General features: G+C 43.8%; 1 protein-coding gene across 1 annotated transcript; it reads left to right on the plus strand.

Moving 5' to 3' along the window:
• The first annotated feature begins 1,192 nt into the window (after positions 1-1,192).
• Positions 1,193-52,823, plus strand: LOC137528911 (cytochrome P450 2B4-like). The gene is made up of 9 exons (XM_068250675.1): positions 1,193-1,520; positions 4,174-4,336; positions 11,603-11,755; positions 21,179-21,339; positions 24,167-24,343; positions 33,440-33,581; positions 43,235-43,422; positions 47,551-47,692; positions 51,508-52,823. Exons 1-9 carry the CDS (start codon positions 1,341-1,343, stop codon positions 51,687-51,689), a joined length of 1,488 nt encoding a protein of 495 aa, XP_068106776.1. The 5' UTR covers positions 1,193-1,340; the 3' UTR covers positions 51,690-52,823.
• Positions 52,824-63,172: the final 10,349 nt, after the last annotated feature.

Genomic DNA, 63,172 nt, shown 5'->3' on the forward strand with positions numbered 1-63,172 from the left:
ATCCGTGAGAATTTGCCCACTCAAGTCGGTATGACAACAAACAGCAGTCAGGTCCAGACCCTGATGAGGACAACGAGCATGCAGATGAGCTTCCCTGAGACGGTTTCGACAGTTTGTGCAGAAATTCTTTGGTTTTGCAAACCGATTGTTGCTGCAGCAGTCCTGGTGGCTGGTCTCAGATGATCATGGAGGTGAACATGCTGGATATGGAGGTCCAGGGCTGGTGTGGTTACATGTGGTGTCAGGTGTGCAGTTGTGATGCTGGTTGCATGTACTGCCAAATTCTCTGAAACGCCTTTGGAGACAGCTTATGGTAGAGAAATTACCATTGATTTCATGGGCAACAGCTCTAGTAGACATTTCTGCACTCAGCATGCCAATTACTTGCTCCCTCAAACATTGCAACATCTGCAGCATTGTGCTGTGTGATCAAACTGCACATTTCAGAATAGCCTTTTATTGCGGCCAGTCTAAGGCACACCTGTGCAATATTCATGCTGTCTAATCAGCACCTTGATATGCCACACCAGTGAGGTGGGATGGATTATCTCGGCAAAGGAGAGGTACTCACTGAAGGTAGGAACACACTAGGCAGAATCACATATGCATTTTCTATAGCACATAGTGGAAAACGCATATGCGATTCTGCCTAATGTGTACCTACCTTAACACAAACTTAGACAGATTTGTGAACAATATTTGAGTGTAATGGGTCTTTCTGCGTGTGTCGAAAATGTTTCAGAGTTTTGCGTTCAGCTCATGCAATATGGGAACAAAGCCAAAAGTGTTGCATTTACGTTTTTGCTCAGTGTAGTATGAGGGTCAACAGATATTCAACACGGATTGTGTAGGTAAACTCTCATACTACATTGCTCAGTGATAGACCAATCATAATCTAAAGTGTGTGCCTGGCTTAACTCCTGCAGCTTAGCTGTCTCCAGTTGTGTAATCATAGTTTTGCATGTTTAATATTGTAGATTGGTTTTAGAACAGTTGAGTCTCTGCCCCACCCAATTAATCCTTGGTTCAGCTTCTATACACATGAAATGAAAACAACCTCAGAATAAACCACAAAGCAGTGCAATTGCATTATATCACGTTCCCATTTCTTGTACAGTCAACAAATTCCTTTAACTACAGACTCCCACAAATGACCTTAATTCTGGTATTTATGTACTCATTAAGGCATTGGGTGGTTCCAGATTTTCTTAGAAGAACTCAGGTGTTAATTTCAAGGAAATGTTGATCATCATGCCAACTAGGCTCCAGCTTCTCCAAATATAAAAGGAACTGCATTGCCCATTTACAGAAGATTCACCACAAATCCGGCATTCAGCATCATGCATTACTCCGAGGATGTCACTCTTCTCCTTACACTCATATTCTGTGGTCTTCTCTGTTTCCTAAGCTTTAAACTATTCTGGAGAAATGGGAAGCTTCCACCAGGACCTACCCCACTGCCAGTGATCGGAAACATTCTACAGCTAGGAGGAGGAAACATGACGACGTCGCTGCTAAAAGTATGTTAACTTTCAGTTGCCACATTATGAGACTGTCTGGGATTTTGGGTTAGTGGTGGTCAATTTGCTAGAAACGGAGAACCTCAAGTATGGCCACAATATTAACAGCCATGCATTAGATCCTGAGCTGCTCAACACACTGGTCTGGTCTTGACCAATGCAGCCATATCTAAGGTCCATCTACCTAGAAGTTATAGTTTAAAGAGACCCTGTAGTAGAGAGAGATGAATTTAGAGCAGGGGTAGGCAGTGTCGGCTCCAGGATTTTTTTTTTTGGGGGGGGGATGGTACTATGCAGGTGCTGGACCAATTTCTGGGGTAGCTGATGACCCGCGGCACGCGAGGCAAAAATGGGTGTGGCCATGAATGGATGAGGGCGGAGCTAACTGTAATTTAAAGTGAACCCGGGGTGAGAGTGATATGGAGGCTGCCATATTTATTTCCTTTTAAACAATAATAGTTGCCTGGCAGCCCTGGTGATCTATTTGGCTGCAGTAGTGAACTGAATTACACCAGAAACAAGCATGTAGCTAATCTTGTCAGTTCTGACAATATTGTTAGAAACCCCTGACCTGCTGCATGCTTGTTCAGGGTCTATGGTTGAAAGAATTAGAGGCAGAGGACCAGCACGGCAGCCAGGCAACTGGTATTGCTTAAAAGGAGATAAATATGGCAGCCTCAATATTATTCTCACCTTGGGTTGCCTTTAAAAGTGCAACGCAAAGACAGTGGGCCCATGTTTTGGTGACCCTTTCCCCAGAAAATTCACATAATTGTGCAGGTTTTCTCAAGAAAATACACGTAATGTGAGCAAATTTGCCCAGTAAATACATGCAATCATGTAGCAGATTTGACCAGAAAATATCTGGAATCATGTGGCAGATTTGACCAGAAAATACATGCAATCATGTGGCAGATTTGTTTGCTATGGGGCCCCATGATCTCTAGCTAGGCCACTGATTGTGAAACAGCTCCAGTTAAAACACATTGGCTATCATTCATAAAAGTGCTGTTGGTAAAATAAATCCGTGCGGGGAAATACCGCTGTCGGTATTTCAGCCTTCTGGGTGGTCATTCATAAAAATGATTCTAGTTGCGATAGGAGTGCGGAGATATCCCACTGTAGGCTAGCGGTAGGCTGTCGGTAGGCATGGGGAAACAGGAGAAGCTGGCCGAGTAGCTCCGTGCGGTGTTATCTCTGCTGCTGCTTGGGAGGTCTGTCCCATTCACTTACATGTACTCTGCATGCTTATCGCTACATCCAGGGGAGCGGTAATCCCCGTCCGCATACTGCTTGCGTCAGTTTTTTTGAAGCTGCCTCCGTAGAAGCGATGTTTAGCGCGAAATGGCCGTTAGGCATCCTGTGCCCAGCACCCGCCACCACTCACGCCTCCTCTCACAAGGGTATGTGCTTTACTTAATGCAATTTTGAAAGATGTTGCACGTTTGCACTTTATGAATAAACTGAACATTCGCAGCAGTGCCAGCTTTCCTGCTTTCTTCATTGCTTGCTGCTTGATTTCTCTGCTTGAGCACACTGAAGAGGTTCCAGAGAAGATGTGTACTTGTGTACTTGTAGTCCTCCTGTGCATACTGCATGTCTTTGAAGTTGAGTAGTGCATGTGATACCGCTGTAGTGCCAACCTTTTTGCTTCTTTCTGGTCGTTAACTTTTATGAATTTACATTTTGTTACATTTCCGCATAGAATCACTGCACAATGCGGTAATTTATCGCTCTGCTCGGGAAAGTCCGATTCGCATGCGGAAACAGCCTTTATGAATACACATTTTGCTCAGTGCTCTGTAAAGTCGGCTGTTTTTAGCATTTCCGCATGCGGGAACGCTTTATGAATGATAGCCATTATGTGAACTGAGCCATAGGGAGACATGGACATTACCTTGCTAACAGTTGTTCATTCCGTTAGAACTGACAGCAACTGATTCAGTTTGAATGGAACTAGTAGCTGCATTCACAGTGGTCAGTTGCATAACAGATGTGTTAAAATGTGTGTGAAGTGCAATGTGTTAATTCACAGCCTGCCATTAGCGGGTTAGAAGAATCATGTAATCAGTTACAACTCAGTACTGTGAACAGGCCCATAGAATTGTATGGGCAGTGAGCTGACATGCAGAATTATTCTGCAAGTCAACTGGTGATGAACTATCCCTTATTAAAGTGGACCCAAATTAAAAATACAAGATTTCAGAAATAAAATCTATTTTCTAAATTATAATAATAAATAGCAGCCTTTTTTTCAGCTGCACGATGACAAATATAAAATATTTTAAATTTATTGGAGGAACCCCTCCCCTCCTTTCAAATTGCCGGGATTTTTCTGGCAAACTGGTGGAGTAGATGGTGTCTGGCAATGGAGGAATTGCTAATGGCTGCCCCCAGTATAACCCTAGCTATGAAAAGAGGAGAATGAAAAGCATGCACTGAAATGCTCATAGGCTTGAAGGAGTGTTTATTTATCTTTGTATGTGTCAGAGTGGTGCAACTAAATATTTTTAATTAAAAAAATGTTTGGTTTGGGTCCGCTTTAAATCAAGCCCAGTGTTGCTGTGTTCTTTAGACCTTTAGCTAAGATTTGGTATTTGGCAATCTAACCCTCCACTGATCTGATCTGACAATGTGTTCCATCTCGATTCAGCTCAGAGAAAAATATGGTGACGTGTTTACCGTCTATATGGGGTCTCGTCCAATTGTGGTGGTCACAGGATACAAGGCCATCAAGGAAGTCTATGTGGATCAAGCTGAAGACTTCTTAGCTCGAGGCGATTTTTTCACTCTTGATGCCTTCTACAAAAATTACGGTGAGTAATCCGTGAAATTATGTCTTTACTCTCTGGAGATAATTTTACTTTTATTTTACCTACAAAATAACTTTTCAGCTCCTATGTAGCTATTAAAAATGTACTAAAAGGTAGGTAAAAAGGGTAGAATTAAACCAGAGATGGACTTAAGGACCGGGGTTGGTTTCTGTGATCTGTGCTGCGTGGGCTCTCCAGCCCGCAGCACAGATCGTGTTTGCAGCAGGGCAAACAGACTTCCCTCCCTTTTTTCCCCACTAGGGGGATGTCCTGCTGGGGGGGTCTGATCGCCGCCGCTCTGTGTGGCCGAGTGGTTCCCAGCCTCCCTGTCCTTCCCTCCTTCCTCTGCTTCCTATGGGCAGCACAGGATGGCGATCCGTCCCGCGCCGCCTCTGATAGGCTTCAGCCTATCAGATGCCGGCGATCCCCGGCCAATAAGAGGCCGGGGATCACCAATCTCCTTTACGGCCTTATGGCTGTAAACACAGGGGATTTCTTCCCTGCCTGTTTACATTTAGCCTGCGAGCCGCGATCGGAGGCTGGCAGGCTGCGATCGGAGGCTGGCAGACTGTTCACTGAGACATCCTCCGTGAACTGACATGGAACGGCCGTTTCCATGGAAACCCACAAACGACCAGCCGCCGCCTATCGGCGTTAGCTGGTCGTTATGTGGTTAAAATGTAATGGGGCCTTAGGCAAGATAGTAGATTTGGGGCCCCCTCGTGGATTTTCAGCAAGTTGAAGTGGAGAGAGGTCAGAGAAGGTGGCAGGAGGGCCCCTTGGCACCCCGCTAGGCCCTAGGCACCCGCCTAGGTTGTCTGGTGGACGATCCTGCTCTCTCAGTATGAATTTTCTTCCATATGCAAGACAGACATGCGGGTTATATTCGGATTCCCAAATCGCACAAAAGGTTGCCTGACACGTGTTTCACGGCTCACGGCCGCTTCCTCAGAGGCACAAAGTATACATATACATCAATAGTATACAATATAGTATACAATATACATCAATACATAATGGCCTCAATTCACTAAGCTTATCTCTTGTCTTTAATAACGTTTCTCTAGTTATCACCATGGTGACGAGGCATGTAGTACTCAGGAAACATTTTTCCTCAGGCAAACCTAAAGTTAACTCTTCTGTCTTTAAATTAACTCTTCAATCCTTAAAATAACTCCAGAGTTAAAGACAGGTTGTTAATTAACTGCGTGTGAAAATAACTACAGAGGAGGTAACTTAACTACAGAGGAGGTAAATTAACTGCAGAGGAGGTAACTTAAGGAATGAAGAGATAAGATAACGCTAAGTATACGTTTTCTCTTGCCTTATTATCTCCAGCATGATCTTAGTGAATTGAGGCCATTGTATCGCATTGACCAGCACACTATAGACAATAAATCCGAGGAAACTTGTCATTTTATTCAGATTTTTTTTTTAAATTGCAGTGACAACAAATGTAGATAGCTGGGCATATGACACATCCAACCATGGTGAATGAGTCCATAGACCCTAAATAGCATAAAATCCAGCTAGGTACAAGCAAACGAGGTTAGATTATATCAGCAGCAATCATGTTATGGATCCTGAGATTAGACGATGCATGTGTCACCTGGTAGTGACTTATGGCCTCAATTCATGAAGTGTTTTCAAACATTTTATCAAATGTTTGGTAAATTAACAAACTCATTGGGCTTAAGTTTGTATTCATGAAAGTTAACGAATGGTTATCAACAGGGGTGCTCATCCGGATTCCGGATATCGAGCTGGGCCCAAATCTGGATAGCTATCTGCGGATAGTTGGGCGCATAACCCGGATATCTGCGGATATCCAGATCTGAAATATTGTAACTACCGTGATGACGTCCTGGAGCCAATCAGAGGGCTCCCAGCAGAAGCCCTAGCAACCAATCACAGAGGGAAACCCTGGCCAGCACCACCTGACCTCATTGAGCCTATCAGAGGCCTACCAGCCTAAGCCCTGGCACTCGATCACAAAAAAGAACACTGGCCAGCCCTCCTGTATATAAGGAGGGCTGCCATGATGAGACAGATCGTCCTGGCTTGCTGAATGCACACTGAGAGACATGCTCAAGTGCTGGTGGCCTACAAAGGGCTGTACACAGTTATAAACCTATAGCTGTTCATTGATTAACCCCTTCACTACTATCACTACTCTATAGTTAAATCGTTAATTAGCTTGATTGATGTCTCATAGTGTGACAGTTAGAGTGTGTGCTGCAGTGCTGCTGGGCACAGTGTACACAGTGATAAGCTATTCAGTGATTAACCCATTCACTATCACTACACTATAGTTAAATTGTTAAATAGCTTGATTGATGTCATAGTGTGACATTTAGAGTGTGTGCTGCAGTGCTGCTGCAGCTGCTATGTATCTGTGTGTGTGCTGTGCACACACGAGGCCAGCTTCTGCCTGCCACGTGCAAACACGTGCAAAGTGCAAAGTGCCACGTGCAAACAAGTGCAAAGTGCAAAGTGACACGTGCAAAGTGCAAAGTGCACGTGCCACGTCCAAACACGTGCAAAGTGACACGTGCAAACACGTGCAAAGTGCAAAGTGACACGTGCGACTTTGCACTTTGCACATGGCACTTTGCATGTGTTTGCACTTTGCACGTGTTTGCACGTGGCACTTTGCACATGTTTGCACTTGGCACTTTGCACGTGGCACTTTGGACTTTGGACACAATGGGCTTGATTCACAAAGCGGTGCTAACCTACTTAGCACATCCAAAGTCTTTAGACGTGCTAACCGGGGTGCTAAAAAGGTTAGCACCGAATTTCTCAATCAGATCGCGCGCCAACTTTGCGCACGCAAAGTTTTACGTGCGCAAAGTCTTATGCGCGCTAAGTTCCATGGGCTTTAATGGGCAATTCGCGCGTAAAGTTTTACGCGCATAAAGTTTTGCACGCATAAAGTTTTACGCGCAAAAACTCGTTTAGACGTGCTAAGGGGGTTTTCACAGGCGTGCTAACAGTGAGCACCGCTTTGTGAATCAAGCCCAATGTGGGCTGCACGACCGCTGTCTGGAACCTAGGCCTGATTTTAATTGACAGCCATTTTTTTTTTTTTTGGGGGGGGGGGGATTTTAAGTCCCCACATCATCAATTAGTGTTCCCCTTTGCAAAATAATGATGCTACATGCCTCATATACCCTAATAAACGTTTTTAAAGCAATTTAAAGGGCACTTCCATTTTTTTCTATCCAGATATCCGAATCCGGCTGGATATGCCGGATACTGGGGTCGGATATCCGATCCGGATTGGAAATTGTTTAACTCAGATATCCGTCCCGGACCGGATATCTGGGTATCTGGATCCGAAATAGTACCAGATAGTGAAAAATGGTATCCGAGCACCCCTGTTATCAACCATTTTATCAAACGTTTGATGAACATTCGGTAACAGTTTGATAAGGTGATGGTAAACAGTGTGAAGTTTGCATTCATGAAGTAAAAGGTGGGCGTGGTTTAGGGTTGATTACTGAATAGAATATCTCCTGCATTCTCTTGTTGTTCTTGTCAGGAGAGAGTGAAATTGAAAATGGGGTCTTTTGAGCTACTTATGTATGAGTTGAGGGATATAGAAAGGCATAGGAGAGATAGAAATAGGGTCAGGCTGATTTCAATGTGTATATTTAGACCCTGTATGCTTCTAGATGAGTACTCTGAAACTGAAATAATTCATAAATTTGGTCTTTCAAGAGAGATGATTTTAAGTTTGTACCAAGAATTTGTCGATAAACTTGAAAGTACCTATCAAAGGAGTGCTGCAATACCTGGTTTGACAAAAGTTTTGGGTGTGCTTCTTCTCTTAGGTTAACCCTCCTGGCGCTACGCAGTTTCTGAGGCTGCTACCGTGGGAGCGATTTTTTTCATTAAAGTTTTTGTAAACCTTGTAGCTAGCACTAGGCTAGCTACCATTATCCCCCAATTCCCCTGTACCCTTCTGATCCCCCCGATCGCCGCCGCTATATGTTGCCTAGCTGCGATCCTGCAAGAGCCGCAGCCTCCCCAATGAGCTTCAGTCCTCCTTATGGCGATGATCGGACATGATGTCTGACGCCATCGACGTCATGACATCATGCGCAATCCCGATCCTCCCCATAGCGAAGCCTGGAGCTGATTGGAGAGGCTGCGCCATCGCGGGATCCGGGGGGGGGTTACGTATTACGTCGGCGATCGGGGGGATCGGAGAAGAGCGGAGGGACTTGGGGGACAGTGGTAGCTAGTGAAGTGCTAGCTACAAGGTTTACAACAAGTTTTATCAAAAAAACACTTCCAGGGCAGAGAACTCCTCTGTGTAGGTCAGGGAGTCATATCAGGCTTTTACGGGGGAGGTAGTTGGAATGTCTCAAGCAACATTCTCACATATTCTTGTACTGGGTGTTATATATACTCTAGCACCAAAATATATTCATTTGTCGAGTACCAGATCAGAATGGGACAAGGTGAAAAAACTATTTTCCAGATTACTGGAGTGAAAATGCTTACAGTTTCTGTACACTGCCTCTTTGCCTCTTGGTGGAATTAATGGCACATGACTACAGTCTATAGCACCCATTAGCACCCATTACGTTTGGCATTTCTGCCAACTTGAAGAATAGTTTTTTCACTTCGTCCCATTCTGATCTGGTATTCAGCAAATACTGGATCTGGTATTTGGCAAATACGCACACTGTAAAACGCACAAATATGTGTCTTTACATGTGGCTCATAGCCTTTCATTAACCAGAAAAATGTAGTGTATTCCTAGCCTAATGCATTTAACTACCCGGAGACCGCTCTACGCCCATGGGCGTGGCCGCGGTGGCAGCCCCAGGACCGCCTAACACCGATTGGCGTCAAGTCCTGGGGCTGCATTTTTCAGGAGATCGCGCATCTCCAGCTCGGGAACCGGAGCTCCGCCCCACCCTGCCTTCAGTCTCCAAGCGGCTATTGCTGCACAGGAGACTGTTAGACTACTGTTAGTACAGCGCTGCGAGCAGCAGCAGCGCTGTACCGGGGACACGGCTGTCCTCCTAGGTAAGAAGAGAGCGATCAGCTCTCATACGCAGAAGCCTATGACAGCCGATCGACGTGATTGGCTGGCTGGGGTGGAGGGAGGGGATTGAAAAATAAATAAATAAAAAAACAGTCAAAAACAGTAAAAAAAAACAAACATAAATATTAAAAAAAAAATAAACAACTTGGGGGCGATCAGACCCCACCGACAGAGAGCTCTGTTGGTGGGGCGAAAAGGGGGGGGGGGGAAATCACTCATGTGCTGTGTTGTACGGCCCTGCAGCTTGGCCTTAAAGCTGCAGTGGCCATTTTAGAGAAAATGTGCCTGGTCTTTAGGGGGGTTTACCACTGTGGTCCTCAAGTGTTAAAGAGAGTCTGAAGCCTCATAAAAAATGTCACTTTTTATTTAACAATTCCCTTCTACACTATCACCCCAGCTAAAAGGTGGCATTCCCACAGCAGATTGCTGTATCTAAACCCCCCAAATCCCCTGGGCAATACTGGGGGAGCGCTTCCTTGTAGAGGCAGAGCTTAGCACTGTAGCTCTGCCTCTACTCGTGTCTACTGATCGCCCCGCCCCTCTCAGTCTCCTTTCACTGAGAGGGGCGGGGGAGAGGCAGCGATCAGTGGGGAGTAACATTAATGGAGGCAGAGCTACAGCGATTAGCTCTGCCTCCCCGGGCAGCAAAATTCACAACTTTGAAAGTCGTGGATTTTTGCCCTGGTATTTGGGGGGTATAGATACAGCAATCTGCCGCTGGGATGCAGCGTTTTAGCTGGTGTGATAGTGTAGAAGGGAATTGTTAAATAAAAAGTGACATTTTATGAGGCTTCAGAGTCTCTTTGTTGCAAAATATTTCTGCATGCCAACTCACTACCCATACAATTCTGTGAGACTGATCACAGTGCTGTTTTGTAACTGATCACATCACTGCATGCAGGCTTTGCAATAAAGTCTAGGTCCAGTCTACATTGCAGTTCACACTCATTATAACTCAATATATTGTGTGACTTATGCACCTGACCACTGTGAGGCCAGAAACCCACTAGGAGCGATTTTCTGAGCGATTTGCTCTTGCTAATGTAATGCTGTGGGTGTGATCCCACTTGAGCTATGTGATTTTAAAAAAATCCCCCATAGCATTGCATTAGCAAGAGCTTTTCAAATCACAAGTGATCAGAAATCGCTCCTAGTGGGTTTCGGGCCTGAAGGTAGCCTCAGAGCTAATTCACAGTACTCAATTGTGTTGCAGAGTAATTCTAACTCCCTGCATGCAGGCTTTGCATTAAAGAAGCTTAGCTGTGTTAGGCCCTGTTGAGGCTGGATTTATACTAGATGCATTGCGTTGAGTTGAGTCGAGTTGCTTCGAGTTGCATCGCAGCTTGCTTTTTTCAATGGGATGCAACTTGACGCAACTCAACACAACCCTTACATGTAAATCCAGCTTCACAGTGCTCAGTTGTGTACCAGAATATTTCTGCATGTCAACTCACTACCCATACAATTAATTCTATGGGCCTGTTTACATTACTGCATTGTAACTGATCATGTTATTCTAAGTAGCTGCATGCAGGCTTTGCATTAAAGTCTATGTCTAATCTCCATTGCAGTCCACACTCATCAGAACGCGTGCGTTATGCAACTGACTACTGTGAACTTAGCCTCAATGGCCTTGATTCATGAAGCTGTGCAGCTAGCCTATAACAGCACGAGCTCCATGACAGCAGCGCAATCTAAATCCAAGGCTGCACCCTATGCGTGGTCGTGCAGCATGGAGTGCCTTCCTTATTTACATTTGTTGCTTATATAGAAACGTGTGCTTCTTTAAATGAGGGGTGCTGCTGTGAAGCTACTATGTAATTAACATAGTTAGTGTGAAGTAACTGTTAACTAACATAGCAGCGGCCACGCTAGTGAAGTATCGTGGTTGTGATAGTTCACAGCAGAGGCCGGCATTTAAAGAAGCCCGCGTTGCTCTATAAGCAGTACACACAACTAAGGAAGGCACTCAGCGTTGCACGACCAGCGTAATGTGCAGCCCTGGATTTAGGTTGCACTGCTGTCATGGAGCTTGTGCAGCTATAGCAGCGAAGCTTCACGAATAAAGGCCTATGTATTTCTGCATCTTTATTGCTGTAAACATAACACTTACATTTCTTCCATTTTTTCATTTAAAAATGAAATGAATCAAAATAGTGAATGAAAATGATTTGTGTACACTTTGTACTTATGATTTTAAAATATAGGAGTTGTCTTTACTTCGGATGTGGACAGGTGGAGGGAGCTTCGCCGATTTTCCCTAACCGTTATGCGAGATTTTGGTATGGGGAAAAAGAGACTGGAGGACCAAATTCAGGAGGAGGCTCAGTGCCTAGTGACTGAACTGAAGAAGACCAAAGGTTAGTACAAAAGCAAGGCGAGCCTATTGAAGAGTATAAATGAGCTTGAAGCAATTGTTATTAAGCATTTGTATAGCTCTGACATGTTCCACAGCACTTTGCCAGTAGTGATGGATTTGCGATGATGGCCAGTTTGCAGCATACGCTCATCATCAGGGTCGTCAGTGTAGGGGCGGTGCCAGGCAGAAACAGGAAGTGAAGAGCGCGCCTGGCCTGCCGCCCACCTTACTGACGCCCGTCTGGACATCACAGCCACCTAGACATGACATCCCCTAGCCCCTGCCCACCTTGCCGGCTGCCACAGCCTGCCTATCTCTGACCTATAGGGAAGTGTCAGCCTGCCGCTACTACTGGTCTGCAGTGATGAAGAGCTGCTGCCCCCCGCTAGCACCAGGATGATTGGTGAGTCGTGGGGGAAGGGAGGCATCGGGTGCAGGTGGGGGGGGGGGGGGCATCCTCAGAGGTTTGCCTCAGGCAGCAAAAAGTCCAGAACCAGCCCTGCTCATCATTCGTGTTTAATGCAAAATTTACGTAGAGTTCATGTTTGCCCTGTCCTTAAACATGGAACCATGGAGAACATGGCTAATCAGCCTAAGCTGGACATCACTGGGACAGTAGGGCTTAATACCAATATATACAGCAAGATAAACCTATAGAAAGTGTTTGATGCTGAAACCAGGAAACTTATTGTAAAAGTGGGTATCCTGAATAATTGATTGCATATCACTACATGTCATTACAAATCCTCTTGAAGCCCCTTTTACACTTTTTTGCATTGTGTTACCCTTTCAGCACCCAGGGTAATGCAACAGCAAAGAAAGTGTATGGATCCCGACTCCCAAAACGTTCCGATTCACCACCGATCCGCGTCAAAGTCAACAGTGCATTACCCTGCGACTTCTGCATTGACACAGCAGCAGATTGCATTGAAGCCAATGCACGGCACAGACATTTTAAAATGAGTTGGTGGCGGCGGTGTGGCGTGCATGCATGGAACTATGGAAATACATTGGGGAAGCTGGGAATCCTAGTGAGTCACTTCCAGTCCAGCAGGGAGTAAATCACTGGGCGAGGGGCGATGATCGGTGCAGGGCATGAGGGGGATGATGCAATGGGGCAGCGCATCGCTTCCCTCAGGTGTAAAACTGGCCTTAAAGTAGACCTGAACTCAGAACTCCTCTCTGCTCTAAAAGATACACAACAGCATAATAACCTTTAATCAAAGAACATTTCTTTGTTACAGCTGGTACAAATCCTAAAATAAATCTGCACTGTTTTTACTTCCTGATTCATGATGAAAGGATCCAGCCGGCACCATCCAGTGTATTTAATGCTCTTTTATTTCATTCAGTCACCGTCATTAATGCGACGTTTCGGAGCAGTGTGCCCCTTTATCAAGCCATGACAGTCTGAAGTGTAATATATAACTGACATCTTATATACAATATCATCAATTCAAATTGACCAATCTCAGGGTTCCAAGATCTAAGGAGCCACTCACATTCCGCCGCATCATTGGCGGACCTGATAGGAAACCTATTCTAAATAAAGCTAACCAATAGACAGCGAGCACTCACCTGCGTTATAGATACAAATGGTGCCTCTGCACACTATCTATTGTGTGTGTTAGGACTGTATATCAATGCATAAAGGAAGAGGATCAAGTCCTTAAAACACAGCACCACACAAGTAAATAGTATTCAAAAGGATAACAATTTATTATATTCAATATTCAATCACTATAGAACAATTCAAAACAATTAAAACAGATCATGCTGCCTGTAATGCAAGTATCAAAATACCATGGTTCAATCAAGTTAATAATAAGCGCACCATCATATAAATATATAGTAGTGTCAGTACAACATACTATGGGGTGCTCTAACAGAGCTACCCCAAGTAATAGAACCCGGGTTCAGTATTTGGGCCTAAAGTGGTGAAAAAAAGGACCTGGAGGATAAAGTGTGAACATATAGTGCATGTAATACCATCAATATGATGCAAACCAGCAAACAGATACAATATGATCAAACAACCTATAGCTAGCAAACAGTGCATAAATCAGTGATGTGATATCATTCAATGGCTGTGACTATGATACCGCATGCTATGAGGCTTTTTGACTCCCGACATCAGTGAGGTGTCACCGCCCATAGGTAGCGCGGACCTGATGGGGAACGCCGACAGAACGGGGCGGAAGTGCAACGTCATAACGTCGCCAGGGAGACGGAGAGGAGGCGCATAAACAACTCCATGCGCCTCCTTAACGGCAAGGTGTAAACACTGCCTACGCCATCTGATCACGTGGGTGAGAGCCACCAATCAGATGGCCTTCCGTCTCCCTGCATAGTCAAAAGGAAAGCCGTATTGCTATGATGATGGAATGTTAGGGGCTGGCGGTGTGTGTAGTCATGGTGACACAATGCTAACAGCCAAAACCACAACAAGTATTATGATATAGTCCACAATGTACCTTATGATATCTGTAGGAGAAACATAAACAGAAATCATTGCTGTAAAATGTATATATACACATGATGACATATATAAGGCCATAAAATAATGAAAATCATGGTTCACATAAACGGTGAAAGGTCATATTCTCTATTTAGGCCATGTGGTTCAATTGTGTCAAGTGTGCGTATCCAGAAGGCCTCACGTAGCAACAGCCGCTTTTGTCTATCTCCACCACGTCTTAATAACGGAACGCTGTCAATAATCTGACAGCGTAATTGACTAACATTATGATTGTTGTTAACAAAATGACAGGCGACTGGTTGCTCAATGAGGCGCTCACGGATCGCATGTTTATGTGCTGACATCCTAATTTTGAACTTCTGAGTTGTCTCTCCCACATACAGTAGGCCACATGGGCATTTTAGGATATAAATAACATATTTAGAATTACAATTGTAGATACCCCTTATGTTGAACCTCCTACCTGATCTGGGATGGGTAAAGACATCACTCCTAATGACAGAGCTGCAGTGCACACAGCTCAAGCAAGGGTACATACCTTTGCGATGTCCCTCAGGGGGCCGTACCAAAGTCCTCATTTCAGCATGAGTTAACTTGTCCCTAAGTGTAGGGGCCCGTTTGTAAGAAAAAAGTGGAGGTTGATGGAACTCGGGGATATGAGGAAAGGATCGAGCAAGAGCAGGCCAGTGCTTTTTTATAATATTGGCAATATTATTGCTATATACATTGAATTGTGTGACAAAAGGTATGCGGTTGCTGGTCCTATTCCTCAACCCTCGGTTAGTACGCGTTGCTGAGCTGCGCGCCTCTGCCACCAAGTCAGCAGGGTAGTGTCTATCCAGAAATTTTTGTGTCATCTCATTAAATCTTAATTCCCTTTTATCCCCATCCCCCACTATGCGACAAACCCTCTGAAACTGGGATTTAGGTATGGAATTGATAGTATTTTTAGGATGGAAGCTATCATATGATAAGATAGCGTTTTTATCTGTGGGCTTAACGTACAGATCAGTACTAAGATTACCTTGAGAGAGTATAACCATAGTGTCCAAAAAGTTAATTTGACACATATCACAGTGGGAGGTAAGTCTGATAGCTTTACATTGACCGTGGAGTTCCCCCACAAATTGGTCTAGGGTCCAACGTGGCCCCGCCCACACGCAAAACACATCATCAATGTATCTAAGCCAGCATTTGGCATATTTTTGAAACAAACTATTATTATAGACAAAAGTCTCCTCATAATCATTCATGAATATGTTTGCGTAGGACGGGGCCATATTGGACCCCATCGCCATCCCCTGTACCTGCAGAAAAAATTGGTCATTAAAAACAAAATAGTTACAGGTAAGTACGATTGTAAGCAAATCCACAATTAACCTAATCTGTCTGTCATCAAAATCAGAGGCAATGAACAACGCATGTCGGACAGCCTCCACACCCCCATCATGAGGGATGGAGGTGTAGAGGCTCTCCACATCCAACGTCACTAATAGGCTGTCCTCAGGTATGGAGTCTAAACTAGATATAATCTCTAGGAACATAGATGTATCCTTAATATACGACTTTTGTGCAACAACAAATGGTCTCAAGAGGAAGTCCAAATACTTAGCAATGGGAGATAGTATTGAGTCAATGCCGGCCACAATAGGTCGGCCTGGTGGGCGTAGTAGCCTCTTATGTATCTTGGGGCACAAGTATAAATGTGGAGTTTTAGGATATTCCATTTGAAGAAACTTGGCCAGTTTTTCATCAATGATAGATTTCTCAACTGCTTGACCAAGTACAGAATCAATTTTACGTTTGATGTCTACAATGGGATCACAAGATAAACGGGTGTACGTGGTTTCGTCATTGAGTTGCCTAGCTGCTTCTTCTAGATAATCTGAGGTATCCATTATTACTACTGCGCCCCCCTTATCCGCAGGTTTTATAGTTATAAAGTTGTTGGCAGACAGTTCTTTCAATGCTCCCCGTTCTTCTGATGTTAAATTATGTCGGATCTTGAGACCCATATAGTTGGGTCGCATAAGTTTATTTATTTCTTTTTGTACCGTGGTAGCAAAAACATCTATGACCTGACAAGATGGAGGATTAAAGCGACTGGGGAGTCTAAGTGTCGTATCCCCCAGTCTAAGCATACTCGGATCATCCTGTTGGGCACCACCAGTTGATGCCACAAATCTAGATTGTGCAAAATAATGTTTGAGCTTAAGGCGTCTAAAGAAACGTTGGAGTTCAATGTCAACATTCAAAGGGTTAGGCCAGTGGGTAGGGGCAAAAGAGAGTCCTTTGTTCAATAACCTATGTTGTGACTCAGACAGTGTATAGGATGAAATGTTGACAACTAAGTTGTGGGTAAGCCTTGTCTCTGCTTGGGCCACTGACGTAACCTTTCCTTTATGCTGCTTGCGTCTGCCCCCCCCTCCTTGTTCGTCCTGACTGGACTGATTGTCCGTAGAGTCCTCTGGAGTACTGACTGGAAGAAAATCCTATGGGCGGTGACACCTCACTGACGTCGGGAGGGGGCTGCACTTCAGGGTGTGTGTACCGAGGATGACATAACGCAGGTGAGTGCTCGCTGTCTATTGGTTAGCTTTATTTAGAATAGGTTTCCTATCAGGTCCGCCAATGATGCGGCGGAATGTGAGTGGCTCCTTAGATCTTGCAACCCTGAGATTGGTCAATTTGAAATGATGATATTGTATATAAGATGTCAGTTATATATTACACTTCAGACTGTCATGGCTTGATAAAGGGGCACACTGCTCCGAAACATCGCATTAATGACGGTGACTGAATGAAATAAAAGAGAATTAAATACACTGGATGGTGCCGGCTGGATCCTTTCAACATTGTTATACTCAGGTGGTATCTGAGTTTGCCGTGGCACATCCGCAGATCAAGTTTTGGGGAGTGCATCTCTACATTGTCTACATTACTTCCAGATTCATGGAAGCAGACATATTTTGGGACCTAAATGCCCCTGCTTTATATGTGTAGTGGTTGCTACCTACAGGGTAAATTACCTAGAATTTTGTGCTGATCCGTATCCTCTAATACTGCTCACCTCTAAATGTGTGTGCAGATCGTGTGTTGTTACTGATGTCTGGGTGCAAGCTTATCTTTTTTAAGTAACTCAGAATGTGCTGGAACCAAAAGATTCACCCGATGAACAAGAAACTGGCATATTTAAATACAATGTATATATAAACATTTTGTGTGTGTGTGTGTGTGCGCGTGTGTGCGCGTGTGTGTGTGTAGGGACCATCATCATTCGAAAACGCCTTGACTGATTTCAACAAACAAAACTTGGTATACAGAACCCTTATTAAATGGGATGGTATGTTCTGGAGGTCTCACTCCCCCCGCAGACCTGGGCGGACCCACACTGCACTGCACTCGCGCAAGTGTGCGAGAGACGGCGCTTGCGCAGTACGGAGCTGGCCGTCTTTGGAAGCCTGAGTGCTTCCGAAGACTGCCGAAGTCCACCCAACATGGAAGAGAGCTGTCCACGACCTTACTGTCATGGACTGCTAATAGGGGAGCCTGCGTGGGGAAGAAGAAAACCGGGACGAGAACAGGAAGGTTTTATAGGACCCAGAGCCTTCCATCTCCTTAGGTAAGTATCTGTTGATTTGTTTTTAAATCTGCTTCAGACTCCCTTTAAGCTGAGCGTAGTGACTAGTTTGCATATGTATATCAGCGCCAAGGAAATAAAGTGGCCGCCCGAGAGAAGAACAATGTCCAAAGTTTACAAACAGGTAAATTAAATTATATATAATCAGCGCAGAATCCAAAAACAGAAGACAAGTCTTAAAGAATAAGATCAGGCAAATCTCCACCACAATAAATATTGGGGTCATGTCACAGCTCTGCAATCATGGATACCCCAAAAAAGGAAAGAGGATTACCAGCTGGTGACAACCAACATTATAAGGTTGTATTAACAGTTTGGTAGGACATCGGGAAACAACAGTCCATCCTGGATCCACCAATTCAGCAATGAATCATCTAACGAATGGTGTAAACCATTAACCACTTGAGGACCCACCCTTTACCCCCCCTTAAGGACCAGCGCTAGTTTGATTGATCTGTGCTGGGTGGGCTCTGCAGCCCCCAGCACAGATCAGGGTGCAGGCAGGGAGATCAGATTGCCCCCCTTTTTTCCCCCCTATGGGGATGATGTGCTGGGGGGGTCTGATCTCTGCTGCCTGCGAGTGGCTGGCGGGGGGGGCACCTCAAATCCCCCCTCCGCGGCGAAATGCTCCCCCTCCCTCTCCTACCTGGCCCCCTTTGGTAAGCCGGGCTGCACAGGACGCTATCCGTCCTGTGCAGCCAGTGACAGGCTGTCTCCTGTCACATGGCGGCGATCCCCGGCCGCTGATTGGCCGGGGATCGCCGATCTGCCTTACGGCGCTGCTGCGCAGCAGCGCCGTACAAATGTAAACAAAGCGGATTATTTCCGCTTGTGTTTACATCTAGCCTGCGAGCCGCCATCGGCGGCCCGCAGGCTATTCACGGAGCCCCCCGCCGTGATTTGACAGGAAGCAGCCGCTCGCACGAGCGGCTGCTTCCTGATTAATTAGGCTGCAGCTGGCGACGCAGTACTGCGTCGCTGGTCCTGCAGCTGCCACTTTGCCGACGCACGTTATGAGTGTGCGGTCGGCAAGTGGTTAAATATAGAGTTTTTATAGTAAAAACAGCACAAAAAATAACATAAAAACAAAACTTACATATGGGGCCCACGCAATGGGAACCCCGGGAAAGTTGCATGCAAGTATGGGTCAGCAGTATAGGGCAATATAAAAGTGCCGCCTGTCTCCTTCCTTACTGCTTTCTCAAACTAGAGTCGTCAGGGGATTAAGGATACAAGCGGCTGGCACCAAATATATAAACTTTAACAATAAAGAAAGGGGTGGGGCTATGAACACCAACAATCAAGACCCCTCCAATAGAGTATACAGTAGGTCAGACTCTACTAGGAGAGTTACTATAACTCAAATCAAAAAACATTGAAAACAATTGAATATAATAAAAGATGATCAGACTAGAAATCTGAAATATCTAGTGGCTGGACAGCGCAATGGTCAAGGGCTCTGCCCTCGATATAGGAGACCCAGGATTAAATCCCGGCTCCCCAGCCCAGCAAGCACCCATGCTTTTTTTAAGGACTATAGTATGCAATATATACTGGCATATATAAAACCAGAACGTGCACAGAATAGGAGGCAAATAAGTGAAAACATTCTCTAGACAAAGCCACATAAATATCAAGTGGAATCCAATGTCCGAGAGTACAGAACCGCATAGTGGATGAATGGCCTGCATTGAGAATATACAGAGAGGAAAAAACATAGTCCTCCTCATAGGATAGACAAACAGCGCTTGTCTGTAGCATTGTAGATGACGTTAAATGCTACAGACATGCGCTGTTTGTCTTCCTGATGTCCTACCAAATCGTTGATACAACCTTATAATGTTGTTGTCACCAGCTGGTAAGCCTCTTTCCTTTTTCTGGGTATCCATGATTGCAGAGCTGTGCCATGACCCCAATATTTATTGTGGTGGAGATTTGCCTGCTGTTATTCTTTGTTGAAGACTCGTCTCCTGTTTTTGGATTCTGCGCTGATTATACATTATTTACCTGAGTGTAGTGACTGTTCATATTTCCATGACATCTTCAAAAGTAGGCAAAAGCAAGATATCATTGGATACGTTTCTTGATAAAGCCAAACACACACAAAAAAAATGGGGTGAGCCAACAGATAGCAAAGATTCTGTTTGTCATAATGAAAGACTTCCTACACAATATCCCTCATCCTCTTGTCTCCACCAGCCACATTTCTTTTCAAAAGCAAAATGGACGTTAATTTGATTTACTGTATTTATTTTTACTTAAAGAGACACTGTAGCATCAAAAAGTTCCCCTGGGGCATACTCACCTTGGGAGGGGGACGCCTTAGGGTCCCAATGAGGCTTCCTACACCATCCTCTGTCCCACGGGGGTTTCGCTGCAGCCCTCCAAACAGCGGCGCGACAAATCCGACAGCCTGTTCAATATTTACCTTTCCAGGCTCCAGCGGGGGCGCTGTTGCGGATTTCGGGTCAGAAGTAGACAAAAATACCCGATCTCAGTTGGGTCCTCTCTACTGTGCCGGCGCCAGAGACTTGTGCCGGCGTAGTAGAGCAGACCCGACGGCGATCGGGTATTTCCGCCTATTTTGGATCTGAGAGCCGCCACAGCGCCTGCGCTGGAGCCGGGAAAGTAAATATTTACATTGCTGCTGTTCGGAGGGCTGCAGCGAGACCCCCGAGGGACGGAGGATGGCATGGAAAGCCTCATTGGGACCCTGAGGCTTCCCCTACCAAGGTGAGTACCCCCCAGGGGAATTTATTGATGTTACAGGTTTTCTTTAATACAGTACTTTGTATGAAATATTATCTGTAAATGTTTTTGGATTGCAGATCAAATCATTACTATTATTTAGCATTTTTATAGCTCCGACAGCACTGTACAGAATATATTGTCTAGTCAGTTAATTGTCCCTCAGAAGGGCTTACAATCGAATCCCTACCATAGTCATATGTCTAATTATATATCAGGTAGTGTATGTATCTTAGTCAAGGGCCAATTTTAGAGGGAAGCCAATTAACTTATCTGTATTTTTGGGGGATTTGGAAGGAAACCGGAGTGCCTGGAGAAAACCCACACAGAGAACATACAAATATCCGTACAGATAGTGCCCTGGCTGGGATCCTAACCAGGGACCCAGCGCTGCAAGGCAAGACCTCTACGCCACCGTGCTGCCAAAATCATCGGAGTCAACAATAATTGATATAGGAGTGCTTTGACTTACAAGCATGTTTCTGGAACAACTTATGCTTGCAAACCAAATTTCCACTGTGAAATTAAATCAATACATTTTTTCTCCCTTCACTCAGAGTCATACTTTGATCCCCGACTCATGTTCAACACGGTTTCCAGCAACGTCATTCATAGCATTATTTTTGGAAATCGCCATAACTATGATGATGTGGAACACCTTAATATGCTCAATTGTATGTACGAGTGCTTCTTTATTGTCTGCTCAATTTGGGGACAGGTAAGTACCAACAAACACAGCACTAAGATTTTATTAACAGCTGTATTGTATTTAAAGGATGTATTTTTTACAAAATGTGCCACCAACGAGCAAAGGGTAAATGAGGAAAATATATAGCAAATTTAATTTTTATTTAGTATTTATATAGCACTGACATCTTTCGCAGCACTGTATACTGCCTTGTCCCTAATTGTCCCCCAGAGGGGCTCACAATCTTATCTAATCCCTACCATAGTCTTATATCCATGAATGGATCATGTAGTGTAAGTACCGTAGTCTAGGGCCAATTTGGGGGAAGTCAATTAACTTATCTGTATGTTTTTGGGAAGAAACCAGAGTACCCGGGGGAAACCAACACATATATGATAAGAACATACAAACTAATTGCAGATGTTGACCTAGCTGGGATTCGAACCAAGCATATAGCACTTCAAGGGGAGAGTGCTAACCACTACGCCACCGTGTTGCCCAAATAACTGATCTTCATAGTACTTTTTTTGTCTGCTTTTTGGTACTTTTTCAATTGCTACGTGCTGAAAAAGTATTTTATATACGGTATACTGTAACTGTAGAAGACAAAACTAACAAGGGTAACCTTGACAGTGTTGTGGGTACTGCTACTGCAGTTTACTGGATGCCTTGTTCATTATAACTATGGGCTTTATTCACGTAGCGCCGGTAAATGGACATGCTCATACAGGGCACAGCAGTATTTTCGAAACTTATATCTGTTACATAGAACAAGTTTCACATTCAACACAACTCCCCCTGCCTGGGTAACACTTGTATTGGGCAATATACTGGGGTAAGAACGGGTAATGTGCCATGTGCCGCAATTTTGCATGATTTACGTGAATCAGGCCCTGTGTAAACCTTTATCTCATGTCCAAGTCAGTGTTTTCTGAGTAAACACAGCTCTATCTGAAGTAGGGTTGAGCAAAGTTGACCAAACCAGTTTTGAAATTTTTTTTTCAAAAATTTGGTGTGTATATTAAGGGAAGCTCATGGAACATGTCAACTCATTTTTTTTTTCAAAAATCTTATCGTTTTTTTTTTTTAATTGTGAATTGTGGTGTTTGTTGTTGTAGTTGAATAAAAATGATTACCTTTTTTATACTCTAATTGAGTGGTGCTATATTTTAAATGACATCCAAGGGGAAAATAAACTGATGAGAAAAACAATTGTATCTATCCTCCTTCTCCTAAAAATGACTTTTTTTTAGATATCCCACAGTTGTATTTTCTATTTAAATCTAGTTTTTAAGTTTATACTGTTTCATTGTCTCTTCAATGAAGGTGTCACTGAGCACCTTCATTGAAGTATGCCAGAGCTCAAATCTATGAATTATTGACCCTTTTTATCTTTTTCCTGCTCTCAAGAGCCGTTTACTGACAGGAAAGTGTTTTATGGCTTATTACTTATCAGTGAGGGTTATGTTATAGTCTGACCCAGTCCGACTCTGTCCCAATCCATACAGAAACTGTCACTTGTATACCTGATGTAAACTCTTTCAGGCAGAGAACTAAAATGAAGGAACACAGCCTAGTAACTTGTGTGCTTGGTACATTCACATGTCTATCTCATCATGTCACATGTCACCTTGGTTGTCCTTTAATACTTTTTTCCTCCTCTTGTTCCCTGATGCTCCCTTTTACACACTTTGGGCAAATGTGTAAGGGGTCTCAGAAGACCCTGTACACATTAGCGATGGTGGGGTGCTTATCACTGAAATTTAAGGCAATAAGATTGCAGCATAAACTCTCAACCCTTATTAAAAATAATTCATGTTTTTGTATAGCGCTTTTCTCCTGTCGGACTCAAAGCGCTTGTGAGGCAGCCACTAGAGCGCACTCAGTAGGCAGTGGCAGTGTTAGGGAGTCTTGCTCAAAGATCTCCTTACTGAATAGGTGCTGATTAGAGGGTAACATACTTGGCTAGCTGGCATCAGAAGAGCTCCCAATCCCACTAAAAGAGAACACAGTGCTTCTATCCCACTGGTGATGGCTGTTTAATTAGGTGAAATTTAGTAAAAAAAAACCCAGTTTCAAACTTAGGTTAATTAGTGACAGTTCGTCTACATTAACTTTTTGCTTTGTACTGAAAGGTTGTTAAAAAAAATTAAGCAAAAATAAGGTACCTCATGGGAAAGAATGTCACTTTATGACACATCCAAGCAAAACTATGATTTCCACACAGATGAAAATGTATTTTCTTCTTTTGGAAACCAGGATACTCCTGATGGCTGCTCTAAAGATCAGAGTTTAAAGGATACCCGAAGTGACATGTGACATGATGATATAGACATGTGTATGTACAGTGCCTAGCACACAAATAACTAGGCTGTGTTCCTTTTTTTTTCTTCCTCTGTCTGAAATAGTTAAATATCAGGCATGAAAGTGGCTGGCTCAGTCCTGACTCAGACAGGAAGTGACTACAGTGTGACCCGCATGGATAAGAAATTCCAACTATAAAACACTTTTCTAGCAGAAAATGGCTTCTGAGAGCAAGAAAGAGATAAAAAGGGAAATTTCTTATCAGTGAGGGTCACACTGTAGTCACTTCCTGTCTGAGTCAGGACTGAGTCAGCCACTTACATACCTGATATTTAACTCTTTCAGTCAGAGAAAGAAAAAAAGGAACACAGCATAGTTATTTGTGTACTAGGCACTATATATACACGTCTATGTCATCATGTCACATGTCACTTTGGGTATCCTTTAAGGCATTTTATGACAGATTATTGTGCCTGTAGTTAAGTTTACACATTAACAGCCACATGATTTAACTTTGCCAGAGCAGAGAAATATCTTATTTTTTTTCCTTCAGCTGACAGAAATGTTTCCAGGAATCATGCCCTTTATCCCTGGATATCATCAAAAGATGACCTCCAACATGGAGGAGCTTATGAGTTACGCGAGGGAGAAGGTGGAGAAGAGCAGGAAAACCCTGGACCCAAATAATCCTAGAGATTATGTAGATGTTTTCCTCATCAAGATGGAGAAGGTACAGAAGGCTATTGGTAATCACTTCCAGGCTATGAACATGCAAGTAGTCAAAACACATTAAAAAGTACTGTAACACAAGTCCCATTGACACTGTACGAAAAAAAAAATCCTAGGTGCAAATAAGTAAGTAACAAGTAAGTATGCTTTTTAGGGACATAAAGGAATGATTGGCATAATGCTGTATCGTCCTGATGGGATGAATTATGGGAATTATTTGATGTTCATGTGAAGCTGAATATTGGCAGATCCCTTCTGTTTTAGGAAGTCAGATTTCTACTTTGTGTGGCTTTTCCGTAGGGGACCTGCTGGGCTTTTTTAAGTCCACTATATCATTCCTAGCTGTTCTGGTTTTAAATGTACCAAATAAATTACAGGAAAATGAGATCTTGTGGCACCAAATGGATAAAAGCAATTAATTTGGATGCAGCCTGCACATGTCGCTCTTGGCAGTACCATAGTCTGCAATGTTAATTGTGGCTATGTTGCACTGTATTTAGATTCGGGGAAACTCTGCCAGTGGTGGTACAATGGTATGACAATTGGTAAGTAGCAGTGAAATTGTATGGTTAGACCATACATTGGTAAGCGTAGCAGTATTGAGTTTAGTTTTAAGTGTAGGGGCAGGAAGCTTAGTATTTATTGTTGTGGTGTGGTGTTAGGTGTAGAGGCAGTGAGGTTAGTGTTAGGTGTAGGGGCAGTGAGGTTAGTGAATAGTGATAGGAGTAGGGATAGTGAGGTAGGTCTAGTAACAGTGAGATTAGTGTTAGGTGTAGGAACAGTGAGATTAGTGTTATGTCTAGGAACAGTGAGATAAGGGCTGGGTGTAAGGACAGTGAGGTTATTGTTAGGTGTAGTGGCAGTTAGGTTAGTGTTAGCTGTAGGGCCAGTGAGGTTTGTGATAGGTGAAGGGACAGTGAGGCTAGTGTTAGGTGTAGGGGCAGTGAGGTTAGTGTTGGGTGTAAGGGCAGTGAGGTTAGTGTTGGGTGTAAGGGCAGTGAGGCTAGTGTTAAGTGTAGGGGCAGTGAGGTTAGTGTTAGGTGTAGGGGCAGTGAAGTTAGTGCTAGGTGTAGGGGCAGTGATGTTAGTGTTAGTTGTAGGGACAGTAAGGTTAGTGTTAGGTGTAGGGGCAGTGAGGTTAGTGTTAGTTCCTCCATTTTCCACCTTCGTGAGAGCTGCTGCCACTTTGAGGAACAAGTGGTAGCCATTTTGTTTGGACTTTGAACTGAGCTGAAACCAAAGACTTTGCTGAAACTGAAACTGAACTTTACAATTTTCCCACAAAAGGACATCTTCTCATGAACCTAAGTATTTTATCCTTTTCTTTTCATACTGCGCTATTAATGTCTCAATAATTGTTGATTTTAATGATTGTCTGTATATATTAATTATTTATATTGCTTTCAATAAACCGACGCTATCGTCAGTTGTTGTTCCAGCTACCCTATTTTCAGCCATACAGAAACTGAACCCGGGTCTCTGAAGAGACGCTACTCTTGTACTGATTCTAGCTAGACAGAATAGAGTGTGTTTAACCGTTTTTATTTGTAGATCTAGGCTCAGACAGTCAGTGGGCTCATCTGTCCCATGGTAACAGAGGTGGTGGCAGTTATACCCTGAAATAGTGTTTAAGTTGTAATTACCATAACCCACAGGCTCCCTTCTAGTCGGGCTGCTGCCCAAATTCCGTTGATTTCTGTGCACCGATTGCGACCACAGTTTGCATGGTCTGTGTGCTGAAAGCGATTGTAAGGCAATTTGCGTTCCAACCACTAGGGGCTCTGTGACAGTGAGCTGTTGAGGCAGTGACGTTAGTGTTTGGTGTAGCGACGATGGGGTTAGTGTTAGGTGTTGAGAATAGAAGGGTTAGTGTGAAAGTTAAAGACTAGGTTACCATTATCATTTGATGCGAAAGTGTAATTTAATAGTGTGTTCTTGTTCTGAAGCAGTGCTGGTTACACTATGCAGTGGCCATGGGCTAGTGTGCTTTCTCGCTGCACTGTGCGAGGTCCAGGGCAGTTTCCATTCACATATATTGTCATTTTGATCCTTTGCAGTATGAGTCTTATTTGGATGTTTTACAGTAGGAATTAGGGGTATACCAGTCCTCCAATTTCAAATTTATCTAGAGGTCGATGCAACATACAATATATAATTTTTTACTCATCTGAGGACAGTCCATTACATGACTATGTACTCTGTACAGTGCTGCAGAAGATGTCACTGCTATATAAATACATAATAATAATATGGCAGAACAGATTACACTGTGAGCTCCTCTGAGGACAGTCAGTGACATGACTATGTACTTGGTAAAGTGCTGCAGAAAGTGTCAGTGTTATATTAATACATAATAATATAGTAGGACATTAGACTATGACTATGATAGGATTAGATTGTGAGCTCCCTGGAGGATAGTCAGTGACATGACTATGTATTCTATAAAGTGCTGCAGGAGATGTCAGTTCTATATAAATACATAATAATATGGTTGGTTGGTAGGACATTAGACTATGACTATGGTAGGATTAGAGTGTGAGCTCCTCTGAGGACAGTGAGTGACATGACTATGTACCATGTAAAGTGCTGCAGAAGATGTCAGTGCTTATATAAATACATAATAAAATATGGTAGGACATTAGGCTATAACAATGGTAGGATTAGACCGTGAGCTCCTCTGAGGAAAGTCAGTGAGATGACTATGCACAGTTAGTTAGCATGCCCAATTAACTGGATGCACCCATCAGCAGAGAGGTGACAGAAGGGGAGTAAAAGGTGGCAGATAGGTGACAGCAGGGAAGGATGGCAGATAGGTGACAGGAGGGGAGGGTAGTAGAGAGGGGTAAGCTGGGGAGGTAGGCATTGAGGTCAGGGGCACTTCTAGCCATCTTGGCACTCCAGGCGAGAAAACCTGTGGTGCCCCCCCCCCCCCCATGGTGCCCCGACACGCTCCCCCATCCTTCCCCTTGTGTGCCCCTCCCTATGAAAATAATCGTGATGCGGCTGCCTTTCACTGGAAAATAATCGTAATACAGCTGCCGCCCTGCTCTGCATGCCACAGACCCCACGGGCTGAGTCCTAGGTTTGAACATTGGTTAGGGCAAAATCTGCATGGAGTTACTATCTTCCCCAGGAATTCATTTAGGCACTTCATATTCCCCAACATCCCTAAAACACACTAACAAGTCAACTGGTTTCCCCCAAAACAATCCTATATTGAGAATATTAGACTTTAACTATGGTGGGATTAGATTGTGAGCTCCTCTGAGGACAGTCAGTGACATGACTATGTACTGTGTAATGTGCTGCAGAAGATGTCACTGCTATATAAATTAATAATAATAATAATAATAATATAGTAGGACATTAAACTATGACTATGGCAGGATTAGAGTGTTGGCTCCTCTGAGGACAGTCAGTGACATGGCTATGTACTCTGTAATGTGCTATGGAAGATGTCAGTGCTATATAAATACATAATAATAATATACTAGGACATTAGACTATGACTATGGTAGGATTAGAGTGTGAGCTTCTCTGAGGACAGTCTGTGACATGACTATGTACTCTGTAAAGTGCTGCAGAATATGTCAGTGCTATATAAATACATAATAATAATAATAATAATAATAATAATAATAATAATAATAATAATAATAATAATAATAATAATAATAATAATATGGTAGGACATTACACTATGACTATGGTAGGATTAGAGTGTGAGCTCCTCTGAGGACAGTCAGTGGCATGACTATGTACTCTCTGATGTGCTGCAGAAGATATCAGTGCCATATAAATATACAGTATAATAATAATATGGTAGGACATTAGACTATGACTATGGTAGGATTAGATTGTGAGATCCCCTGAGGACAGTCAGGGGCAGGACTGTGTACTCTGTAATGTGCTGCAGAAGAAGTCAGTGCTATATAAATACATAATAATAATATGGTAGGACATTAACTATGGCTATGGTAGGATTACACTGTGAGCTCCTCTGAGGACAGTCAGTGACATGACTATGTACTCTGTAATGTGCTGCAGAAGATGTCACTGCTATATAAATACATAATATGGTAGGACATTAGACTATGGCTATGGTAGGATTACACTGTGAGCTCCTCTGAGGACAGTCAGTGACATGACTATGTACTCTGTAATGTGCTGCAGAAGATGTCACTGCTATATAAATACATAATATGGTAGGACATTAGACTATGGCTATGGTAGGATTACACTGTGAGCTCCTCTGAGGACAGTCAGTGACATGACTATGTACTCTGTAATGTGCTGCAGAAGATGTCACTGCTATATAAATACATAATATGGTAGGACATTAGACTATGGCTATGGTAGGATTAGATTGAGAGCTCCTCTGAGGACAGTCAGTGATATGACTATGTACTCTGTAATGTGCTGCAGGAGATGTCAGTGCTATATAAATATATAATAATAATATGGTAGGACATTAGACTATGTCTGTGGTGGGATTAGATTGTGAGCTCCTCTGAGGACAGTCAGTAACATGACTATGTACTCTGTAAAGTGCTGCAGATGTCAGTGCTATAAAAAAAAACTTAATTATCACTTGTATATGAACAATTATCCATTATTGTACCTTTGTAAGAACCTTATAAACCACTGGGAGATCTACAATTACCAGCATTTCTTTGTGAAGATGATCTATAATTCCATACATGACACATACATAATCACAGTAGGACATGCTGGTACCTGTAGTTCCCCAGTGTGCACTGCAGTCTATGATTTGGTCAAAGAATAGGCAGCCTGATCAGCATCTTATACAGCAAGTCACTCTATTCACATCCTGATGACCTGCTGTCCCGCTGTGCTTCCCCCTCCCCCCCCCCTGAGCTGCAGCCAGAATTTAACCTTTTGTGTGCTCAATCAGTGACTAAAGCTTTTCATTTAGCTAGTAGTCCTGCTATTCACACGGTACCTTATCAGTCTGGAAGCCATCACATTCAGGTAATAGGGTCTGGTGAGGAAATACAAATGTCCCTAGTGCTGCAAAGTCAGTGCCCAGTAACGTAACTGTCTGGGGATTGATTTTCTCTAGCTGGAGCTCTGCACTCCTGGCATGTCTTGCATGCCTTGTTATTACCTCCTCCAAGGCTCCAACAGACATGCTCTTCTGCTGTGTTTACTTTTCCTCTTTGGCACAGGGAGGGGCGGGAGCCTCCAGCAGTCACACAGACACTCTAGATCTGGAGATAACACTAACATTAGGGAATGCCATACAAAGTGTTGTAGACAAAAGGTTTGTAGATTCCTTATTTGAGGCTGAGCAGAAAAGACTTTCGTTAGAACTTTTTATCTTCGTTCCCTAATTTTTCAGTCTCTAAGGACAGGAAAAATAAACTTTTTCTTCCCTCAAAGCGCCTGCCATAAATCTGGCGCTCTAGGCAATTCGCTGGTCAGCTGGTCTCTAGGAGCGCCTCTGATTGAGGTGATAGGAGGGGAGGTTGGCAGAGAGGGGTGGTTGGTAGAGAGGTGACAAGCAGGGGAGGGTGGTATAGAGGTAACATGAGGGGAGGGTGGCAGATAGGTGTCAGCAGGGCAGGGGAGGGTGGCAGATAGGTGTCAGCAGGGCTGGATTTTTGGGAAGCCCACAAAAGGCCATGAGCTAGGGCAATAAAATCAGATAAGAGAAGAAGGGCGGCATTACTTGGAGAGAGAAGAGGTCATATGTCAAAGTTAATCACCTCATCTTGTCCTGCAGAGCAGCCAGCCAGCACCCTGCTCTGCACTTATAGCTGAATTATAGAGTTCCCCAATTCCAGCAAGTCTCTCTCTCACAATTCCTGGTGTGTTATGATAATCAACATCTGCTGTCACCTCACCTGATAATCCATTCCTCTGTATCATGGACATACAAGTTGATGTGAAAAATACCAGGGATTTACATTACAAAGCAGATAGAACTAAGTTCCCGCTGAGTTTTAATGCAGGCATTCACAGAAATCAGTGAGCTCTGCTAGTTTTTTCACCTTAGCTTTTATAACAGCTGTGACACTGACCCCAGCAGCTGTAAATTAAGCTTTCTTATCTCTAGTCTACCTACATTTATGGCTTTAGGTTTTTTTTTCTTCCCAGCCAGCAGTGGTCTCAGTTAACTCTTTCCTGACTCATTTTCTGTCCTTTAGTTCCTACCATCTATGAGAACTGCAGGATTAAAAATGCTGTTTGCTTTCCTTTCATTGCTAAACTGTCACTGTCACCTGAGCTGTTACTACCTCTATGCTAGTGTGTATGGTTTGGCATCCTTCTGCTTTCTTGTAGCAGTAGGGCATTGTACCATCTTAGCCATCAGTGAAAGCAGAGAGTTTTGAATCAGGATGATACCACTTATTGGCTTAAAAGAAAAAAAAAGTAATCTTTCTGCAAATAAGCCTTCTTCAGACTTTGTTCCTGTATACTGTCAATATGTTAGAGCACACCACCATATGTACATTCAGCATTCAAAAGAGATACATAGATTTTTCACTAAATATAAATAAATATCATTCAGATGCTTTAAAGTGGAGCTGAACTCTTGCAAAGGACAGAAGGAAAACATAGAAAAATCCACCTTGTATGTTTTTAGAGAGTCTGTGTAATTCCCCCTCATCTGTGTCTAATTTGAAGTTGTAATTTGAACTCTCCCCTGACAGCAGGCCTAGGGCACTGGAAAGTACAAATCCGGCCCTGGGTGCCAGCAGGGCAGGGGAGGGTGGTATAAGGTTGACAGAAGGGGAGGGTGGCAGAGAGGGGTCCAGAGGGAAAGGGAGGATGGCAGAAAGGTGACAGGTGGCAGAGAGGGGGTCATCAAGCAAGGAAAGGGTGGCAGAAAGGTGGGAGCAGGGGAGGGTGACAGCAGAGAAGTAGAGGGTGGCAGAAGGAGGTGGAAGTAGAGGAGGTGAGAGTGGAAGAGAAATTTCAGTAACCTGCTGAAGGTGAGGGGAAAGACTGGCAGAGAGGTGACTGGCTGCAGCCTGCTGAGGATGAGGAAAGGGTCAGTCAGGGTAGAGGGTTGAGAAGTCAGGATGGAGGCGCAATAAAAGTTGAAGGGATAGTCAGGGGCTGCAGCTATAAGTACCAAACATCCGAAACTCCATCTCCCTGCATTGTGGCTTCTATATGTTTTTCCCCTGCACTTAGCCTGTTGCTCAGGAAAAGCATCATTGTGGGGGAGGGGGATCCATAAGGCTGCACTAAGAGCCCCAGTGAGTCATAAATAGTTCAGCACTCGCCGTTAACCATGTGTATTGATGATAACTAATGTGTGCTGTATATGTGCATCCTTGCTGAACTTTGGGCGGCATGGAACAGCTACTGTGGCAGTGGGAGAGTTTGATCAGCTCAGCTGCATCAGCTTTCAGTGTCAGGACTCCCTTCTCCCCCCTCCCCGCGCACTCACAAGAAGAACAAGTTATTCTCCCTCACTACTGACCTCCCCCATTTGCAGGGCACATCTTGCGGCTTGATTTGTTTCTATCACCTGCTCGGCTGCTCCTGATGTTCCCTCCCTGTTGAATCAGTGCAGGCAGGAATGAAGAGTACACCGTCCATCCTCATCACAAGCCAACCGCTCTCTTGCCTTCTCTCATTGCACGTCCCGTGTAATCACGAGACATGCAGAGAACAGGAAGTAGTGAGAGCAGCTGGCTGGTGGATGGACGGTGTACTTTAATTTTTGACTGCACTGATTCAATATGTAGGGTACATCAGGAGCAGCCGGTCGGGTGATAGAGACGTATAAAGCTGCCCGTGCACGCTGCAAAGGACCCTCTATTTTGTCGAGTGGTGAGGGAAGAAGGAATGGAGTTGGTCCCCCCTCCCTGCGTCCTCACTACATTTCCCTGCCGTCACTGGACTTATGCCCGGGTGTCACCCCCTTCCCATGATGACACCCGGAGTGCCCCGCCCTCTGCGCCCGCCCCTAGAGACACCACTGAGCCTCCCCCAATATTTCAGGGTACACCATTAATGATAAATATCTAGAAAAATCATCATGTTTTCTGAGGATTTATCCTTATTTACATAATTACTATGCAGCTGCTCAATGAGCCCAAATTCCTCCCATAATGGCAGGTCCACAAGCTCCCCTTTGGGTCTAGAATTGAGCATGTTCTCTTACTGCCAACTTCTCTGGAATCTTTTGGCATGGACTACATTAAAAACCTAAAGACCATCATAACCAAAGCCCCATTGACAGAGAACACGTCTCTCGGGGCCAGCTACCATTTTAAATGTAAACTGCAAGAATAAGTATCACCTGATTTACAGTAAAAAATCTATTAACCCCTCGCACTCATGCATGCAAATGTTCAAACAAATGCATTCACAGATTCACTCATCCAGGCACAACTGTTATCCCTACAGCTAAGTTAAAAGCCGGGGTCTTAGTTCACAGAAGAATGCATTCTTATGCTTAGTCACCTATACTGCGCAGAAGTACCCAGGTAAATTTACAGTAGACATCCTGGGTGTGTAATTGCAAATAGGGCACTGGGAAATTTGGTTGCCGGGTAATACCAATAGTGTAATATCAGTAATGTTAACCATATACTACAATCACCTTCCCTATCCAACCTCTCACACAAACCCTCCTCTGTGCATGCTAACACTAACCCCCACCTTCTCTGTCTTTAACACTAACCTCTCCTACATACACCTTACACTAACCCTACACCTATGCCTAATTACTCAATTTCCTGTCCTGTAACTAACCTCTAACATCCCCACCACCACGACCATAACTCAGCTATACTGGTTCGCTGTACCACCGATGCCTCTTGCAGGAAAAGCCTCAGCACTTCCCCCAAATTAACCCACCCCCCCCCACCTCTCTAAGCTAGAGGATACCTGAGTGTCGACTTCCTTAACTAACATCCCAGGACCCGGAACAGAAATAAGACTAGGGGCTTCAGATGAAGCTTGACCCTGTAGACCCCTGCAGATGATGCCTGGCTCTGTGCGTAGAACCTCTATGTTCGGCTATAGTATATCCAATCCATTTTCATCAATCATTTTTCTTGAAAGCTTTAACATCATTCTCAACCATGTGCTCATTTGCATATTTTGTCTGTAGGTTAAAAGTAACACAAAAAATGAATTCAACCTTGAAAATTTGGTGAACAGTACAATACAGATATTCATGGCTGGTGTGGAGACAACAGGCTCAACGTTGACCTATGCAGTTCTTCTTTTGATGAAATACCCAGAGGTACTTGGTGCGTATGATATCACAATCCAAATGATTCAAGTTCTAATCATCTCATTTTCTTGTAAAGTAATTTGTATGTTTTGAAATAGAAGTGAGCATGAGGTTTATTTGCTAATGAGGTTTCTCACCTTTCTTAGACTGTAGATTTAGACTAGCGTCTTTCTATTTCATGACATGGAAAGAACGGGAAGAGATTCTCAAAAAAAGGTTTTGAGTGAGGTGTGTTGGATTGTAATTTCTGATCGGAATTCGGAAATCCGAAAATGGAAATTTCGGAATTCCGTGGAAATCCGATTTATCGCAACCTGGCAATTTTATCACAATCACAGAACTGAGAAGCATTAGACCGATCAGAGAACACAGAATTTTTCAGCAAAAATTGGATCACCATGGCAATTTTAGACCAATCACAAGACTTTCCATTTTTCCAAATTTGGAAAATTGGAGAAACGAAAATTGAAAAACGGAAAATCAGAAATGGAAGTAACAGAAGAAGTGGCATTTGCAGAAATTGGAATTTCCACAGAATCGGAAATGGGCATTTTCAACCATCCCTACAACTGAGCTAGATGGATTAAACTATCTCTAAGATGCCAGTTTATTATACTAATCAATAGTTCTCTACGGACTGTTACCTCCCTACTTAGGACTACAATTGACCTAGCTGTATTATCATTCTTTGTACTTTATTCAATACAGCTTTTCATTTTGTCGTATTCCCTCTTTGTGATTAGTATGGGTTTTAGAATACCAAGGGTATTAGATTAGCTGTTGGCATCTTAGGACACATTTTTGTTTGCAGTGTTAAATTTCCAACATGATTAAGAATAAGAACCCACACAGGGTCTAAACACATAAGCTGTTTGGATGATTATAGTAAAGATGGACTGACATTTTCCTGATCTACCACATACTTATCTTTGCTATCTAGTTGTATCAACTGAACCTTATATGGGGAGTGGGGAGTGGGGGCTGTTGACCTAGGGATGGGCATTACTGCCACTTCAAAGCCTTTTTCATAACATTTTTAGGGAATTTTAAAGAAAAGTAACTTCCAAAGACATGAACATTTGTTCTTCAAGTGGCCAAGCAAAAATAACCTTTACCCTTAAAGTGGAACTCCAGTGAAAATAATGTAGTAAAAAAAGTGCTTCATTTTTTACCATAATTATGTATAAATGATTTAGTCAGTGTTTGCTCAGTGTAAAATCTTTCCTCTCCCAGATTCACATTCTGACATGTATTACATGGTGACATTGTTACTGTGGGCAGGTTATATAGCTGCTCCTAGCTGTTTTGGCTGTTAGAGACAGCTGTAAACAGCTAATTCCTGTCTGTGAACATTGTAACATTGTGTCAGTTTGGCCAGAGTACCGCGGTACTCAGAGCTTCTTGTGGGAGGGGTTTCAGCACAAAATCAGTCATACTGCGCCCCCTGATGGTCTGTTTGTGAAAATCATTATATTTCTCATGTAAAAGGGGTGTATCAGCTACTGATTGGGATAAAGTTCAATTCTAGGTTGGAGTTTCTCTTTAAAGTGCCCCTCAACTGGTATTTAAAAAAAAAATAACTGAAGCTCATTACTGTTTATGAAGTATCCTGGCAGTGCTTGTTATTGTCGGGCCCCAACAACGGAATACAACTGTCAAATAGGAAAACCAGAAAGCTCCCTTAAAGAGGAACTGTCGCAAAAATCTTAAAATTTAAAACACATACAAATAAGAAGTAGGTTTCTTCCAGAGTAAAATGAGCCATAAATTACTTTTCTTCCATGTTGCTGTCATTTACAGTAGGTAGTAGAAATCTAACATTACCGACAGGTTTTGGGCTAGTCCATCTCTTCATGGGGGATTCTCACCATGGCCTTAATCATTTTCAGGGAATGTCTTTTTAAAAAAATAAACACAAAGATGCTGGCCAGCCTCCCTGCTCACTGCACACTATTTTGGCAGTTGGACAGAGCAACCGCCATTCACTAAGTGTTTTTAAAAATAAATAAAACCCTGAGAAACCCCCTATGAGAAAATGGGCTAGCCCAAAATCTGTTGGTAATGTCAGATTTCTACTACTTACTGTAAGTGACAGCAACATAGGAGAAAAGTAATTTCTGGCTCATTTTACTCTGGAAGAAATTCTTATTTACATGTGTTTTAAATTTTAAGATTTTTGCGACAGTTCCTATTTAAGCAATGGAGCGTGAACTGGAACTGTGCAGGCACAAGTTCCAAACTGCAAGAGCACAGAGAAAGGAAGCACTCATTCACAAGCACTTTCTTTCAAGACGCAAATCAAAAACTTCACTTGTGCCCTCCATAATAGCCCTGCGCCTCTTGGAGGAACGTCTAGGAGGCGCTTGTGCTATGGGGACGGGGAACAGGGGGGGGTTGACCACAATGACAATGAGCAGTGTCAGTATACTTATTAAACGTTAGGTAATCCTCTAACTACGATTACCTAAAATGTTAACGTAAATTTCCGCAATTACTGCCATACATAATTACAATGTGGACATTTAATTGATGTTATGTAATCCATTTGTAATTTTGTGAAATTGCATAATTTTGAGCCGAATTTAGCAGTTAATGGCAAAGCCTCCATACTAGTGTTGGGCGAACATCTAGATGTTCGGGTTCGGGCCGAACAGGCCGAACATGTCCGCGATGTTCGGGTGTTCGACCCGAACTCCGAACATAATGGAAGTCAATGGGGACCCGAACTTTTGTGCTTTGTAAAGCCTCCTTACATGCTACATACCCCAAATTTACAGGGTATGTGCACCTTGGGAGTGGGTACAAGAGGAAAAAAAAATTTAGCAAAAAGAGCTTATAGTTTTTGAGAAAATCGATTTTAAAGTTTCAAAGGGAAAACTGTCTTTTAAATGCGGGAAATGTCTGTTTTCTTTGCACAGGTAACATGCTTTTTGTCGGCATGCAGTCATAAATGTAATACATATAAGAGGTTCCAGGAAAAGGGACCGGTAATGCTAACCCAGCAGCAGCACACGTGATGGAACAGGAGGAGGGTGGCGCAGGAGGAGAAGGCCACGCTTTGAGACACAACAACCCAGGCCTTGCATGAGGACAAGAAGCGTGCGGATAGCATGCTTTGTACCACCATGCAGTCATAAATGTAATAAAGATAAGTGGTTCAATAAACAGGGACCACGCGGCAACGCTAACCCAGCAGCAGCACACGTGATGGAACAGGAGGAGGCGCAGGAGGAGAAGGCCACGCTTTGTGAGACACAACAACCCAGGCCTTGCATGAGGACAAAAAGCGTGCGGAGAGCATGCTTTGTACCGCCATGTAGTCATAAATGTAATAAAGATAAGAGGTTCAATAAACAGGGACCACGCGGCAACGCTAACCCAGCAGCAGCAGCAGCAGCAGCACACGTGATGGAACAGGAGGAGGCGCAGGAGGAGAAGGCCACGCTTTGTGAGACACAACAACCCAGGCCTTGCATGAGGACAAAAAGCGTGCGGATAGCATGCTTTGTACCGCCATGTAGTCATAAATGTAATAAAGATAAGAGGTTCCATAAACAGGGACCGGCAACGGTAACCCAGCAGCAGCAGCAGCAGCAGCAGCACACGTGATGGAACAGGAGGAGGCGCAGGAGGAGAAGGCCACGCTTTGTGAGACACAACAACCCAGGCCTTGCATGAGGACAAAAAGCGTGCGGATAGCATGCTTTGTACCGCCATGTAGTCATAAATGTAATAAAGATAAGAGGTTCAATAAACAGGGACCACGCGGCAACGCTAACCCAGCAGCAGCAGCAGCAGCAGCACACGTGATGGAACAGGAGGAGGCGCAGGAGGAGAAGGCCACGCTTTGTGAGACACAACAACCCAGGCCTTGCATGAGGACAAAAAGCGTGCGGATATAGCAGCAATGCTTTTTGCCGCCATGCAGTCATAAATGTAATACAGATGAGAGGTTCAATAAACAGGGACCGGAAACGCTAAACCATCCCAGATGTTCATCGGTCATGTTACTTGGTTGGGGTCCAGGAGTGTTGCGTAGTCGTTTCCAATCCAGGATTGATTCATTTTAATTTGAGTCAGACGGTCTGCATTTTCTGTGGAGAGGCGGATACGCCGATCTGTGATGATGCCTCCGGCAGCACTGAAACAGCGTTCCGACATAACGCTGGCTGCCGGGCAAGCCAGCACCTCTATTGCGTACATTGCCAGTTCGTGCCAGGTGTCTAGCTTCATGCCCGGTTTCAGGTCCAGCGGTGCCAGCCACAAATCCGTCTGTTCCTTTATTCCCCTCCAAATTTCCTCCCCTGTGTGCTGCTTATCCCCAAGGCAGATCAGCTTCAGCAACGCTTGCTGACGCATGCCAACAGCTGTGCTGCACTGCTTCCACGATCCTACTGCTGCTGGTGCTGGGTTAGCATTTCCGGATGAGGTACAGCTTTGAGATGCGTTGGAGGAGAAGGAGTCAGAGAGGTAGGTGCTGCTGTTGTTATCCAGCTGTTTGCGGCGTGGGCAACACCCGCGCCGTAGCAGGTGAGGAATCGCTGCCAGGCTCCACAAGGTTCACCCAGTGCGCGGTAAGGGAGATGTATCGACCCTGGCCGAACGCACTCGTCCAGGTGTCAGTGGTGAGGTGAACCTTGCAGGCAACGGCATTCTTCAAGCTTCGGGTTATTTAGCTGACCACGTGCTCATGCAACTCAGGCACTGCAGAGCGCGCAAAGTGGTAGCGGCTGGGAACAACGTAACGTGGGATGGCCACTGACATCATGCCCTTGAAGCTGTTTGTCTCCACCACTCGATATGGCAGCATTTCGCAGGCCAGAAGCTTGGCTATGCTGGCTGGCTGTTACTGCCACGGCCCGGGGGTCATTTGCTGGCAATTTCCTCTTGTGCTCAAACATCTCAGAGACAGACAACTCAACCGTAGCGCTGCACACCGAAGGGCTGTTGGTTGTTGTGTTTGATGAACACTGGGAGACCTCAAGAGCACTAGTCCGGAAAGTGACAGTGTCAGCATCGTCTGATGTTTGTGAATGTTGTGAACCACGCAATGGCTGGGCTACTGCTGCTGCTGAGGCGGGTCTGGTGGTGAGTCTGGTGAACCCAAGGGAGGCAGTGTTGCTGGTGGTACCCTGTCCTGCCGCGTTTGCCCACAGAGTGGGATGTTTGGATAGAATGTGGCGGCTCATGCTGGTGGTGGAGAGGTTGTTAATACTTTTCCCCCTGCTCAGGCGGGTCTTGCACACCTTGCAAATCGCCATGGTAACATCCTCAGTGCAGTCTTCAAAGAAAGCCCAGACTTTAACTGGCTGAGGACTCGGACCTCGTGCGTGATGTGCTGGTGCTGCTTAACCCACTGCTGGACGCTTGAGAGGTCATCCAAGTAATTATCTGGTCCTGTTCTTTTGGATCTGTGAGGGTTGTTGTCCTGGACAACATGGGCAGTATTGAGTGGGTTTTCTTGGGTGCTCCCCTGTGGCCTGTACGTGAACCGTCAGGGGAAACACCTCTTCCCTTGCCCCTCCCTCTTTCACCGGATTTCTTCCTCATTTCACTTATCCTTAAAGTACACGCTGACTGGCAGCAGTACAGTGGCAGTACAGAAATGCTATACAGTGGTGGGTGAGCGGTGTACCACTATTGTCAGCAGTGACACAGAGCACAATGCTATACAGTGGCGGGTGAGCGGTGTACTACTGTTCCCAGCAGACACAGAGTGGAAGTAAACACAATGCTATATAGTGTGGCTGAGCCGTGTACACAGAGTGGCATTAAACACAATGCTATATAGTCTGCTATATAGTCACCCCGAACAGGGTGATGTTCTGCAGAACCCGAACAGTGGCAAACACTGTTCGCCCAACACTACTGGGAGGGAACGCAGATTTTAGTACCTAAACACACGATACAACATGTTTTCCGGGGTCGGACTCTGAGGCACATACAGATGGTCCCGATCATCATCCTCATCATACAACTCTTCTCCTGAGTCTGACCCACCCACCACCTCTGCCACCCCAACATCCCCAGACACAGACCCCTCATCGTCCTCAACATTAACTTGGGATGCTGGCCTGAGCCAGACCTCCTCCTCCACATCAGGCCCCATCATCTCCTCAATGGCAGCCCTCATTAATCGCTCTGGCGACGGACTGATGGACACAACGTTCTCCTCCGGGGAGGGCTGCTGCTGACCACTGGCTGCTGGGGTGGATGTTATAGCTTGCGTGGGGCGTTGGCTGTTGCTGTTGTTGGGAGTGCTGCTCACAGCGGAGGTCTCTGGGGAACTCATGTTGAGCTCATATAGTGGTTGACGGTGAGTGGAGTATTACTGATCCCAGCAATATACACACTGACTGGCAGAGTACGCAATGCTATATAGTGTGGCTGAGCGGTGTACACAGAGTGGCAGTAAACACAATGCTATATAGTCTGGCTGAGCGAGCGGTGTACTACTGTTCCCAGCAGAATCAGAGTGGCAGTAAACAATGGTATATAGTCTGGCTGAGCGGTGTACACAGAGTGTCAGTAAACAATGGTATATAGTCTGGCTGAGCGAGCGGTGTACTACTGTTCCCAGCAGAATCAGAGTGGCAGTAAACAATGGTATATAGTCTGGCTGAGCGGTGTACACAGAGTGTCAGTAAACAATGGTATATAGTCTGGCTGAGCGAGCGGTGTACTACTGTTCCCAGCAGAATCAGAGTGGCAGTAAACAATGGTATATAGTCTGGCTGAGCGGTGTACACAGAGTGTCAGTAAACAATGGTATATAGTCTGGCTGAGCGGTGTACACACAATGCTATATAGTCTGCTATATAGTGTCAGTAAACAATGGTATATAGTCTGGCTGAGCGAGCGGTGTACTACTGTTCCCAGCAGAATCAGAGTGGCAGTAAACAATGGTATATAGTCTGGCTGAGCGGTGTACACAGAGTGTCAGTAAACAATGGTATATAGTCTGGCTGAGCGAGCGGTGTACTACTGTTCCCAGCAGAATCAGAGTGGCAGTAAACAATGGTATATAGTCTGGCTGAGCGGTGTACACAGAGTGTCAGTAAACAATGGTATATAGTCTGGCTGAGCGAGCGGTGTACTACTGTTCCCAGCAGAATCAGAGTGGCAGTAAACAATGGTATATAGTCTGGCTGAGCGGTGTACACAGAGTTTCAGTAAACAATGGTATATAGTCTGGCTGAGCGGTGTACACAGAGTGTCAGTAAACAATGGTATATAGTCTGGCTGAGCGGTGTACACAGAGTGGCAGTAAACACAATGCTATATAGTCTGGCTGAGCGAGCGGTGTACTACTGTTCCCAGCAGAATCAGAGTGGCAGTAAACAATGGTATATAGTCTGGCTGAGCGGTGTACACAGAGTGTCAGTAAACAATGGTATATAGTCTGGCTGAGCGGTGTACACAGAGTGTCAGTAAACAATGGTATATAGTCTGGCTGAGCGGTGTACACAGAGTGGCAGTAAACACAATGCTATATACTCTGGCTGAGCGAGCGGTGTACTACTGTTCCCAGCAGACACAGAACAGTGAACAGAATGCTATATAGTGTGGCTGAGCGAGCGGTGTACCACTATTCCCAGCAGACACAGAACAGTGAACAGAATGCTATATAGTGTGGCTGAGCGGGCGGTGTACCACTATTCCCAGCAGACACAGAACAGTGAACAGAATGCTATATAGTGTGGATGAGCGAGCGGTGTACCACTATTCCCAGCAGACACAGAACAGTAAACAGAATGCTATATAGTGTGGCTGAGCGAGCGGTGTACCACTATTCCCAGCAGACACAGAACAGTGAACAGAATGCTATATAGTGTGGCTGAGCGAGCGGTGTACCACTATTCCCAGCAGACACAGAACAGTGCACAGAATGCTATATAGTGTGGCTGAGCGAGCGGTGTACCACTATTCCCAGCAGACACAGAACAGTAAACAGAATGCTATATAGTGTGGCTGAGCGAGCGGTGTACCACTATTCCCAGCAGACACAGAACAGTAAACAGAATGCTATATAGTGTGGCTGAGCGAGCGGTGTACCACTATTCCAAGCAGACACAGAACAGTGAACAGAATGCTATATAGTGTGGCTGAGCGAGCGGTGTACCACTATTCCCAGCAGACACAGAGTGGCAGTAAACAGAATGCTATATAGTGTGGCTGAGCGAGGTACACAGAGTGGCAGTAAACAGAATGCTATATAGTGTGGCTGAGCAAGCGGTGTACTACTATTCCCAGCAGACACAGAGTGGCAGTAAACAGAATGCTATATAGTGTGGCTGAGCGAGGTACACAGAGTGGCAGTAAACAGAATGCTATATAGTGTGGCTGAGCAAGCGGTGTACTACTGTTCCCAGCAGTGACACAATGACAGGGGGGACCCTGGCTAGCGTGGCTGGAGCGCGAACTACCCTGCCTGCCTACCCAAAGCTAAACCCACAGACAAATGGCGGAGATATGACGTGGTTCGGGTATTTATTTACCCGAACCACGTGACAGTTCGGCCAATCAGAGCGCGTTCGGGTCCGAACCACGTGACCCGTTCGGCCAATCACAGCGCTAGCCGAACGTTCGGGGAACGTTCGGCCATGCGCTCTTAGTTCGGCCATATGGCCGAACGGTTTGGCCGAGCACCGTCAGGTGTTCGGCCGAACTCGAACATCACCCGAACAGGGTGATGTTCTGCAGAACCCGAACAGTGGCGAACACTGTTCGCCCAACACTACTCCATACATGCTTGTATCACCAAAATTTCTACGTATGTTAGAGAAAATAGTTGGCATAAGTAAAAAAAAAAAAAAAAAAATACTTTGTAGCCTTTGAGAAAATTGATTGATTTGATTGAAAATTGATTTTAAAAATGCTAAGGAAAAATGTTTTTAAATTGTAATTTTTCTGAGTTTAAAATTTTTTTTTTAAATGGATTCTCTCAGAAACTGCTTGTTCTTTTTGAAAAAAAAAATCCTGACTTGTTCCCACTCTACTCCTTAACATAAGTCAACATTTCAGTAACAATGGTATGCTTTGTTATTAATCGCTAGTCGGCATAAAATGATGCAAACATTTCTCAAAATTGCTGTTCCTCATTACGTTTACAAACAACATGCTCATGTTAAGCGGAATCGCAAATAACGTCTTTTTTAAAAAGGTAAATTCATATTTACCATAACTTTATGAGTAAGGCGACCTCATCGTCCCTTTGGATAGGGATGCTCATTCAGATTCCGCATTTCCAATCCAAGATTTGCAATTCTGATTGGAATTCAGGAAACGGAAGTTGGAAATTGAAATTTGCCAGAAATCCGATTTACCGCAACTCGGTAATTTTAGCCCAATCAAAGAACTCTGAAGCATTGGACCAATCAGAGAATGCAGAATTTTTCTGCAAATATCGGATTACCACGGTCATTTTAGATCAATCACAGGATTCTGATAGATGGTCTATTTTTAAGTTTGATAGATCAGTAGATATAGATATGGAGTACTAATGAATGCTTCAAACATACGAATAAAATATTGGAGCACACATTGCTTGTTGAGTCTTAGGAATAAGAAGTGTGGAACTGGAAGATTTCTGAGAGCTGATTTATATTATTACATGACTTATTCAAGATTTGAATCTAAAAAGTTAAAGGGTTACTATTTGTATTGCAGAAAAAGTACACAAAGAGATTGAGCATGTCATTGGTCATGAACGATGTCCTAAAGTGGAAGACCGAAAACAGATGCCTTTTACAGAGGCTGTGGTGCATGAAATACAACGGTTTATTGATCTGCTGCCATTGGGAGTTCCCAGAAAAACTACAAGAGATGTGGAATTTAGAGGTTACCTTTTACCTAAGGTAGATGTCTTGTACTAATGACTTGTGGCGTGGTCTCCTCATAAATTAACCACTTAAGGACCACGGGCTTAAACCCCTCCTAGTGACCATGCCATTTTTTACAAATTCGGCCACTGCAGTTTTAAGGGCTAGCTGCAGGGCTTTACAACTCAGCACACAAGTGATTTCCCCCTCCCTTTTCTGCCCACCAACAGAGCTATCTGTTGGTGGGCTGTGATTGCTCCCCCAATGTTTATTTATTTATTTTTACAAATACTTATTTATTTTTACAATAAATTTCCCTTTTCTTTATTATTTTTTTTAACCCACCCGCCCTCCCTTCCCTTGCCATCCAATCAGCGTGAACAGCTGTCATAGGCTTCAGCCAATGACAGTGGATCACTTCTCTGCCGCCCAGGCGGACAGCCGTGTCACACGGCTGTCCCCAGTACAGCACTGCCATAGATCGCATCACTGTACAGAGTAAATAGATGGCGGTTTCACCTTCTAACAGTCTCCTGCAGAGATGCATGGAGCAGTCCTGGGGTTGCGGCCGCATGCACGGCAATCGGCGTTACATGGTCGGCATTCAATAAAAGTAATTAGAATACAATATAATAATCTGGCTCATTTGCATCAGTAAGCCCTTCTGCGCTCGCGCAGAAGAGCCGACTGGTGGGACTGAGCCAGATTACTGGTACCGACACCAAGCAAACGGTGGCACTCGAGAGGACTGCGAAGGATGCATCAGTGCTCATGGGGCTGGAGGAAGCCCGGGTAAGTATAAAATCTTTTACTTTGCCCATCTTAGGTACACTTTAAAGTGCCACATGAAGATAATGGTATATCACTAGAATGAAATTACCAATATTCTAGAATTGAATTTGTGACATTGGTTTCTGATACTTCTTTGACTATCCCGAAGAGCTTGAGCCCACTGATGCAGTTGTGGCCGCTTTTCAGTTTCACATCAATGTTACAGATGCTGAAAAGTGGACAGAAGCGGACATCACTACGTTAGTGGGCTCAGGCCCTTAATGATCCCCTTTTCCTTCCAAAAGCCTAACCCATATTTACCTTCTTCCCACAGTAAACTTCTTGCTGATAATCTAATCCTTACATTCTCATCCCCTCACCATCATTAAATCATTCCCAATACCTAGTTCTAACCTCCTCTCGTCACTATACTTTCCTTACTAGGAAGAACTGGCAGCGTTCCTAATCAGGGCGCATCTTAAATGACTACCAACAGAGGTGTGCAGAGTCCCCCAGGAACAAATACACACATTGTATTAAAAACAGATGCAAACTATGCACTAAACCCTAAACTCACATTAAAAAGGAATACAGACTTTATATAATAAATGGGTGCAGCTAGCCATAAGTAAAGTTAAAGGAATACTATCGATTCACATATTTTTTTCAATTGACACAGGAATTGTTTGGGAAGTGCTGCTAAGTACTGGTGTATACATTTTAGTAGCAACTCCTTTGTTTACTGTTAGCAAAATACATTCAAAGTTTACTGACGCCAAAACTGACGGCTGACTGAGCCATGAGGAGAGGGGAAATTCCCCTCACACTTGATCAGTTGACTCTATGTGTAGCGCTGTGTGTGACAGAGAAGAGAGCTCCCAACAGCTGCATATCCTGTGTCCTGTGTTTCTCACTGACATGTCTGAAGAGAGCAGAGGAAATGTAACTGTCACAGCTTTTCATATTGTTTTGCTTTCAGAGTTTGATATGTTTGATATTTGCTTTCTGTAGTCTGATATGCAACTCTGGCTGTGCATTGAAGCAGACACCCCTTCTGCAATTGATTTGTCCCAATATAGCTAAATCCTACCCTCAATAAATTACAGCTTTTGCCTCTGATATTTAACATGAAAAGTAGGAAAATGTTTACACAGCCACATAGACATTATTTGTACACTGTCATCTTAGAACACTTGGGTATCCATAGTATTCCTTTAAGTAAACTTACATTTCCATACAGCAGGGGGCACAAACTGTTTTGGAAGCCAATATGTTCAATTTTGTTGCATCTGTTTTGAATGCAGGTTGTGTAACCTGCCTATAATTAGGCTCTGCACATCCATGCTGCTGGTCAATCAGATGTAGCCTGTCTTAGGAACTTACCCCTGCTGTATACTTTTCTTACTGTTGCCTAACCTTAATTGTTAAAATGAACCCCTATCCTCTAACACTAAACCTCTTTATTACAGCAACATGCCTCCAAGTCTCTAAAGGTGCTTTACTACTATCACTTGCTATTTTGACAGTGCCATTGACTTGATGAAGCAGGCCTGACCTGTGAAACACATGATTTTCTGCAATAGCCACCTGAAAGCTAAACAATAGCTGAGTGCTGGTGCCCAAATTATACACCTGGAGCTGGCAAGTTGCAACAAATCTGCACTGAGTCTATGACTGCACTTACTTTACCTGCTGTGCTCCCAGCCTACCAACAGTCTCCCCTCCCCCCCCCCCCCCTTCTTTCTTTTCTCCTCACATTTTCTGCCAGAATTAATTACAGTTGTGCGGTTACAGCTGCCCTTCCACCAAACTTTGAAGCCCTCTGTTCCGATTATTCTAAACCTACCCACCTGGTCTCTACTTGATACGGGCTGCTGAGGCGCTACCAGCTTTTTGCTTGCAATGGGAGAGAATGTTAGGGAAGTCCTTTTCCCCAGGGCAATGGTCTACTGCTTTCTTACTTACCCATGCATTTTCAACCTCTACTAGGCTGCAGGAGAGATGTTATAAACTATTTTATAATTGGTATATATGCCCACTAGTTCTACATAAAATATTCCCCAATGTATCTGATCTTTGTTGGCGCTGTCATGCTGACGTGTAGTCCCAATACCATATTTGGTGGTCTTGCCTGCTGGCTGTAGACTTTTGGAACACATTTTTTTGTATTTACAGTGACATGTCCTGTTTGTTCCTTTCTCCCAGCCCTGAGAATGCTTTGCTTTCCATGGTCCCTGGGAGCACATCGCTGCTGAAAAAAGTATTGTTTAGACATGTTCTCTCTGCGGCCCGAACAGCTATAGCTAGGGGTTGGAAATGCTCTTTTACCCCCTCTCTGGTCACTTTGGTGAAGGTCATGGATGACTTCATGCATTTGGAGGACTTAATTTCCTCTCTTCTGATGCTGGTTCTGAGAGTTCATTCATATCCACTTGCTGCCATGTTATTGCTGCCATGTTTTAAGAAGATATTGAAGTAAAGTATTGCAAGTTTTATACAATACAAGTGCGTTTCTCCCGGTTTCTTTGCTCTTATTGTGGAATTCATATCCACTTGGTCCATCTGGATCGATCATAAGCACTCGGATTCCTTTAGGAATTTAATACTATCACGACTTTCTACCTTTAGATGTATAAGTTGGTGTTCATAGACATGAGTCTAAGCTGATTTTTTTGTTTGGATTGGGTCACTATGTTGTCATGTGATGCCGAAAGTTCTCTTTATCATTTATACTCTTATATAAGGATCTACCTTTGTTTGATTTTCTTTGTTCTGTCCTCTTCCTTTTCTTTTTTTTCCCCTCTTCTGTCTCCCCCCCTCCCCCCCCCTAATTCTCTTTTCTCCTTTTCTTGTCTACTCTCATTCTTACCTCTCTGCAGGGGGTGTGAAGATGGCTATAGGCCCCTTCCGCTTTTCCTTCCTTTTATTTCCTAGCTTTCCCTGATCTCTTCCTGCTCTTTGTTCTTTTCACCTCTCTCTCATCTTTACCTGGGATATTCACTTTTTTACTTGACCTGGTTTAATGCAAGTTGTGTAATCTGCCCATGTGTTGGGCTCTGTAAATCTATGCAGTTGGTCAACTTGGGTGCAGTCTGTATTGGGATGCACTGCCAATATCTCCTGTTGTGCAAAATGTAAGTCTACTGATGGCTAGCTGCATGCATGTGTGTCAGTTTGCATTTAATTTATTTAGATTTAGGGTTTAGTGCATAGTTTTACATCTGATTTGTATTCAAAGTGTGTATTTAAGTCCCTGAGAGGGGGGCGGTGCACACCTCTATTGGTTTCATTTCAGATGCAGCCTGAAAGGAGCACTGCCAATCCTTTTCCTGTTCTAATATAATGTATACCTACAGTAGATAATCCTTCTAACAAACATTTATCTTGTTTCAGAACACTAATGTTTATCCAATACTGAGCTCGGTGCTGAAAAACCCTGATTATTTCCTGTATCCAAATGAGTTTAACCCCCAAAATTTCCTGGATGAAAATGGTGAATTCAAAAGGAATGATGCCTTTATTCCTCTTTCTTTAGGTATTATCAAAACATGTATTTTGGCAGTGTATGCAATTGATTTCCAGACAAGTAAAAATATGACTTAATTCTGTAACGGTGTGTGTATGCACGGCTACTGATATCTGATTATTTGACGATCTGCAGTATCGTCAAATAATGCAAATATACAAACCCGAACGTAAACTTTATTGCACAGGTGTAGTGATTGGTGCAACCAGTAATACTGCAGTTCTCCTTTAGTGATAGCCCTTGGAGACCGGGACTAACACCAGATAGAGAGTGGTCGTACAGGCAGAGTCGGTAAAAGGTCGGTCAGCAGTGGTACAGAATCGTTAGACAAAATCGTGGTCTAACACAAGCCGAGGTCGGCAGCGGGTCGGACAGAGTACAGGTACAGGAGTCAGAGGTTCAGGCAGGAAATCGGCAAAAGATCAGATAAGTGAAGTACAAAATCAGAAGGCAGGAGAATGGTCAAAGGTACAGACAGAGATCAAAACACAATAGAAGATACAATGGTAATGTATACTACTGATTACAGCTATCAAAGGTCTGAGCGCTAACACGAAGTATTCGCAACAACAGACAATGAACAACTGACCGCCAGATCCTTATATGCTGAGGATCATTCAGTTGAACCTCCCAGAAGCCCAGCCAATCAGAGGGCTTGCTGAAGTCAGCTGACCGGTGGGTCAGCTGACTCTTCTCCTTAGCAAATAAAGGTCCTGCCGCTGGGCGTGCGCACGCGTAGCCCTGATCCTGTGAGCGGCCAAAGGACCTGAGCGAGGCGCACTGCATGCCTGCGAGGCGGGGACCGCCGCCGGCTGGGATGCGGAAGCGGCAGACACGCCGCTCTCCGCCGTGGTGGCGTCCCCGCCAATCGTAACAAATTCTATCACAAGCTTTAAAATTGTGGTGATTTGATTTCCCCTTATCCTCCTTACTTACACCTCTAGCCAATGGTTACTTCTATTACTACCTTTTAAAATACTAACTTTCATGGTGCATCCCAGTCTTTAAAAAGCATATAAATAAATTCTACAAAATGAGGCCTTTAAAATGAAAAAGGTTTCTAAAAGTAACTTTTGTTTCAAATTTGAATTGATTTTGAGTTTAATGTACATTAATATTCAATCTAGATTTGTTTTTAAGAAGAATATAAATTTCATTAAATGAAATTTCTATAAATTACATTACTTAATTAGTGCTACTTTGAGAATTAAATATATTTTTTATAGTAACTATGGCTAGAAAATGTTGTGAATTATTAGGAGGGCCATCCAGGAAGTAACAGCCATTTGCTTTTATCTGCCATGCAAGGTATTCTTTCAGTGTAATTGCATCTGTCAGGTTAATTGCTTCTCTCCCTGCACCACTTGTGACATGACTGCAGAATGCCAGTAACTGTTTGTTCAGCAGTATTAACAGGAAGCTGCCCTATCCCCAATGGTGATGCTACTACAAAACTTTATAAAAAGATAAGATTAATGCTTAAATAAATTAGGTGATTATGTGGAGAAATAATCAGAAGATGTAATGAGCCATATGCAATTAACGTTTTCTCCTGAGTTTTCTCCTAGGAGATAATTTTTCATATTCTATTTAAAATAATTTTTCAGCACTTTGGAATTGAAAAAGTACCCCCAAAATAGGTGAAATGTGCTATCAAAATAATTTTTTTGTATTTTCTTGTTTGCCAATGGTTTAAAGGGCTTTTTATTTACAGGGTGTAAAAAATTAATCTAGGAGAAAACTCCAATGGCCCATGCATTTCAGTATTTCTCCTAAAGAGAACCCAAGGTGATTTCTAACAATTCTAACACCACACAGAGGCTGGGTCTGCATATACTGCCCAGCCTCTGTTGCTATCCCAATCCCCCCTAAGTTCCCCCTTCGCTCTGCTATGCCCATAAATCACACAGCCGGCTAGCGACACACAGCGTTTACCTCTGTGAGTGTCAGTCTCGCTGCTCCCACGCCTTCTCCATAGCTCTGGTCCCTACCCGCGTCCCTTCCCTCCAGTCAGCGGGGAGGGAAGGGACGCAGGCAGGGACCAGAGCTATGGAGGAGGCGGGGGAGCAGCGAGACTGACACTTACAGAGGTAAACAGCCGGGGCTGTGACACAGCTCGACTGATGATTTATGGGCATAGCAGAGTGAAGGGGGGACTTAGGGGGGATTGGGATAGCAACAGAGGCTGGGCAGTATATGCAGACCCAGCCTCTGTGTGCTGTTAGCATTTTTAGAAATCACCTTGAGTTCACTTAACTTTTCTCCTAGGTTATATTTTTTAATCATCTGTTCAACATAACTTTTAAGCACTTTCTAATTGAAAACATAACAAAAGTAGGTGAAAAAGTACTGACAAAATTATTCAGTGTATTTTCTTGCTTCCTGGCAACTTAAATGGCATTTTATTGACAAGGTGTAAAAATATCAACTTGAAGAAAACTTATTTACTGTCAGATCAACTGTTTCCAACATGTCCGATCTGATTTCTGATTGATTTTCCATAGAAGTGAATGGAAAATCATTCAGAAAATCAATCGGAAATCAGATCGGACGGACATGTTAGAAATAGTCGATCTGACAGTAAATCTTTCAGAAAATTGCACTGTGTGTACCTAGCACTAGGAGAAAAAGTTATTTACATACAAGCCACTATGTCTAAAATAAAATAAATAAAATTCTTCCTTAATTAACTACTTGAGGACCGCAGTGTTAAACCCCCCTAGTGACCAGACCATTTTTTACTAAATAGGCCACTGCAACTTTAAGGCCTCGCTGCAGGGCCGCACAACTAAGCACACAAGTGATTCCCACCCCCTTTTCTAATTACAGAGCTCTCTGTTGGTTGGGTCTCATCCCTGCTGGGATGTTTGTTTATTTATATACAAATATTTTTTAATTTTTTTTTTTAGTTTTGCTATTTTTTGTAATTTATTTTAGACTATCACTGCCCTCCCTCCTCCCACCAGCCAATCACTGTGATCGGCTGTCATAGGCTTCAGTGCCTCTGCACAGAGGAGCTTAGTACAGTCCCGGACAGCGGATGCACTCCTATCTGAATTACCCGAGGAAGTGGGGTCACGCCCGCGAAACGCGTTGCAATATTGTGGAGTGTATAGATAAATTGTTTGTGTTATACCTTAACACATACTTGTCTGAATTCTGAATGTCCTTTGGAGTGGCTAGGTCTCCACCGCTACCACATCCATGTTTTAAACCTTTTATTATATTATTTTATTCTTTTGGTGCCTCTGTCTTCCTGCATCTATCTTCAGTCCACCCTTGGTGGAAGGGCGGAAAACATTCTATGTTTCTACCCATCTAGAGAGACTTCTTAACCCTGAGTGGGGACAGGCTTGTTCTCCCCACCTGCCCTTACCGTGGTTGCCTATGAGGTAACCCTGGTTTTTTAATATTTCTACTTACCGTACATCTTTTCTCCCTTGATCCGTACATACTACATTATATTGGGCTCTCGGTGTCCCTGTGTCTTTTATGTGTGATGATGTAGTAAATTACTGAAGGATTAGTGAGGTCAAATTATTTTCATTTGAAAATATGCAACTAGTAGTTGTATTTACAATGCATAAAGGGAGTTTATTTTCATTATTATTAATTACATTGTTTCTTCTGTTTTTATCATTTTTGCGGGTTCACGTATTTGTGGTATATTTTTCTTTTATTTTTAAATTATTTAATTTTTTAAGGGGAGGTTATTTTATTATCTATTATATTAGATTTAGTTTATTTCTGCTTTTTAAACATATTTTGCAAGATATTATGGTTGTTGTGATACATTTTTCTTTATTTCTTTCATTCTTCGTCAGGGAAGAGGAACTGCTTGGGAGAAGCTCTGGTGCGGATGGAAATATTTATTTTTCTCACTGTTATTGTACAAAACTTCAGATTGCAGTCGGAAGTCCCCAGAGAAGATTTGGATATTACCCCAAATGTGTCTGGGTTTGGGAATATACCAAAATTATTCAAGATGTCCTTCATTCCACTCTAAAAATCGACTTTGGCTACTTTGTACATTCACCAGTTTAAGGTTATCTGTCATTTGCTTTATATGCGCATATGTTCACTTAAAAAAAGATGAAAAATTACAAAACACTACTTTTGTTGGAAAGAAAAACATTGCTAATGCATCCCTGTTTCATTGCACATGCGCCATGGTTTGGCCGGAGGACTAATCTCATTTCTATGTGTGGAAATGTTTTTCTAAGCTAGTGATTGTATGTGTGTATATGTTGAATACTATGTATGGGTAGAACACAAAATTTGTGTAATTCATTTTGTGTATTAAAATAATATGAAATAAATACATAATTAATGGATTATTATGATGATGATGATGAGAAAGATGGGTGTAAATTAGAAAACGTTGGGTTACCGCCAGGAAGGTTAAGCTTAGTCAAATTCGAGCAGAGTCATACACGTGTATCAGATGTCAGTCGTATTACAAGGATCAGGCAGTAACAATCAGAGACAGGCCGAGTCGGTAACATAAATCAGATGGCATCGGTACAGAAGGATCAGACTAGAGCAAGGTCAGGAAACAAGCAAGAGGTCGGTACATAGGTAAATATACAATGAGATGTTACTCCAATAATATCAGGAGTCCCAGGCATGCCTCCAGGACTTCTAAAGAGCTGCTCCAACACTATGTAACTCCCTACCTCCACCCATTAAGGCAGCCTCCCTCCTTCAACATCTTCAAGAAAGCCCTCAAAATTCACCTTTTCACTCTGGCCTACTACCCCTCACAAGTGCTCTAAACCCACAGCTGAACTCTGGTCCCCTACCTTTCGTGTCCTTACTTGTCCCTCTAGATTGTAAGCCATTGGGCAGGGTCCTCCTCCTTTTGTGTCCTACCTGATCATGCACCTCCATTACTTTAAACCCATGCTATGCATCTGAGTGAACCTAACTTGCCTAATCTCCATGCTCCCCTCCAGTGTCTAAGCATTACCTTGTACTCATACTGTGCTGCATGATCTGGTCTTTCTTGTATTCAGGTATTGTCATTTTGCTGTATGTCACCCCTAAACATTGTCTGTAACCTAAACTAACGTCCAGCGCTGCGTAATATGTTGGCGCTTTATAAATACAATAAATAAATAAAATAAATAAATAAATATTACGAATGAATTACAATAATAATAATCAATACTAAAAAACAAACGACTGACTAACTGGAGTACATATATTGTGCGTCTACACAATATATTGATGTAGCTCAAAGTAGCTAGCTAGGCCAGTGAACTGATTAGTATCAAGGCCAGTGAATGACTATCAAGGCCAGTGAATGAAATCACTGGCCTTAAATACAGATCCTAAAACCCCAGAAACCACCCCCATTTGGTGATGTCACCTGTGACGTCACTTGCCGTCATTCCTAACCCTCCTCCTGAGCCTATAAGGCTCACTTAAACTGGCATGTGCGTGGTGCGACCTTTGCGTTGCGTGCGAGCCGGAAAATACCGCCTGAGGGATGCCGCCAGAGGACGTCTGCTGCGAAGTCCCATCGCTCGCCCGGACCACGCCGGAGATGCCACGGGACCTGCTGCTGGAAGGTAAGAATGTTACAGTTGAATAGTTTTCACACTTTTTTAATTGTTTAAAGAGGAACTGTAGTGAAAATCACATAATAAAATTGATTATTTTTTACAATATTCGTTTATAGATTATTTAGTCAGTGTTTGCCCATTGTAAAATCTCTCCTCTTCCTGATTTACATTCTGAACTTTATCACTGGTGGTGATATTTTTAGTTCTGCCAGGTGATCTTTACAGAATGTTAGTTACTGAGAGTTCTATGCACGGAGGGAGATACTGCTTGCTTGGCAGTTGGAAAAAGTTGTTTTTTCCCACAATGCAACGAGGTTCACAGACAGCAAACTGTCAGGATCTTGGTCATGACATCACACTGTGGGTGGGGTTTCATCACAATATCAACCTTCTAGACCCCTGTAATGAGCTATTCAAGAAAAGGTTAAGATTTCTAGTGGGAAAGGGAGTATCAGTTACTGATCGGGATGGAGTTCAATCCTTGGTTAAAGTTCCTCTTTGTTGAAGGTTGATTTTACATTTTGTGAGGCTATAGGTACAGACGTTCCTCCACCCTAAACTCCGCCTAACTTGGAAATCCTGACATGAACATGAATTCCCCACCAAACCACAGTTTAAGTGTGCTGACTGCAGCTATTCCCTGGCTGGCTTGGCTGTCACTAGAGATGTCCCAAACATAGAATTTTCCATTCCTGAACGGCGAACGCAAATTTCCACAAATGTTCATGAACAGGTGAATCTGACGAACCGCCATAGACTTCAATGGCCAGGCGAATTTTAAAACCTACAAAGACTGTTTCTGGCCACAAAAGTGATGAAAAAGTTATTTCAAGGGGTCTAACACCTGGACAGGAGCCTGCCGGAGGGGGATCCATGCAAAAAGTCCAACCAAAAATTACGGAGTTGATGCAAAGTCGGGCTTTAATCCCGGGCAGAAATCATGTTATGCACAGCTCTGGGTGACAGTCGGCTGTGGAATGTCACACACAGAGAGATACAATAGTACTATCAGAATACAGTGAAATAATAATGACACCCAGAGCACACAGCTCTGGGTATTAGTGGGCTGTGGAGTGTCAGTCACACACAAAAAACAAAACAAAACAGGAGACTGATGTGCTAGCCCTCAACAAGGCTGTTTGGGATGCTTTCACAGCAAGTGAGGAACAGGAACGCAGGCCTAGCTAATGCTTTCCCTATCTATCTGCAGCAAGTCTGACCCTGCTCTCACTATCAGCAGCCAGCAAAGAATTGATCCAATATAGCCACCGCAACTGCATTTTTATAGAGGGGTGGGAGGTTCATGAGGGGGTGCTAGCTGATTGGCTGCCATGTGTCTGCTGACTGTAAGGTAAGGGGTCAAAGTTTAGCTTAATAATAATGTATAGGGGGTGAATCGAACACGCCAAATGTTCGCTGTTTGCCGTAAATGCGAACAGCAGATGTTCGTAGAATAATGCTCACTAGCCAACAGTTCTGGCCATCTTTAGCTGTCACATCCCCCCCTTCCTCTGCCTGGCATGCCCATTCTCACCATCCTGGAGACAGGCTTATGTAACTGCTCTCAGGGCATAGACAGTGGTTAGCACAGCAGATTGATGTATATGCTCCCCCAGCATTCATCCGCCTGGCTCTTTGCATGTAGCCCAAAGAACAAAATGGGCTGTATAGGATTGCACTATATATATTTTTAAAATAAATTAATAGCCACACACCTTCGTATTACCAGGGCACCCGTCACTAATACCAATATGTGTTTTGTGGTGACTTATAGTAATTTCCCAAATGTGGTATTCTGTATTGACAAGAAGCTCCTGCAAAGGCTATATTCCTCTTTCCCTTAAAAACTAGATAGTGAGAACCTATTTAAAAAATGTTATTCTTCTTTGTTTATGTATTGCAGAAAATAATCCAGAGTGACATATTTGTATGTCACAAGTAGTGGCTGGATAGTGTACTGGTTAAGGGCTCTGCCTTTGACATGGGAGACCAGGGTTTGAATCCTGGCTAGAGTCAGTACCCATTCAGTAAGAAGTCCTTGGGCAAGATTATCTAACAATGCATGGTGGCCCCTTAGTGGGTGCAGCTCTCGAGCACTTTGAGTCCAACAGGAGAAAAGTGTGCAACAAATGTTAGGATTAGGATTATTATGTGAACCTCTTGGATTCTACTTGAAGAAGAAACACGAGTCAGATGTTTGACTCTATGGGATCAGGTGTGGGTATAGGAGGCCCTGCCTTATTTAAAGAAAGCTTGGTATTCTTTATCTAATCCAAACTCCACAACACTTTTTGGAACAGTGTCGTGCTCTAAACAAAGGTGATTTGAGGGACTATACAATGAAAATTAGCAATGGCGCCAATTTTTTGACCATCATTTTTACAAAAATGTAATGGATTTTCAAAGGACACTTTTTTTGTAAAATGTTATGGTGGTAGCCTGAAGGTCTGGCTAAGGCTGTGTGCTGGGATTCCACCAAAAGCAGCAAAAGTACATTGTGGTTTGTATGGTTCCTCATTTAAAGTAACTGCAAACATGAACTTGATTGCTGTAATTTGGTGCTAGGGATATTCAGGTATTCCATAGATTTCAGGTAATTACTGATGACCGTGACAGTCGGTGTGGCAAGAGCTAGGATACAGAAGCAAGTCATAACCTAACCATGCCTGAAGGGACTCCCCTGCAAAACATTTAGGGGGTTCCTTTCCTACATTCAGAGAGCCTCCTCTTGTGCTTGGTGGGCAGCAGGAGCCTGGACTTCTTCCTCTTCCCCCAAGACCACCCTCCCAGCTGTGACTGTTCAGACCCATAGATTAGCAAGGCAGCAGTAATGGCTGGGGCGTACCTCTTCACTGTCAAGGTATGTGGGTGCTCCTGCTCCAGCCAATAGGTGTCCTCTACCTTTCTCTCAGTCACAGTTCACATAGCGAGAGTGCAGTAGAGATGGTGGAAGAGGAAAGCCCTGGCTGTCACTGGCACTGCTGCCAAGCTGATCTGTGGGTCTGAACAGACACAACCAGGGGAACACAGGAGGGGGGCCCTGGTGGAGGAGTAGAATGAAGATGCCCAGCTGCTCCCGAGTCCCCACCACCACCCACAATAGCGGGGAGTGCTACCCTGTAGATATGACACTGTACACAGGACAGAACATTGATGAACTGAAAGGGCTCTGCTAACCTGGAAGTACTTATATGGGTTTTGACACTCCCAGATGCACAATGTGTATGGGAACTTGTTATTGCTGATGAAGTATTTCTAGAGGCATAAAGCCCAGAAACAACACAGCTGAGGTACAAGGTGTTCTAGCAGTGGTTAAGCAGCAGTGCTTGCCAAGGCAGGAACAGAGAATCTAAAGGTCAAATCCAGGGAGCATCTTAACACAAAGCATTCTTCAAACTGCATTTTCTCCTACTCATAGACTACCATGCATTTGTCAAAAATGTTGCTTTATTACAATTCATATTTTTGTAAATATTTTCCTCTGTACAAAAAAGTGAAACTTTTTTTCAAGTCTTGGTGAAAGAAAATGGTTATATTTAACATCGCTAGTAATGAGTTGATGCCATTTGTGCATGATCTACCTGACAGTAGCATGATGGTGACCCAATTTTTTTAGAAATGTTTGTCTTTTCCAGCCTGGTGAACATCAATCCCTTTAAGCTCAACACACATCTCCCCAAAGACCTTTTACAGGTAGAGGCATAGGTGAGTAAAATCCTGATACAGGACTCTGCAAGAATAATCACAAATAGGCAGGCCTATGCTCAATTCGGAGGGAGTTAAAATAAAAACATTTAGGGTTAATGCTGAACAGTCATGACCCAGTGAAACAGTATGACTCACACTAACCCTTTGCCTTTTATATCAATTTTGTGTCAGCCAGCCAGATGCATTTGTGGACTCCTACACAGGGTTATTGGGAAGTAGATGAATTTAACCGACATATGCAATATATATATATATATATATATATATATTATATATATATATATATATATATATATATATATATATATATATATATATATACTTCAATTATAAACAATGGGCCTGAACCAATTCACTTTTTCACCTAAGTTTTCCCGAGGAGATAATTTTTCATCTTCTGTTTAAAATAACAGTAAAATTAAATTATTTTATTGCTTGCTGGTGGCTTGAGAAGACATCCTCTATAATAATCCCTAACTGTCCCTGCATCATCCTCCCTGTCCCTGGCTGCGTATCCGTGGGTTTTTTGTACTGTGCATGTGCACAGTTCAGACCGTTCGGACAGGATGACGGGCCAGGGAGCAGGGCGGACGGGTGCACGGCGGGCGGACGGGTGTGCTTGCGCACTGACTGGTGGCGGCGGTGTGAAGAGACCAAGAGCCCGTTTTTAAACAGGCTGAGGTCAACTAGTTTTATTGATAAGATGTGAAAATATCACCTAGGGGAAGAAGATAATTGGACTGGGTCCCTTATTAAGCTGTTGAGCTTTTGAACTTTTGTGAGCTTATGCTCCCAATTATGTATCGTGGCTTGCAAAAGTATTCGGCCCCCTTTGTCACATTTTGTCACATTACTGCCACAAACATGAATCAATTTTATTGGAATGCCACGTGAAAGACCAATACAAAGTGGTGTACACGTGAGAAGAGAAACAAAAATCATACATGATTCCAAACATTTTTTACAAATCAATAACTGCAAAGTGGGGTGTGCGTAATTATTCAGCCCCCTGAGTAAATACTTTGTAGAACCACCTGCCAGTCTTTTAGGGTATGTCTCTACCAGCTTTGCACATCTAGAGACTGAAATCCTTGCCCATTCTTCTTTGCAAAACAGCTCCAGCTCAGTCAGATTAGATGGACAGCATTTGTGAACAGCAGTTTTCAGATCTTGCCACAGATTCTCGATTAGATTTAGATCTGGACTTTGACTGGGCCATTCTAACACATAGATATGTTTTGTTTTAAACCATTCCATTGTTGCCCTGGCTTTATATTTAGGGTTATTGTCCTGCTGGAAGGTGAACCTCCTCCCCAGTCTCAAGTCTTTTGCAGTCTCCAAGAGGTTTTCTTGCAAGTGTGCCCTGTATTTGGCTCCATCCATCTTCCCATCAACTTTGACCAGATTCCCTGTCCCTGCTGAAGAGAAGCAACCCCAGAGCATGATGCTGCCACCACCATATTTGACAGTGGGGATGGTGTGTTCAGAGTGATGTGCAGTGTTAGTTTTCTGTCACACATAGCGTTTTGCATTTTGGCCAAAAAGTTCCATTTTGGTCTCATCCGACGAGAGCACCTTCTTCCACATTTTTGCTGTGTCCCCCACATGGCATGTGGCAAACTGCAAAGGGGACTGCTTATGCTTTTCTGTTAGCAATGGCTTTCTTCTTGTCACTCTTCCATAAGAGCCAACTTTGTGCAGTGCACGACTAATAGTTGTCCTATGGACAGATTCCCCCACCTGAGCTGTAGATCTCTGCAGCTCGTCCAGAGTCACCATGGGCCTCTTGACTGCATTTCTGATCAGCGCTCTCCTTGTTCGGCCTGTGAGTTTAGGTACACGGCCTTGTCTTGGTAGGTTTACAGTTGTGCCATACAGCGCTGCGTAATATGTTGGTGCTTTATAAATACAATAAATAATAATAATAATCCTTGCATTTCTGAATGATTGGTTGAACAGTGCTTTGTGGGATGTTCAAGGCTTTGGAAATCTTTTTGTAGCTTAAGCCTGCTTTAAATTTCTCAATAACTTTATCCCTGACCTGTCTGGTGTGTTCTTTGGACTTCATGGTGTTGTTGCTCCCAATATTCTCTTTGACAACCTCTGAAGCCGTCACAGAGCAGCTGTATTTGTACTGACATTAGATTACACACAGGTGCACTCTATTTAGTCATTAGCACTCATCAGGCAATGTCTATGGGTAACTGACTGCACTCAGACCAAAGGGGGCTGAATAATTACGCATACCCCACTTTGCAGTTATTGATTTGTAAAAAATGTTTGGAATCATGTATGATTTTCGTTCCACTTCTCACGTGTACACCACTTTGTATTGGTTTTTCACGTGAAAATCCAATAAAATTGATCAATGTTTGTGGCAGTAATGTGACAAAATGTGGAAAACTTCAAGGGGGCGAATACTTTTGCAAGCCACTGTATGTGTTATGTTTGGTGTAGGGTTTAGAACACCTTTATGTGGTTATGTGGCTTATGCACAGCTCTGCAGCTTTTATTGTAAATGATCCATGTTAGTTCTTTTAATATCTTTTATTGCTGTTTCTGTAAAAGCTGCTGTTAATATGAACTTTAAACTTACTAAGAGTTACTCTATAAGCAGTGGCGGCTCCAGGATTTTTTTTGGGTGGGGTGCTATGCAGGTGCTGGACCAATTTCTGGGGTAGCTGATGACCAGATGAGGGTGGAGCTAACTGTAATTTAACCACTTGCCGACCGCCCATAGCCCATTGGTGGCTGCAAAGTGGCACACCCAGGACCGCGTAACGCCAATCGGTGGCAGCTCCTGGGGGACTGAAGTGCCGGGGATCGCGCGCATACACTGGCATTAGGCTCCACGCCCACCCGCGACGTCAACCCGCCGGCCATTTAGAAGCGCCGGCGGGTTGTTAACCCCTCGATCGCCGCATGCAAAGTGTATAATACACTTTGTAATGTATACAAAGTGTATTATACAGGCTGCCTCCTGCCCTGGTGGTCCCAGTGATTGGGGGACCACCAGGGCAGGCTGCAGCCCATCTAGTAAGCACCTAAGCACACTGATCCTGCCCCCTGATCGTCCACAGCACCCCTCAGAGCCCCCCTGCCCTGATCACCCCCTCAGACCACTGTTTACACCCATTCACCCCCATACTCACCCAATAATTACTCCCTGTTACTATCTGTCAACGCTATTTTTTAGATTAGGTTTACTGCCCCCTGGGGGCTCCTGATCACCCCCACACCCTCAGATCCTCCCCAGCCCCCCCCCCGTCTACTGTATACATCTATTCTCCCCTGTTATCACCCACTGATCACTTGTCAATCACCCATCAATCACCCCCTGTCACCACCTGTCACTTCCACCCATCAGCTCAGACCCTAACCTGCCCCTTGTGGGCACCTGATCACCCAACCACACCCTCAGATTGCCCACAGACCCGCCCTCTGAAGTGCATTGTTTACATCTGTTCTCCTTTCTAATTACCCACTGATCACCCATCAATCATCCATCAATCACCACCTGTCACTGCTACCCATCAGATCAGACCCTAATCTGCCCCTTGTGGGCACCCAATCACCCACCCACACCCTCAGATCACCCTCAGACCCCGCCCTGATCACCTCGCCAGTGCATTGCTTGCATCTATTCTCCCCTCTAATCACACCCTGATCACCCATCAATCACCCCGTCACCCCCTGTCACCACCTGTCACTGCTATCCATCAGATCAGACCCTAATCTGCCCCTTGCAGGCACCCAAACACCCGCCCACACTCTCAGATTGCCATAAGACCCCACCTTATCACCTCCCCAGTGCATTATTTACATCTGTTCTCCCCTCTAATCACCCACTGATCACCCATCAATCACTCCCTGTCACCACCTGTCACTGCTACCCATCATACCCATCATATCAGACCCTCATCTGCCCCTTGTGGGCACCCAATTACCCACCCACACCCTCAGATAGCCCTCAGACCCCCCCATCACCTCGCCAGTGCATTGCTTGCATCTATTCTCCCCTCTAATCACATCCTGATCACCTATCAATCACCCGTCACCCCATGTCACCACCTGTCACTGCTACCCATCAGATCAGACCCTAATCTGCCCCTTGCGGGTACCCAGTTGTCCACCCACACCCTCAGATCGCCCTCAGACCCCCCCTGATCACCTCCCCAGTGCATTGCTTGCATCTATTCCCCCCTCTAATCACACCCCGAGACACCCATCAATCACCTCCTGTCACCATCTGTCACCCCCTAGTACACCTACCCATCAGATCAGGCCCTAATTTGCCCCGTGTGGGCTTCTGATAACTCGGCCAAACCCTCAGATCCCCCTCAGACCCCCTTCCGATCACCTCCCCAGTGCATTGATTGCATCTAGTCTCCACTCTAATCACCCCCTGAGATACCAATCAATCACCTCCTGTCATCACCTGTCACCCCCTAGCACTCCTATCTATCATATCAGGCCCTAATCTTCCCCCTGTGGGCTTCTGATCATCCGGCCAAAGCCTCACCCGCCCCACCGCAGTGACAGAATTTTTTTTTCTGATCACTGCTGGTCTCTACGACTTAATTGTGGCTGAGACCAACCGTTATGCCACACAATACACAACCGCCAATCCAAGAAGCTACCATGCCCAGCCTTTTCGGAGGAAACCACAAGAATGTATTGTGGTCTTATTGGTCTACGCACCCAATACATCACATGCCCATGTTCTCTGCTGCCATGTCCAGGTCACGATTTGAGAACATCCTGCGCTTCCTGCACTTCAAGAAATATCTCTGTAAATGGACAATTGTGTGTAAAATCATCAAAAATATCTCATTTACAGAGATATTTCTCCTACCCAGCATGGGTATGTGTAAAAATACACCCCAAAACACAGTATACTATTTCTCCTGAGTACGGCAATATCACGTGGGACACTTTTTTGCAGCCTAGTTGCGCTAAGGGCCCCAAAGTCCTATGAGCACCTTTAGGCTTTACAGGAGTGCTTACAATTTAGCACCCCCCAGGACAGTAAACACACCCCACAAATGACCCCATTTTAGAAAGCAGACACCCCAAAGTATTCAGAGAGAGGACTGGTGAGTCCGTGGCAGAGTTCATTTTTTTTTGTCACAAGTTAGCAGAAATGGAAACTTTTTTTTATTTTTTATTTTGTCACAAAGTGTCATTTTCCGTTAACTTGTGACAAAAAATAAAATCTTCTATGAACTCACCATGCCTCTTCGTGAATACTTTGGGATGTCTTCTTTCAAAAATGGGGTCATTTGGGGGGTATTTATACTATCCTGGAATTTTAGCACCTCATGAAACATGACAGGTGCTCAGAAAAGTCAGAGATGCTTCAAAATGGGAAAATACACTTTTCGCACCATAGTTTGTAAACGCTAAAACTTTTACCCAAACCAATAAATATACACTGAATGTTTTTTTTAATCAAAGACATGTAGCAGAATAAATTTGGACAAAAATGTATACAGACATTTTACTTTATTTGACACATTTTATCACAGAAAGTAAAAAAAAAAAATCATTTTTTTGACAAAATTCATGTCTTTTTTGATGAATATAATAATAACTAAAAAACACAGCAGCAATCAAATAGCACCAAAAGAAAGCTGTATTAGGGACAAGAAAAGGAGGTAAAATTCATTTAGATGGTAGGTTGTATGACCGAGCAATAAACCGTTAAAGCTGCAGTGGTCTGAATGGAAAAAAAGTGTCTGGTCCTTAAGGGGTTTTATGACTGCAGTCCTTAAGTGGTTAAAGTGAACCCGAGGTGAGAGTGATATGGAGGCTGCCATATTTATTTCCTTTTAAACAATACTAGTTGCCTGGCAGCCCTGCTGATCTATTTGGCTGCAGTAGTGAACTGAATTACACCAGAAACAAGCATGCAGCTAATCTTGTCAGTTCTGACAATATTGTCAGAAACCCATGACCTGCTGCATGCTTGTTCAGGGTCTATGGTTGAAAGAATTAGAGGCAGAGGACCAGCACAGCAGCCAGGCAACTGGTATTGCTTAAAAGGAGATAAATATGGCAGTCTCAATATTATTCTCACCTCGGGTTCCCTTTAAAAGTGCAACACAAAGACAGTGGGCCCAAGTTTTGGTGACCCTTTCCCCAGAAAATTCACATGATTGTGCAGGTTTTCTCAAGAAAATACACGTAATGTGAGCAGATTTGCCCAGAAAAT

The sequence above is a fragment of the Hyperolius riggenbachi genome, chromosome 8 (genome assembly GCF_040937935.1).
Source record: "Hyperolius riggenbachi isolate aHypRig1 chromosome 8, aHypRig1.pri, whole genome shotgun sequence".
Classification (NCBI taxonomy): domain Eukaryota; kingdom Metazoa; phylum Chordata; class Amphibia; order Anura; family Hyperoliidae; genus Hyperolius; species Hyperolius riggenbachi.

Bases quoted from the DNA above. Each gene is read 5' to 3' on its own strand.
- LOC137528911 (XM_068250675.1), top strand. From the start codon at position 1,341: ATGCATTACTCCGAGGATGTCACTCTTCTCCTTACACTCATATTCTGT. The intron at 21,340-24,166 runs GTAAGTACCAAC...TTTTTCCTTCAG, and splicing joins TCTGCTCAATTTGGGGACAG to CTGACAGAAATGTTTCCAGG. The intron at 33,582-43,234 runs GTGCGTATGATA...TTTGTATTGCAG, and splicing joins GAAATACCCAGAGGTACTTG to AAAAAGTACACAAAGAGATT.